This window comes from Lygodium microphyllum, chromosome 20, assembly GCF_053477565.2.
Source record: "Lygodium microphyllum isolate KBCC chromosome 20, Lygodium_microphyllum_v1.1.10, whole genome shotgun sequence".
NCBI lineage: Eukaryota > Viridiplantae > Streptophyta > Polypodiopsida > Schizaeales > Lygodiaceae > Lygodium > Lygodium microphyllum.
In genome coordinates this window covers 46,972,759-47,044,847 of record NC_141154.1, presented here as the reverse complement: position 1 = coordinate 47,044,847, position 72,089 = coordinate 46,972,759, and the positions used below count along the sequence as shown (strand labels likewise).

Here is a 72,089-nt window from a genome sequence, read left to right as displayed (position 1 = left end):
ACTGAAATGTTACAGAGATGTTGGCTAGGCATGGGAAAGCATTTACTTTCAGGGAGCTAAAATAGGCTATGTGGTATGAATGTTGTCTCTCCTATGGTAATATTTAACGTGTCACAAATACTATGGAACATGAGGCCTATTCCAGTGCCTAAAGATTACTTTCCAAAGCTCATGGATTTGCTAAATGAAAAGATATGCATGAAGATCTTGGAGCCCTCTTCAGCCCCATACTCAAATCATTGGTTTACTATGCCCAAAAAGAATGGGACTTTGAGATTTATTCAAAACATGTAGCTTCTTAATAAATTGACCATAAGAAATGTTGATACTGTAGGTCCTATGGTTGATGAATTCGTAGAGGCTTTTGCAAGCAGAGCGACATATTCTTTGGGTGACCTTTACTTGGGGTATGATCAGTTTTAGCTTGTAGTTGAGAGTAGGGGTATCACAACCATGAAGACTCCTATGGGGTTAGTATGAATGTGTACTCTCCCGCAAGGTGCAAAAAATCAGTGGCACACATGACAAATGCTATAAGTAGGGTACTCATGAATTCTATACCACGGTTGACAATGCCCTTCTAGGATGATGTTTCGATCAAATGGTGGGTTGTGGATGAAAAGAATGAAGATATGGATGCTCATGGATGCAAAAGTTTTATTGCAGGCCATATTATTAATTGTGAAAGAATTTTAATGCATTTGGAAGAGGTACATTTAACTCTTTTTGTGGACAATAGTCAGTCTTTGGAGTTGAAGAGGTTTTGCTTGTTGGATATATGTGTGGGCCCTATGGGAGAAGACCATCACCAATGAAAATACATGGGATTGATAGAATGTAAGACGTATACATGAATGTATCCAAGGTGCACAGATTGTTGGGTGCATGTGTGTTCTATTTGATATGGATACTTTGAACATATAGCTAATACTCTATATCAACTCTTGAGGAAACGTCAGAGGTCTTATTGGGAAATGAAGCATAAGAAAGCAATTACAAAATTGAAGTGGCTCTTGAAAACTGCTCCTACATTGAGAATGGCTAATTATTCACATGGAAATCCTATCATTATTATTATAGATACATGCCAGATGGGTAATTGGGAAGGATGATGAGGAAGGGAAATTATATACAATGTGGTTTGGTGCTAAAGTATTGACCGAATGGTAGAGAAGGTATCCACAGGTAAAAATAGGATTATGGGGCATTGTGACAGCCCTTAGATGTGGCAAGGAGTATTTTATGGGTGCTTGTGTAGACATTGAGACTAATTGTTTGCCGGTATTGGATATGATTACTAATCGTGTTGCCCCGCTATGCTCTAGAGGATTGTATACATCAAATCTTTGAATCCTGAATTTTAGCATATTGTAGGAAGAGATAACCTAGTGGCAGACATGTTATCTCAGGCATGCTATTAGAATGAAGGTGGGATGATGGATGAGGAGGAAGAAGATGACTTTCCTACTGCTGAAAATGATGTTTCAATTGGTGAAACACAATTGGTAATGATATTTGTAACTACAGGTACACCTCTCATTAATGCAAGGAAAACATTAAATGTAGTAAGTACATGAGAGTGGGATTTAAACACCTATAAAATGTTTGATAATTGTTGATTGATGCAAATTTAAAACGGAAATGGAAGCTCAACAGAAGTAGAAGCCGCCGCTGATCTGACAATTTTAAGTGGCCGTGGAAGACGGGAATTCAAATTTCTTCAAAAAACCAATCTTTATAGTGGTTGCAGATTTTTCATAATTTTTTTGAGTGTTGGATCGAAGTAGGATAAGACCCCGGTGCTTCAAGACTTCAAGATAGATGTGGAATTTTTTTTGGATCATGAATCAAGTGTCAAACGCGGGAGGAATTGGAGCTGGGCATTAGGACGGTCAAAATAAAGGCCAAGTTTGAGTGGGCCTGGCCTTTGGCTTTAGGGGGGCTCAAAGGCCCAAACATTGAATGATTGGGGGGGACTATTTCAGAACAGCACAGCCTGCAAGCATCGCGATCGTATGGTGATTTTTTAGAGAGGGAGGGTTGGGTTTGAAAGTATCCACCCAATCTGATCAAACAATCCAATTCCACCATTTATTCACTCCAATTCATCGATTTGCAATCAAGAAATGGTGGGCTGTAGACAAAATGCCAAATTTAGTCTTTTTCTCTCCTCCCTCTCTCTTCTCCAAGAGGCAATTCATGCAGGTGAAAGAAAGAGAAGAATGAGATGAAGAATGCTTGTCCATGGCACATACCAAATTGTTTTAAGATACTGAGAACTAATGTTCATTACTATGTAGAGATCGATGGCCGTCCACACATTCAATTTTTGTAACCCTAAATACATGCTATTTACTGATGTGCCCATTTTATGAAGGAAAATTTCTTTATTTTTTACCATTTATGATCCAAATGAAGTGCATATGGAATGTAAATTTGTATGAACTTGATTTGACATGTCTCTGATGACTACAAGTGATAATATGCAAAATCCGTAATTAAATGCGGTTGTTATTAATAGTTAAAAGCTTGAAATGTGGTATTTAAGTGGAAAAATAAGGGTTTTATCGTTTTGAGTGAAAAAAAGTGCTCTTATGGAATGAAATAAAAGATAATGATGATCAAAATAAGAAATTATAGTAATTTATTAATAAATAAATTAAGAAAAAGCAAAATAAATAGAAAAAATAGGGCAAAAATAAATTTTATGTGCCAAAAATTTGCCAATATGTTTGTGGATGTATGATGGGTTTGACACATGTGGTCTAGCCTCATCTTAACCCATTTCCATGTTAGAGTGTGATTTATTACTTTTCGAATAAAAAAATGATATGGAAACATTCTCTACACCTACCATTGCAAGCACAACATTAAATGGTAGGGAGAGGGGAATGTATGAGTGTTGAATATAGGGTGAAATTTGATTTTTATGATGCACCGTACATATAGGACACATTTTTTTTGAAAGTTAAAGGGTTCACTAGCATGAGTATACTCATTATTGTTACCTATTCAGTAGCATGAGTATACTCATTATTGTTCTCTATTCAAAAAAGTAAATGCGTTAGTAGAAAAAGCATGGAGAGAACTGTTTGTGCACCGTCACAATGCTATTTTGAATAAATAAAATGGTTGAGCACAATAGATCATCCAATCTTACATTACACTCATTACATGGTATTGGAAATATATATCCTAGATGCATAGTATCTACTTTTGTAAACATTGACTTGCTGTAGGTTTAGCATGTTCATTTCCTTGGGGTATTTAGTGTGGATTATACTCTATCTCCTGGAATGATTGATTAAAAGAGAGGACTATGTATTGTATGTGTTATATGTTTGAACGGTGCATCTTGGGGCCAATCCCTCAAGTGGTGTAGGAGAGCTAAAGTGGGCCACGACAATCATCTGAGTGGAGCCCTGTGTATGTACACGATCTTTTTTGGTACTCCTTGTGAGGAGTTGGGAAGGCATCTGTTGGACTATAAATAATACAAATGCGTGTCTAAGTTATATCAGTATGGTTAGCCTCAAGATGCTCTTGGCCATGAGACCGTGGGGTGTTTTGGTTGAGCATAGAGGCCCGGAACTAGAGCTTTAGAGCCAGTGTCAGGCCTAGTTTTGGTTCCGAGACAAGTGGTACATTTTTCGAGAGGCACTAAAAGTGGTGGTTTTGGAACCTTGGCTGAAAGGGACCTCAAAATCTATAGCCTTACCCATTAGGGATGCATCAAAGTATTTGTAAAATGGATTTTTTCCAAGGTTTTAAACACTTGGCTTTCTTTATTCAAAATCTCCTAATGGACCTAATCATTTACGTAGTGATTGAATCATGTAGGAGGGGTGATCTATGTGATATGGAAAGTAAGAACTTATTGGTTAGTCCATCCTCTAGTACGATGGCATGGGCCAAGGTTTGCTGCCTCGATGCAATCGCTATTCAAGAAACATCATGTGCAACCATCCATCAACCTAGGGAATATGCGATAAGTATGTTGGAACCCATGGCACTCATGGCATTGACTAACGATCATGCTAAATTCGTAGCACCATGGAAGAGTACCAACATATAATGGAATCTAGTTGTGGCTAAAATATCCCATGTGGTGGGGCCCACCTGCTAAAATATTAGGCCTCATAAGGATTTTGAAATCCTTAGTCGTTAAGGGGAAACCATTGCTTAGGAGGCATGAGCTAGAAGCTCTAAACAATGCAAACATATTTGTTTTAGGTAAGGGGAAAAATCTCTAGTCAAAATTTATTAGAGAATTACCTATGGATGGTCAAGGGAAAGAAAATCATCTGAGAAAGAATCAAAATGATATTCTAAAAGTTATAGGACTCCCTTGAACACTCTATGAGTTGTTAGAAAAGGGATGTCGATGGATACATCGGTAAAGGTGGAAACGGAAGAGGTTAGAGACCTTGACACATTAGTATTAAGTCAAGAGGAATATGAAGATCTTGATAAACTAGTGTTGATCCCAAAGAAGTGACCTCAATGCTCTCCTCCTTATACGGATCTGCTAGTGTTTTATGGGCTATTAGATGAGGATCCAATGCTACATTTGAAGTATATGGCCTAACTTGCCTTGCAAGTGGGCTCAATGATCTACATCGGATGCTTGTGTTCTTGAGTACCCTAAAGGGAGAGGCTAGGAAATGGTATTGGAGCCTCCAAAGAGGGTCAATCAAATCATTTGACGAATTATGTGATAGATTTTTAGATGAATATGAGAAGAAGATTTCCATGAAATGGATCTTGCGATAACTTATATAGATTCGACAAGAATCATATACCTCCGTCCAAGAGTACACAAGAGCCTTTGATGACATCTTGAAGATTCAGCCAATGAAAGTCAATCAATTACCAGAAGATGTGCTTGGTGGCTTGGAAATAAACACATAGTTCCAAGTTAGGATGAGAAAACTTAAGTCACTGAAGAAGATGAAGGTTCAAGTAGATGATTATGAGAGATACATTATAGATGATGGGAGAGATATTGGAGTTTTCCCCGTACCCTTGAAATTCGTAAGGATTGGTAACATTTGCTAAATTTTAGTCATGCAAGAGGTGCAAATTAGAGGCATACTAGGGAGAATCCTTGCATTAACTATGATGATCCTAGGGCCCAAGAAATTCGGCATCCTAGTGTGCCAATTTTATTTTCCAAAGCCATGAGGTAGATGGAAATTGGTGTAGACCTAATGCGAGATGCGGAGTGGTTAAGTAGCCCCTCAAGGGTCTAAGTTTGAAACAAAATCATGTCAATGATCTCACCCCCAAGACATAGCTGATGCATGCTATCATGTGGAGGTCATCTCAATTATTGAGAGCCAAGATGATAGGAAACCTAGGGTTTACAATGGTAAATATCCATCTAGTGAAATGATCCAATTTATAGAAAGTGATAGGTAGCGAGTGAGCCGATATAGATCACTCATTATGATAGAATATAAAGATAAAAGAAGTAGTGGCATCCAATCAAGCCATGCAATGATAGAAAGAAGATAGGTTTGGAGACCCAAAACCTCTAAAAGTGTGATTAGTAGATTAGATTAAAAGCAAAGAGTTCCAATAGGACATATCGTGGTCAATTCCCGAGTGGATGAGATCGAATTTCATGATGATACATCTAACAATATGCACCACTTTGGGATGCATCAATGTGATGGGCCTTGGTGCACAGATGCTTTATGCGTACGTACCGAGGGCCGGAAGGTCCCCAAGAATGAAAGAAATCTACTTTTGCATAAAAAACAAGAGAGAAGACTTACATGACATGAAGCAAAAAGACTAATTGGGTACAATCTCCCCCCCATGCCTTGTGTGAGCGCTCCACAAAGCATGTATTTAATATATTATTCATCTCCAAGCTAAAAAATAGCCCAAATTTACAATTAGCATGCTTTAGCTTTTGTGTTTGCTTTTGTCCAAATAAAGAATAAAGAGGTTGGGCGGCCAAAGAGTCGGGACATGCCCAAATACAATGTCCAATAACAAATATTTAAATCGTGCGCCCATGCTCATACAAAATAATAAATATATGTCAAGCGCTTTAATAAATAAGCGCGTCAAAATAAATATTGGCACCACGCCTAAAATGTGCGCCCATCAAAAATGATAATTTCTTCTAAATAACTTGAATACACGCTATCGCCCCAATGCTTCCCAATGCCACCGCTGCCTGCTCTACACATCAATTGAAGCATTCAAAATTGTTAGAAAAATAATAAAATTAAACCAACAAAAGTGAATACCTAGCAGTCTTTAGCTACAAAATAAATAAATTGGTTAGAACTCAATCCTAACCTTAATTTATTACGAGTGTGCTGTCAAAGGGTTTGCAGTTCATGGTATAAAACATGGAGTTCTTATGATTGCAGATGAACTTCATTAGGACACACATGAGACACTTTCATACATCATTCAGTTATTATACGCCTACATTAGTCTTAGATGTCATTTAAGTTCATAAGTTCCTTTGTAACTTGGCATGTAATTTTTAGTTTGTATCATGCAAATTGATAAAAATAAAGTCTATGAGGTCCTTCAACTTGGACTACAGGTGTTCTTTGATAGTTTACAGGTTATGTCACATTGGTTTATGAAGTTCATTAGCTTGGAAGATCCAACTTTTGTCAAGAGCACTCCAAAGTTGACTAGGTCCACAAGTGACACGGAGTAATAGTTGCAAAGGACTTACATGACTTGTATATGATCAATATGAACTCTTTTTTGTGTGGAAGAAGGAGAGGAGTCCAGCCCGCGTTATGCGGTGCATTTTTCGGGCCTGCACACCTGTGGAAGATGGAGGGAGAGTTGAAGACTATGGTGAATGCTCCAAAGCATGCAAACACAAAGCAAACTGAAGATAAAGAGGAGATACAAACAAAGAAGGTAAGAGTCCATTTTGCCCCATTCATTTGGTATCACGAAAATGAGTTGTATGACAGTCCATGAAAGGAAAAAACAGAGATAAAGTATTCAGCCTACTCTTATGAGCTTCTTCTTCTCTTATGAGCTTCTTCTTCCATTCTCTTACCATATTCATGTACCATTGAAGCCCTCCTTGTGCCCAAGTACTTGAGTGACTTTGGGGCAAGTCAAGAGGTGATTTTTGCCAATGTATGGGCTAAATAGGCTCTCCCAAAACTGTCATAAATAGGGCAACCATTAAAACTCATTCATTTGAAGGGGTTTCTTGAAATCTAATCACTTCCTTGTGTATACAATGCTCCCGAAACAATAGGGCATTGGTTGAGATTGTAATGAGAGACTTTCCCATGAGTTTGTATACATTTATGAGTCAAGTTTGAGGGCTGGAAATTACTATTTTAATGCAGGATTGAAGTACATTTGTGGTTCTATTGATGCATTTTTATCATCCTTTGGACTCTATGTCAGTTGTAATGAGTTCTATCACTCTATGTCAGTTGAATTTGTTGTAGAAAATGGAACAAAATCTGACATAGATCTATGCATAAACCTCATGCTTATTGATGTAATTGAATCCAAGTTTATTATGGTAAACTTGTGTGACACGGCTATATAAGATATTGGTTACTCTCTATCTCATCTACTCTCTCCATAACCCGAGAATCCATCAAACCCCAATCTTTTTCCTCTCTCCCCTTTGAATCTCTCACTCCTCTTCTGCTCTAAACCCCGGTGGTAGACCTTCGACCCCCAACACGATGACAGTGGTGAACCCGACGTGGAGGTCGACGCAAAAGAGAAAGCACAATGGGATAATCATCAGGTTCGGGAGGAGATGCCTTGCAGCAGTTGGTTCATCTGATGCAAGAGAACCAACAACAACAATTGCAATTTTAGCAGCAGATGCAACTGCAGCAACAACGAAGGCAAGATGAAGAGCGCAGTGATGTTGCTGCCACTAAAGCTTTGGAGGCAGTTGGGCAGGAGCTCAAGCAATTTAATGGGCAAAATGTGTCCTCTTTTATCTGCCTCTATACTGACAAGATGGTCTTCTTTGGGGTTCGTCATCATGCTTGGAGCCGATACTTTGCCCGTTTGGCCGTGCATGGCCTCCAAGACCGGATTCATGGTCTTTTCCAGAAAGATGCGGGATGGTTTGCATTCAAGAAGGCTCTTCGAGAAGAATTATTTCTTGAATATTTTGGCCTCATGATGAAGAAAATATTCATTGAATGAGTTGAAAGGCCCAATAAGGGACTAGCTACCACTGCTCTTCACCGCAAATTTGAAAGCAAATTTGCTCAGCTAGATCCTGATGATTAGCAGAGTATGGAGAGCCAGAAGAATGAATTGTTTCTGAAGGCTGTGGATCCTCTTCTTCAAGAGAAGCTAACTGATTGGCTTGAAGATCCTGACTCTGAGACGGGATTGAAGACTGGTTGGGGTGATGTCACTGAAGCAGTTAATATGATTGCTCGGAGAGAGCGGATGCATCTAATGTGGGGTTCTACCTCTGCACCATCTGAGTCCATAAAAGAGCCTGTTCCTGTATCTCGACCTCATGTTTCTATGGTCAAGCAACCAAGAAATCATGTTGTTCCACCTCCAAAGAAGGATGTCATGGATGAGCTGATCAAGAGCATGCGGGATCTCCATCTTAATCTAACATAGATTAATTCCAAGGTGGAAAGGCTTGATGTGAAAGTGGAAGAAAGAGGACGGACAGCTACCCAAATACCCATACGAGAAGGCTTCAAAAGACATTGTATCTGGTGTGACAGCCTACAGCATGATAAGAGGGAGTGTAATGCATTCCGTGAAGCTGAGGCGCAAAAATTGGTCTTTTGGAAGGATGGTAAAATTCATGCGACCGAAACTAGGCTTCCTCTTGAGCCAAATTTCGGTAACAGTGGCATGAAGAAAAGACTGTATGATTTGGCAACAAGAATAGCCTATGTAGTTGTTGATGCAGCTACCTATGGGCTGCAAATTGAGCCAACCAATGAGATTGTTAAAGCATGTAAAGCTGATGTAAAATCTAAAGTGTGGATGCAGGCCTTAGATTGCATGGAGCGAGGCAAGGCGTCCAAAGATGATTTGACTACTGCCAGTCAATGCATGCCGTCCAAAGAGGTTGGCTGAAATCAATAATCAAGAAGCTATGGTAGAAGAAAAGTGAAGAAGAGAAGAAGATGTTGCCAGTCCCTCCTCTTCAGGGCCAACCAAACGTGTGACAAGAAGTAAACCAGATCAGCTGAAGGCTGTTGAAATTCCACCACCACCGTCAGAGCATGTCATGGAAGATGCCCACAAGCAAAGAAGACGGAAGGAAAGAGAAAAGGCAAACATCCCGGCTACAAGCTGCAGTTTGACATAGAGACTGCGACGGATGTCAAGGGGGCCCTAGAAGAAAGGATTCTTGAAAGCAAAATTGAATTTACATTGGGTGAAATTCTCAAAATTGCAAAACGAGGATTTCGTGATGTAATAATTGATGTAATTAAATGGAAAAGACAATATGCTGGTGAAGAAATTGAAGAATATGTGCATGCTTTTTTGCAAGCTCTTCATGTGTATTTGCAGGATGAAGAGAAGCTAAATACTCAAGGGATTCGATTGGAGGCAATCAAAGAATTGATTGCAGCCATAGAAGCCAAAGATGAAGACATCTATGAAGTTGAAATTGAAGAAGCTATTGCAAAGAATGTTATGGTGGGGTCTTCTCAATCCAAAGAGCAGCCCATGCATAAGAAAGAAGCTCGTCTTCACAACATGCAAGAAGAGATTGACGCTCATTTTATTCCAAGTAGTCACTACTCCCGTACCCATTGGGTAAGGGCTACTACCGAAATTTTTGTCAAGTTTGGAGAAAGAGAGACTCCATGCATTGCCCTTATAGACCATGGTTCGAAGATCAATGTCATGTCAAGAAGTCTCTATGAGAATGGCGAATGGCCCATAGATGTGGACCTAGGATGGTGCATGAGAGCAGCCAATAATTCTTCTGGTGATCTCTATTCGGCATGTCCTTATGTACGGGTTACTATTGGTGATGTAAAAGATGAATTTCATTACTTTGTTCAAGATTCTTGTAGATATCCTATCATTCTTGGTCAACCTTTTATTTCTGAGTCTCGTTTGGAGACAAAGGCCCTTGATGATGGTTCATCTTATGCTCGAATAAGAAGTAAGGATAATGACAAAGCTGTCCAATTTTTGACTATTTGTGTAAATCATCACCGGAATAGAGATCGATTGAGAGATCATCCTGTGCCTCCTAATGCTCGAGAGTTTAAGGGTTTTCGGGTGGAATTGTTGTAAATGGAGGCTATGGCAGTGCTTCATGTAATAAAAATTTGCTTCCACATGTAAAGGGGGCTATGTCAAAGGCTGATTTGCAGGTATTTACAACCAATAATGTGGGCTATTATGTACATTGGATATTTATGATATAATTCAAGAATTTGCTGATCATGAAGCTTTTGGACAGCCAAACAGGGATGAGGCAAGAGTAGAAACAAAGTACAAGACAATTGACAAGAAGCTCAAGCCGGTGGCAACTCCACTATCTCCCGAAAGTGAGGGACTAGTTGAAAGGGCATCCAAACAACCAAGTCTTTGTGACCCCAAAGATATTGGCACCAATTTACAGTTGAAAGCTTACGGAAGCTAAAAATTGGTGAAGACTCTTTTCTCTAGCCAGCTAAAAAGCAATCTTTTATGCAGATATTGAAGAAACATGGAAAAGATTTTTCATTTCAGTCTCATGAAATTGGCTGTGTGGATCCAAGTGTTGTGGTACCAATGGTGATTTTCACGGTCCCACACATCCCTTGGAATCTTAAACCAATTCCGGTACCAAGGGCTCATTTGCCTAAGTTATTAGAGCTTTTAAATGAAAAGATAAAGATGCGAATATTGGAGCCATCTTTAGCTCCGTATTCTAACCGATGGTTTACCGTGCCTAAGAAGAATGGATCTTTGCGATTCATTCAAGATTTATAGCCTGTCAACATAGTCACTATTAGAAATGTTGGTTCGGGTCCAATTGTTGATGAATTTGCTCAGGCTTTTGCAAGTAGAGAAATTTATTCCATGGGTGATTTATATTCGGGCTATGATCAATTAATTCAGTGGCTCACATGATGAATGCCATGCACAAAGTATTGAGAGATTATGTTCCCCAACTTACTCTTCCTTTCCTTGATGATGTACCGATCAAAGGATGTGAAATTCATGAGAAGAATGAAGAGCTCAATGAGCTTGGATGCCGCAAGTTTGTTTCCGATCATATTAATGATTGTGCTCAAATCTTGTCTAAACTGGAAGAAGTCCATCTTACTCTGTGAGGAGCTAAATCAGTTTTTGGAGTTGAAGAAGTTCTTATGGTTGGGCATATGTGTGGTCCATATGGCCGAAATCCTTCTCCAATCAAGATTGATGCCATCAACAAAATGCGGGAAATATGCGCAAATGTTTCAGAGGTGGGAAGATTTCTTGGAGCATGTGTTTTCTATCTTATTTGGATCCCACACTTCACTCATGTTGCTGAAAATCTACACACACACCTCAGGGGGTTCACTATATATATATTCTCTATATAACGTGAGTTCATGGCCTATTTATAAATATCCTAATCTGTGAATTTTTCTTGAATAAAACACAACCCTTTTCTATTCAATTTGTAAATAAGCCCTTTATATGACACCCTTCTGTAAGTAAAAAATGTAAAAAATTTATCTTTTAAAAACCCTTTATTTTGAACTCACGTTATATATACATACATTCATGAGTGACCCCCCGAGACACACACACACACACTCTCTCTCTCACTTTCTCTCTCTCTCTCTCTCTCTCTCTCTCTCTCTCTCTCTCTCTCTCTCTCTCTCTCTCGTGCGCATGCAAACACAATGTTGAGTATAAAACAGACCTGCTTTCATACAAAATGACACATACATCAATCATTTATGCAAGACACAACATGGATCACGGTACATACTTTCTTTTTTTATAGTAATTAGGTTTTTTAAAAATATTTTATCAAACATGAGATGATTCACAAAACTTAAAAAAACACTTTATCAAACATGAAACAATTCACAAGACCAAAACTAATCAGATATATATAAATCAAAATATATACAATATCATGGGCATGTCATGGAATGTGTTACATGAGTCTGATCAAGTATGTGGGAAAGAGTGGGAGAGGGGAGCTAGTGATTGGATGCACTATCCAATGTGCTCTCTGCATCTCCATGGGGCCTTGGTGGCTCTAGAAGTACTTGTGTCACAACAACTCGGGTTCACTTCTCATCTATCCTCCTACCCCCTGGCCTCCTCTTAGGTGACAATATCCATATCTCTCTCACCATGAATCTCTTGCATCAATAAAGATCAAGTATTGACACAATTAACAAATTTAACTATTAAAAAAATACTTGAAAAAATATCTAATAGTAATAGAATAGACATTCACAAAAGGGAATGCCTGAGGAAGCCTCCTCTGAAGGGCTCTATACCTCTTAGAAGTTGTTGTCTAAATCTCTGTTGCCATCAAGGGGCAATCGTAATCTTTGGTTTGTTCAAAAACAGATTCAAAGTTAGATTATTTTGGTTATTTTTCTTTCTTCTATGCTTCTAATTTCATAAATAATAAAAACCTATGGCATATACTCACAAAAGTAGCACCAAAACCATCCCTCCCTATGCGACCCAGGTGAGATGTATGTGTGCTCGAGACTCTGGCTGCTGCTACCTCCTATATCAGTTCATTAAAATCGAAGGACAAATTTTATTATACAATTTTAACTCTATAAGAATTTTAAAATCAAAATACTTCAATAAAGCGATAAAAAAATGTACTCTTCTGCTGTGGAAATGTAACTCGTAAATGGTACTCATGACGGAAATACGTTCATGACTCCTCGAGAAATCCAATAGCCTCTTGTTGCTGGGATCATGTGAATACCTCCTGGTTGTGTTTAAAAAAAGTGTTAATATACTATTTCGATTTTATATTTCTCACCCTAGCATGCTGTTACACGAGCGGCGGTGATCAAGTGCAAGCCTCACTTACAACTCAATAATGAGATGTTAAGGAGTGCCAGTTGGGGGACTTGACTTTGTCGGATGCACAACATAACACAAAAATTTTAAATATTTTGAAAAACACTAGATGAACCATATACAAAAAAACAAAACAATGCCTCTTGTAGCTCAAAAACAACTAAAAACTTGAATGCAGGTAGAGCATCATACAAACCCAACACAATGTTCAAAACAATCCTCGAAGATAAATCCAACAACTTGAAAAAATATCATACATTGATAATCTTTGGTCGACACTCGGCGCTTCAACTTCCAAGTTCTCTGACTTCACAAGTTAGCAGAACAAGAGTTAACACACTCTCGCATACGATCCTCCTCTCACCCCTCTCACAATGTACGATTGGAATTGAGAGGGAAGGCCCTTAACTCTTCTTTTCCTCATCCTTTTATAGTTTTCACAAGTTCTCTCACATACATTAGGCTTTTTTCTTTTAGCTTTTGGCTTTTGCTTTTCTACTGCTTTTCACTATTTTCATTTTTTTGCCCTACGTCTATTTGCACCTTGTTTGGATCATAACTTCGTTATATGAACTCTGAATATAGTCATCCGGGTACTCAAAATGATCAAAATGCCTCTAGTCGATAAGCCATCGTAGTTAGAATTACGAAAATCCATAAAAAAATGGGTAAAAATATTGATTTTTGTAAATCACATCACTTTTTCTTCAAGAAGTACTTGCCGACGATGTAAAACTTATGACCTTTTCCTTTGATCCTTGAGTCTTCAAAATAAACATTCTCTGGATATGAACCTGTTTTTTATGCAGTGTGCCCTAGCAAGAATATGGTTTTTGGAAATGAAATCCATGCCCAATCATTCATGATTTGGAAAAATATGCAATGTTGGATCGTGGTATGCAACCAATCAATTGATGCTACACGAAAAAATAATGTATGCATTGAAGAAAATGTGCCTAGCCTATCTACATGTGATCATACGCTATGCATAATGCAAACAAAGTTTCTCAATTATTTAAATCTTTAGCCTCACCTCTAAAATCTCGGCAATAAAATATGTCATACTCCGCTCCACCCAAATTCTCACAATCACTCTAGAAAATGATGGTCCTCAAGATGTTAACCAGATAAGAACAACCCATCTCACAATTGGCAGCATCCTTCATGACCCTCTAACTCACCCAACCACTTTACACACTCATCCATAGGTTCCTAGCTTTGTGAGGAACATCACAAATATCGTGCATGCTCAATGATAGGTTCTCTCTCAAGTGCGTGCATCTAAGATTTACTGCATATAGCTATAGCAGGCCTCATGTCATGCTAGTGCTCTCAATGATGGTGCAAAACATACATAATCCCAACCCATGGCATGGAAGTATTTTATAAGAACAAGAGACGACCCCCGATTGCAGTGCATCAACAAGTGCAACGTGAAGTGCCCATGAACCCATAATCCTCGTGATGTGCAAGAGTCTTAGCAAGAAAACAAACCTTGTTCCACAATGTTCGGCAACTACTAGCAAACTCCAGCTTCAACCTGTCCAAAAAAATACCAAACTCAACCAAGGCTATCAAGTTTCACACTCAACAAACCAAACAAAATGACAAAAACAAATCCTAAGTTAGACAAACACAAGAAATCCAATTACAAAACGACAAAACAAATTGTCACACAAACAACTAAGCTAACAGAAATCAAACCTGTCTACAATTTGACTAGGGGTTTCCAGTTTCCATAAAAATGCTTGACATATTTAGCCCTCCCCCTAGTATGCAAACATTCATGTGAAGCAGTTTCTCTCATAAAAAGATGCAACATTTATGAGCGAATCAAAAATCGAATCCAAGGATCTATCCACAATCTTCTCAACAAACACAAATGGCACATCTCTCTCAAACAACTCCTTTACAGGTAAACAAAACTCATCCATGAAATTCTCATCATAATCCTTGAGATTATCCTCACCATCCAAGGAAATTACATCATCCTTCAAAAACTTCAAATCCCTCAAATCCCAACCACACTAAAAAATGTTCAAATCCCTCCCATCCTCCCTAGGAGAAAGCATGTTACTTCTAGATTCTCTAAATAAAGTTTTGACCCTTTTTTTGTTGCTAAACTCAAATTCACTCACTGATTTATCTACAACTTCTCCTAAAGATACTATGCAAGAATCTCCCAACTCAATCTTCAAATCAAACAAAACATCAAAAGGAGTCAACTCCAGGCTCACAACACCACAAGAACCAGCAACATCAACACATGGGATCACTCCAGGACACCCATCCACACCACTTAACTCATACAAAATACAAGACTCCATCAAGTCTTTCACACACAAAGAGTGGCAAATACCTTCCATCGTATCCTTACAAGAAACTAAATAAAATTCCACATGTACATCATCACAAACAACATCTTCACAATGCAACAACTTCGGGTCAATAACTTCAGCCAAAGACTCCTCAACTACCAAATCTCTTGTACCTCCTCACAAACCCCTTCCAACTCTATTTCCTTGGTTTTAAACCTCTCTTCCCTCAAATTTTCAATTCTTTTTAAAGCCTTACTCAAATTTTCTCTCACATCCTCATCAATGTCACTCTTAGGGTCCTCAAAACCCCAATCTAAATCATTACTAACAACATCAAAAACTTTAGGAGAACTCAAAGAAACCATAATACTATCAAATAAAGTTTTCTCTTTGACATTGTTTCCAAAAACAACCAAATAATTATTCACACAACTATCAAGAAGCATGAGGTCAGGTCTACTCAAAACAACATCAGCATCACCACAAACAAGAGCCTCTCTAGGGCTACACAAACCATCAACAACCAACTCACAAGACTCATCAGAGTCAACAACACCACCACCAGAATCATCAAAACAAAAGTTAGAACCCATAACCTCAATACTTTCTTGATTAACAAACTCATTACCAAACTCACAACTAATCTCAACAAACTCATCAGGCAACAAATTCGAACTCTCAACTTTGTCTTGAAAACTTACAGTTTCTAAGCCATCTCCCTCATGGTCAATAACAAACTCAAAAATCCATCCTCTATTCTCTCTTCATATTTCAAGCAATTAGATCCATCTATACTATCACCAAGGCAAACAAGCTCACTCTCTAAATTGTCTTTAGTCTCTTCAACGCTGCCATGACTATCAAAACTTTCATCACACCTTCCCTCAGCAGAAATATCAAAACTTTCTTAACTCTCATCCTCTCCCAAGGAACATGTGAACTCTTGGACCTTAAAATAATCTAGTCTCTCATTTTCTTCTTTACAACTTAGATCTCTATAGTCCTCAAGCTCCAAAGTATCATCAATCTATCCCTCCTCATTAGTTAAATCACTAATCATTGGACTAGAAGTATCCGTGGTCAATGGCTATGAAGTCACACTTCTAGATTCTTCACTCCAATCAATCAAACAAGTATTTTTCTCCTCAACCACCCTAGGGAAGTCCTCCTCATAGACTTCAATTGATTTCTCACAAGTCAACTCATCTCTCCTAAACAAAGAATATAGTATACCTCTCTCGAGATAAGCATAACTAACTCTCTTCTCCTCAAAAAATCTTCTCTCAACTTGCCTTCAACTCAACCTTTCCCTTGGTTTATCAAACAAACACTAAGTCTTTTTTTCTTTTGGAATTCCTCTCTTGATATTTAGCTATCTTCACTGCTTCCTCAAAAGTCTTAAGGTTCTTAACCTATAATTTCACTCTCCAATCTTCTAATTTCAACCCATTTACAAAATACATTATCTTTAACATAATTGGGGCTATCTCACCTTCTGACAATGTCAAACTCCATTGATTCCACAATCTTTCAAAATCCCTAGCAAAATCCTCAACACAATGATCATATTTTTGAACACAAATTTCTATTTTCACCCAAATCTCATTTTGACTTTCTCTTTTTCTAAATGTAGATAGAAATGCATTTTTCAACCTATCCAACAATTTACCGAGCTCGGCCAAGGCTATCAAGTTTCACACTCAACAAACCAAACAAAATGATAGAAACAAATCCTAAGCTAGACAAACACAAGAAATCCAACAAAACAACAAAACATCTTGTCACACAAACAACTAAGCTAACAAAAGTCAAACTTGACTACAATTTGACTAGGGGTTTCCAGTTTCCAAAAAAACACTTGACAATACGTGCTCTATTTGTGAGTCAATGAATTAAAAAAATCAACACTAAGTTTAATATCTTTTATCTCTATTTAGGCAGATTCAGATTCATCTTGTACACCATCACCTCCATATTACAGTTGTGGTGGTTGTGCGGCATTTGTAATTCTAGAGAGTCCTCCTTCACATGAATCAGAGTCTTCATCTTATTATGAGGAGGAGAGAATTCTATGTTGGTGTGATAGATGTCGAGGCTTGTATTGGAGGCCGCAATGCCACTGTGGTTCCCATGAGTCAGAACACGGTGTTTTTATTCATGCACTAGTGCCAACACAACGACATTGGCCTATCGTTAGTGATCTTTACATCCTATTTGGATTATTTTTATTTTTGTTGAAGGTACATATTAGTAATCATCACATTACACATCTATGGCCGAGATGCTCATCATTCTCATACACAGCTTGATTAGGCAATCCAGCAGCTGCAACTTGATATCTTACGTCTCACGATTATGAATTGCCTGATCATCTACGATCTCTTGTGGTGCAGATGTACGATTGCATGCTCTATAGAGGATGGCAAGGAGGATCACTTCCTAGGGATGGAGAGACATTTAGCTTTTGGGGCGCTCACTACATGATAGCTCCTTCTAGTATTCCAGATGGTTTTAAACCCCCTTTCACTGGACCCTTTTTCCTTTACCCCTACAAGTGGGTTTTACAAATCGGGAACTGAAGTATCCTTTCACCTTGCATTCTCGGAAATTGAGAGGAAACCTATAAAGCCTTCTAAAGCCGATTTCAAAAGACGGTGCAAGCGGTCACAAAGGGAGTTCCACGTTAGAAGGCGACGGGCCAAGATCATAAGTCCGCGACCAAGGCGAGAAGGTCGAAGTTTGGATGGCTCCTAAGAAGGCACAAGGTGCAATCGCAGGAGGATCATCTCTTAACATCCATGTGGGCATTTCACCACAAGTCCAGGTTTTTCTTCCTAAATTTGATTAACGTCATAATATTTTGATTGTGCATGGATAATTTATGAAATTAGGATGCACTTTTTTGATTGAAATACTTTGGATAAATTAAAAGAAAGTAGCTTACGATCAAGGAAATTGGTCATTGGTATTTTTCCAATTGAACGAATGAAAGGACATAAGACGTCTATGCATTCTTAGCAATTTGTTATATGCATTACAAGTAACGAATTTAGATCAATTAAATATCATCTTTATAAAGTCAAAATTATTATTATGAACTTCCATTAGGCATGGAAAGAATAAATCACATGTCGGATTATTAGGAATCTTTCCTTCAAAATGATTTATTAAAAGAAGGTTGCTAATAATCTATAGGAATTTGCAAGGCATGGAAATGGTTCTTGAGCTGCATGAAGTAGATTAAACTCTAGTCGATTGGCTTAAATCTCAATCACTTCATTGCACAAGACCTACAAGTTCCACCCAATTCACAGGTGATACTTATGCGCTTTTGCGAAGCCATATATCAATGGGGTCCATGGAACCAACTAGTGTAGTATACTTTGACCATGAGCACTTATGGTATGTTCCTCAATGCAACCTTACTTTCAGATAGAGGCATCACTGAGACTTTATGTAGATGGGATACCATAGACACAAGAAAACATAGCAAGTCTAATTAATAGCACTCGAGGAAGAAGTGCAAGGACCGATTGCACATTTGTGGAATGTGAAAATGGTCATGAACTAGGATACATGAGTAGACATGTTCCAATATATATTCTTGTTAATGTCATTAGATCATTGTATGCCGATGATGAACTATTGGCGAACTATGGATTTCGTAGACCTGAAAGAGCATCTCCACCTTTGGATTGAAGTTTAGATGATTTACTTCTCTTAGGATGGTCCTTTTCCTTGGATCATCCCTTTCCATGTATATTCATTCCTAATATGCATGAATAAAACATCACTTTTCCTTGGATGCAAAAGCTAGTCTGTTGAGCATGAGCACTTCGTTGTATTTAATTTTTTCTGAAGTAATAACTAGCCACACTTTATTTGCAAAAAAAATAAGTATACTCATTCAAGTCCCTATATATGGAAGCATGAATTGTGTTCTTTGTTTTTTCTAGCTTCTTGAATCTTTATATGTATATTTGATCATAACAAGATCCTTGTTTAATCACATTGTCTCCTTGCTTAATGATGAATATAGAGAATGATGTGACAGGTTCTAGCTTATGATATAGAGAATGATGTGTGTCTACCCTCTCATGGCACCTCGCGAATGCCAAATGAGTACATGGGACTCCTTCACAAGAGTAATCCAAAAAGTTATGATAGTTTGAAGAAACTTTATGACATGGATTTTGGAAAATCGCATGAAGACTTCAACAATGATGATGACATGGATGAGTTTATTAATGATTGGTATGAAGAAGGTGAAGCAGGTGAGGATGAAAGCTTTCTTAGAGCTGAAGCACTTCAACAAATCTACAAAGACTCAAATTTTTCATGATTAAGTGCGACTTTACTTATCTTGAACCTCCAAAGTCGTTATGCTTGGAGTAACGCATTTGTTTCAGCACTATTAAAAGCTACTTCGCCCATGTCAATGTTGAGTGCATTATTTAACAAAATCTAAGAGTTGTGCGCTTGAAATGCTACAAGCTACTATCACAAAAGTTTTTACCTACAAACAATGTCCTTCCTACATCAAGAGACCAAGCGAAGAATATGATCACCAAGCTTGGATTGGACTATAACACGACTCATGCATGTCCCAACGATTGTAATTTATATAGAGGTGAATACAAGAACAAGGAGAGATGCCCAAAATGTGAAACATCACGTTACAAAGATGCAAGCAAAAAGATCCCTTGCAAGGTGCTTTGACATTTTCCATTGGCTCCATGTATACAACATATATTTCGGACCCCATAGTTAGCAAGATTTATGGATTGGGGGGAGGAAATAATGTAAGTACATATGGGATTATGAAAATTACCTCGGATTGTGTTGCCTTCAAGCATATAAATTCAAAGTGGCCAAAATTGGAACAAGAGTCGTGACACTTTAAGATGGGTGTTGGATTGGATGGTGTGAATCCTTTCTCCATGCATTCAAGTAAATGGTCCACTTGGCCACTAGTTCTCGTGAACTACAACTTGCCACAATTTATTTGTTTTAAGAAACAAAGCCTAATTTTGTCCCTCCTAATCCTAGGAAAACATCAAGTCAAAGACCTTAACGTTTGTTTGGCTCCTTTTATTGATGATCTCCTAGAGTTATGGAGAGGCATAGACATGCTTGACATGACAGAACAAGATGACAAAAGAAGGTTTCAAGTTCATGGAATTCTAACATGGACTATACACGACTTTCTTGGCTATGGATTTTGTTCAAGTATTGGATTGTGATTTAAGTAGCATATGCGTGAGTATTTTAATTTCAATTTAATCTTCAATGCTCATGCTAAATGTTTTACTATGGACACATGGTGTTCAACCAAGGGTTATAAAGCTTGTCCCCTATGCGGTGATTGGTTGAAATCTACGTATAATAAGCATCTCAACAAGAACATATATCTTTGGCATTGATGATTCTTGCCTAAAGATCACTCACTACATCGAAAGACACAAGGTAGACACTTCAATGGAAAGGTTGAGAGTGGCCGATTTCCAGTACCGGTGATGATGCCTATAGATTGGTACAAAAAGTGGATGGAAGGACCTATCATTGATCCACAGTCAAGAGCTTGCAAGTGATGAAGACAATGAAAGTGGTCGAGCACAAAGTTCTCTAGCTCCCTCTATCTCTATATGGTTTTGTTTAGAGTATTGGAAGGATCTGAAGATTTGTCATATTCTTGATCCTATGTATATATTTAAGAACGTAGGACACTCTTTATGGAAACATCTCATTGGCTTGAAGGACACAGAGCAAGCTAGAAATGACTTAAAGGAGAAAAATTGCAAGCGTGCTTTATGGCATCGAGTCGATGAAGAGACATGAAGAAAAGAATATGCACATGCACCATGGGTGTTAACCCCCACGAAGATTTCAACAATCAATCACTGGATATAGTCTATTCAAACACCCACATGGTGAGCAAAGAGAGATTGGATTTGGTTGTGATAGAGAGGTAACATTTCTTTCTTTCATGTACCTTTATTGAGTTGTATGTAATCTTAGCGATGTAACTTAAAGTTTACATATTTCATTCTTTCACTTTAAGTACATGGGTACAACAATATGTGGGCATATGGTCAACATCTTCGAGTCAATAGAATTGATCAATTGCGTCAGACCCAAGATTCTTTCATTATATCTTCTTTTAGCCAAGAATCACATGCAAGCGCACGAGACACAAATATTATTGAAGAGGAGCTCGCCTATGTGGGAGCCACAGTTGGTATTTATGAGCTCGGCTACCATATTTGCAAGAGGAAAATTTCTGACAACAATAGTGCATTGACAATATTTGCTTTAGACTTCCTTCTAAAATGTTTCAAGTATGTTAACAGGTTGTGTTGAAGGTTGACTGGTTCTGTTCTGAGTACAAAGGGGCTGGAGCAACAATGAGACAAGAGCCCTCTGGGTTTTGGTCAATTGACTCTTCAAATCCATTATGGACAACACGAGAACCATACATATTACCGGCACACTATGAGCAAGCTTTCTTCTATGTTGCCCTAGATTCTTACAATCCATGGAGGCAAGTTGTGCTTATCAATCCTTGAGGAGGATAGGTGTTTGACACCACTTGCAGGGAGGTGGACCAAGAGAGTATACAAGAGGATGACTCCTTCTACAGAGCCCCATTCACTCAAAACATTAGCACAAGGAGAGCACCACGAAGAGGGATTGAGTGACAATGATGCAACAAATGACGAGACGAAGGATCTTGAGTTTGAGTTGGAGTTTGAGCCTCTTGTAGACCCTAAGCCATTGATAGCTTTGCCACCCATGTACAACTTATGAACGAGGAGCTTCAAGCACGGGGGATTCACTAGTAGTAATAAGGAGATGTCACCTGCATGCAAGAAATATATGAAAATACCCCTTATCTACCCCCTATTTATGGGAACTTACCTTATAAAATATACCTTCCTTTCCTTAAATAACCCCCCTCCTTACACTCACATGGTACCATACGGTAAACCTTAGTGGACCCCTCGAGGATTCAAGAGACAATGCAAGACAATGAAGAGATTTACTTGATCATTGATCTCTTTCCAAACCATGCTTGAATCGTAAAAGCCAAGGTATTATATCAAATGTTCTGTCTTGATCATTCCGAGCACTTTCTTAATGATTGCAGGAAAATAAAATTGGTATCAATGGACCCTATTGGTAAGACCTAACACATTTTTCCATTGATCATATTCATTCTTTCATTGCTCTCTTTGAATCTTACTAACAATGGGTGGGTTGGGTGGGAAGTCTTGTGGATAATAGCCATCTATGGCTAGAGTTGGGGTTCAATTCCCCACAAACTCAATCTTGTTTGTTTGAATAGGTTTTGAAAATTTCATCTCTCTCTCTCTCTAGTTGGAGGAACTAATAGTGCATTGTCTTGTCAATGTATTAGAAGTCGAGCCATGTTTTGCAACACCCTCTTATCGCTCCATCCGGTACCGAACTCACGCTCTAGGTGACTGATGACAAACTTTTTGTCGAGCTCTAAGTGATCCATGAATTGCAACAAAAAATAATTAAACCAACCTCTTGATATGTTGCAAGTCATTGAAGCAAGTCAAAGATACATACGCCCATAGAACATGCACTCTAGACATGTAGGTCTCTAGCAGCAATCCGATGTGTCGATGGAAAAGACGTCTACGACAGGTACCACCCATCCCTTGGTTTCAATGTCACAAATGACCCCTAACTCTCCGATGCAGGTCCTAAATGGTGACTGATGTGTTGCAGGGCTCTTTGGCGGGGTGATAGACACCTAGGAGCTCGAGTGCTCCATAGAAGCCATCACTGCAGACGTAGATGTAGTGGTAGAGGTCCAACATCACCGTCGAGTTTTCTCACTACAAGTAAGAAACAACACAAGATAATTAATCATACGTTCATAGGACCTCACACTAACCTAAAACAAAGGGGCAAGTTATCTAACCGTGCCTCAATCTCCTACTGAGTCACAACCCCATCACCCAATGGCTTGGTAGAGTTTCAAAGGGGAGTCCATGTAGTGTCTAGAAGGGGAGTCCTAGTAGCATCAACAAGTTAAAATTTGGCACCTAAACTTATTAAAATATAAAACATGTTATTCCCTACGGAAGAGGTGATCAACACCTTTATGCTCCTCCCAAATCTCCTCTTGCATGTGGCTCTTGAGAAGATCCCTCATCAAGGCGAACTAGCCTCAAAATCTACTAGAGAAGAACTATCATTGCCTCTAGCTCCATGTGGGGGAGGTGCTCATAATCTGGCCAATCCTTTGCTATTTTCTCTCTGGAGATACCGCTTGCCCGCAAGATAGTCATCAAAGCAATCAACAAACCGTTCTTGGAAGAAGCCATATATGTAGATGACCTATTTTCAAAAATTGAAAAAAAGTAACATGTCAATATAAGCCAAAAAAAAAAGTAATACATCATGTGGCAATGAGGACAAGATCCTATTCTAGGTATTCATGTTCACTTTCATGTGGATATGTCAATAATTTGTCAACTCACTTTTAGGTGGATATGTATTTGTGTGTGTGTGTGTGTGTGTTGGGGGGGTCAACATGGGGCTGTGTAAGGTACAAATGCAAGAACACTGAGTGGATGCCTTGTACTACGAAATGGCAAAGACTATTGATAAAGAAAACAATGGACATGAGACCAAACTTGACACACAACCAATTGGGCTAACCACAGGAGGCACTGCATTAGAAGGGCAATACAAGACACCCACTAAGGACGAAAAGTTCTACTACTACACACAAAATAGAAGGAGAGCCCATCAAAATGCCACGCCCACAAGTGCCAAGTGATGGACAAAGATGCAAAGGATGATTGCAAAAATGGTTTGGATGACATGAAAGCCCTCATAAGAGTTGAGACTGCAGTAATATGTATGCCAATGATTGACAAGGTATCATGTGACATGAATGCAATGCACAAAACATGGGAAAAGGAATTGAATGCTAAAATGGATGCAAACTTGAAAGCATGCATGAGGGTGTGTGGCAACATGTAACAAAAATTCATGAATGACATGGATACAAAGCAAAAAGATATGTATGAAAAATTGCAGGAGACATTCAGGAAATAAGTAAGTGTTATTGTAGAAACAAATGAGAAATTATGCTCTAATAGTTCCGATGATGAAAAATATAAAGAAATCAAGGCTCACTTGCAAATGGAAATGATAGATAACTTGAACGTGGAAAGGGATGCTTGGAAAGCAGATATGGATGCATTGAAACCTTATACAAATGCATGCATAACAACCAAGGACATGGAGATTGCTGAACTCAAAAGGCAGTTAGAGTCATGTAAGAATGAATTAGGGACATACACGTCAATGATGGATGCACAAACAACAACGCCAAATGCACCATAATTAAAGAAAGAGGTGGAAAGTTTGAAAAAAGACATGTACACATGGGTGAATGTTGTAGAGGGAGCTCAAAAGAAAGTAGAAAATGTTCAGCAAACAGTGAATAAAAATGCACAATGGATTGAGGTAGTCAAAAGAAACAAAGGGATGCCTTAGAACAAAGTAGAAATGATGAATGCAACACTAGAGGAGGAAGAAAAGAGGAGACTCCATGCATTGCATGTATGTGTGGTGGGATGGGCTAAAAAAGGAAACCCCCATGAGGATGCAAAAACACTTTGTGCTAAGATGGGTGCAAATGAGACACACATTATGGATGCTTGGAGGATAGATGATCCAAATGAAAAAAGAGGTCAGATAGTCATGTTGAAATTTGAGGACATTGATAGCAAAAGGGCCTTCTTGTCAAAGAGAAAGGCTTTGAAGGGCGGAAAGATTTATCTCGATGAGGATCTTGTTAGCATGTCCTATTTCATTGTCAGTTTATCATCTCCTGGTTGTGAGCTCCTGTCAAAGTCTGGCACGTGACAGAGGAGCTTTGACTATTTAGTGTGTTGCTAGTTTTTTGTTTGCATTCCCTTCTTGGGTGGCACTCAGCTTCTTTTGGCCTTTTTATGTGCATTTGGCCACTTTTTGGGCAAGGGGCCACTTTTTCAGGGGTTGAGCCCTCAGGGCGGCCAACTTAGGAGTTGGGGGGCTATATGTAGCATCCCCCCATTAGTCCCATACATTGCTTTGCATATTTCAGCACACTCTCCCTCTGTTCCCACTCCGGCATGGGTGTTGCCAAGATTCTAGCCTGATCTAGTGCCCTTACTAAAATGCTTTGGGCTGTGTGTGGAGGTTGATTAGTCCACAACTTTGTATTCAGCATTCATTTCAGTCAGTGCCGATTTTCTTCCTTCATTTTTTGCTCTCTCTCTCTCTCTCTCTCTATCTCTCCGTCCCTTTATGTTCATGTTTCTTCTTCTGTTGCGCACTCTCACAGATCTCACACCCACACAATTGGAGCACAGGAGGGCTAACACAGCAAAAATCTTGGAGGTGCGCAAAGAAGGCAAGTATGCTATGTATAGAGATGGCATAGTAGTCATAGCGGAACGGAGGTCACAATGATGGTATGAGGCCTATGAGATGCTAAAGATATCCCTTTGGAATTGTAATGGTTCAAGGAGACTTGATGCATGTTATTTTGAGGATACTCTTTGTGGGATAGACATGGCTATATATACAAAGACACATCAATGCATAAATTCTAGATTACCGAATGTTGTGGGATACAAATGGGAGAGCATCTATAGACCTCAACCCCGTAGACTAGGAGGAACCAGGGGGTCAGGTGGGGTGGGTATTTTTTATCATTTGTGAGAGCCTCCAAGACATGATTCATATGGTGTCATGAGATGTGCATGCTAGATATATGTTACGTGTTATTCCAATTTTCATGTCTAGCATGCACATCTATCTTCTCTACTTCTCGGCCCATACATGGAAGTTATCTTCAGGCATACCATAAAAACAAGTATCACCTTGGCAACAAAATGGCCAAGCATAAATCAAAATAGGAGATAATTGTTTCTTGGAAGCATTGTATTTGCATGCCAAGTCCTTCAACATCTCTTGTAGGGTCTCTTTTATGTTCTTCTTGCCCAACACTCCAGCCACAGCTCGGGCACGAGTCTTTCTAAAAAGGCCACGTGTGGAGTGCCCTCTAAACATGAAATCCTTAAGGATCATGTGAGGCCAACATTTCACTTTCCTCTTTCCCCCTATTGCCATAGTGGGTCCTTCTCACTCTATTTCCATCACTAATTCTAGCAACCCTTCCCCTTCTTCCCCACATGATACTACAAGGGCCCACCGAATGTTTTTCTTTTAGGTGAATTTTTTCTTCTTAGGCTAAAAATATGGGTCCTCAAACAAATCAAGAAAGAAAAAAGGTTACTTTGGAGCCCCCACAATCATAATGATCGCCTAAAAATGAAAATTTTAGTACAAATTTTGAGTTCTAATTGCTATAATGCCTATTTCTATAGAGAAAAACTATGGATATCCACAGATGTGCCACAGATATCCATACAAATGTATATAGGAATACATGATAAGGTACCTCTCAAGTACAAGAGCCGACAAACACGGCTCATTCTACTAGATGTCCCAAAAAAGAAGCTAAGGAGGTTAAGATTATGGCCCTGTAAGCAACTTAAAGGCAAGCTGATGCAAGCATAGGCTCTATATTTTAAGCATGTCATGCACATTCACTCTCTCAAGGACAATGTGACCAACCAAACTAACCACATTGAACATCTCAAGAAGCAGCTCATGCTAGTAAGTGTGGAGCAGAATCAACTTCAGCCAGCCATTTGGTTGGGTGCTCATTCACTCTCTCGAGGACAATGTTAGTAGCCAAAGTAACCACATTGAACATCTCAAGCAGCAACTCATGCTAGTCAGTGTGGAAAAGAATCAGCTTGAGCCAACCATTTGGTTGGGTGCCTACTACTTGGAAAATTTGGCTATGGAGCTCTTATTCCGCCACATCTCCCAACTCCCACACTTGAACTACATGGATCTCTAGCTCAAACAACACCATTTGAAGAACTACAACCCGCTTCCACCCCCTACAATTGGTACCTCCACATCCTGGCATAGCCTAGTCTTGGACTCCTCCTTCACGTATGCCTCTTCCTTAAAATCTACTAGTTTTAGCTCCACCCCTAACCCTAGCATTAGCACAACTAATAGCACCTAAGGATACACCCACTCTAGAAGATGCATGAGCCATTGAAGAATAATCTCCTATGGGTTTGAGTCCATCATGCATGCCTTGTGTCAGCAAGTTGTAGAATGGTGCAAATTGGTAGCTAAGTGTTAATTAAATATGAAAACAGTGGCATAGCAATGAAAGGCAGTGGTGTAGCTAAGGAAACCAACAGAAGGACTTCAAGGCACCGTGGGCAAAAATGCTATATAAGGAGCAGAGAGGAAGAGATGAAGGTTTTACACATAGATGGTCACACACAAGGTTTGACATGCACATGATTAGCTACATTTTCACATTTCTATTGTAGCCATGGTTATTTAGATTATGCCTTGTATTTTTGAGTAGATAATCCTTGTATATCAGTCTTCATCTAGCTCTACTAATCTCTCAAACCAAAATGGGAGGGACACTTGTGAAAGAAGGTGATCTTCCATAGCAATCCATAGATTGGGAACAATGAACTAAAGAGGAGTGATTTCCTGAATGCCAAAAGAAATCTTGTAAGGGGTAAGGACAATTGTACCTTAAAGGATGTGTGGTAATCCCATAATGATGTTGGGAGCTTTATATCCCAATCTTTTTTGTGTTGCTCCACTAGCTTGGTAAGGATTTTGCATAGGGTCTTGTTGGTTGATTTGGCTAGGCCATTTTCTTGCAGGCAATAAAAATGAGAGGATTTCTTATGAATGACCATGAAGAGGGTAGTTATATGCTTAATGACCTTATTGATATAGTGACTACAAGGATCACTTACTAATTCCACTGAGAAACCATAGTAGTTGAAGATATGCTTGATTAAGAACGTAGCTACTGCATGGGTTGAATTGTTTGAGAGTGCCCAAGCTTCTATCCACTTAGTACAATAATCCATTGCATTGAGGATATATCTATTTTTTGTATAAGAAGGGATCGATCTCCTTAACCAATTTGGACATGTGCAAATTCATGCAATACCTATCTATGCAAACTAGAATATCATCTAGTTTAAGTATAATTTGGTGCTAATAGAATCTAGGGTCCAATCGCATGCAAAGACATTCTTAAATTTTGTCATGAGGGCAATGAGCTACTCTTGAAACTCAAGTTGCATGTGAGTATTGATCTTCACTGGCTTACCATCTTTTAAACTAAGATAGACTGTGGAAATTGGATCCTTTGTGACCCTAGTCACCTTTTCCATATGTGCTTCAAACTCCCTTTCTTGTCTTAGTATGTCTTCTATAACCAATTCATCTATAGCCACAACTTGTGTCCAAAATCAGGATTTCTATACCCTTGGAGATCTACAACTATTGGTATAGGGCTCTAGGGTAGGATAAAGGAGGGAATGTAGATCCAAGTATTGCTAACTGATTTGCATGACATCCACAAGATAGAAGGGTCCCAAATGTGCATTTGCTACTAGGAAAGTAGCTCTCATCATCATCCAAGCCATCCACCATATTGACCATCTTAGCTACCATCGGTCTATAAGGTATTGATGGAGAGGGGATTTTGATTTTAAAAATCATGATTTTGTTGTGACTCAGCACCCATGGTAGTTGAGGCATTATTCCAATGTTCTTGTGAGAAGACACTTACCTGGAATGTCTCTAAGGTGTTGCAGGACATATTTGGGGTGACGCTCGTCGGACGCAGGGCATGACCGGAGCAAGAGAATCTCTCTCTCTCTCTCTCTCTCTTTCTCTCTCTCAATGTGTATGTGTGTGTGTGTGTGGGGTGGAGGGGGGAGGCAAGGGGAAGAGTGTATGGGTGGGTATGTTTGTGTGTGTGTTGGGGGGAGGGGGAAGAGGGCAAGGTGAGGGCTCTCTCTCTCTGTCTCTCTCTCTCTCTCTCTCTCTCTCTCTCTCTCTCTCTCTCTCTCTCTCTCTCTCTCTCTCTCTCACACACACACACACACACACACACACACACACTCTCTCTCTCTCTCTCTCTCTCTACAAACTCACTCTCTCTCGTGGGTTGGGAATTGACCAAGCCCGTGAACAAACTAAAATGTATAGAGTGCCACTTAATCCACAACATCCATATTGCAGGCGTCGCTTAACACGTCACAATTATGCGTTGCTTAAGCGACTTCATTTGTGATGTAACACTGTGTCCCTTACATGACACTTTAAACATCGCTTAAGTGATGCACAACAAAAATTACAATTTAAAAAAATAGGCTTCGCATAAGCAATGCTTTGGCATCGTTAAGCAATTCCCATCATTTTTTGTTGCATCTTTAACACCCCCTATTTTTTCTAGTGAGGAGTTGGGAAGGGATCTGTTGGACTATAAACAATACAAACATGTGTCTAAGTTAGATCAATATGGTTAGCCTCAAGACGCTCCTAGGACGCAAGGCCATGGGGTATTTCAGTTAGCATAGAGGCCCTAGTAGAGCTTTAGAGCCAATGTCGGGCCTAGTTTTGGTCCGGAGAGAGGTGGTATGTTTGCCTGGGTGCCACTAATAAGTGGTGGTTTCTGAACCTTGGCTGAAAGGGGACCTCCAAATCTATAGTCTAGTCCTTTAGGGATGCGCTAAAGTAGTTGTAAAATGGGGTTTTCCCAAGGTTTTCAACACTTGACTTGCCTTATTCAAAATCTCCTAATGGACCTAATCAATTACATAGTGATTGAATCCTGTATGAGGAATGATCTATGTGATGTGCAAATTAACCACTTAGTGGTTAGTGCCTCCTTTAGTACGATGGTATGGGCCAAGGTCACCACCTTGATGTGGTTACTCTTCAAGAAACATCATGTGCAACCATCCATCAACCTAGGGAATATGCAATAAGTATGTTGGAACCCATCGCACTCATGGCATCGACTAACGATCATGCTAAAGTTGTAGCACCATGGAAGAGTACCAGCGTATAATGGAATCTAGTTGTGGCTAAAACATCTCATGTGGTGGGGTCACCATGCTAAAATTTTAGGCCTCATAAGGATGTTGGAAGCCTTAGTCGTTAAGGGGAAACCACTACTCAGGAGGCATGATACGAAAGCTCTAAAAAGTGCATATATATTTGTTTTAGGTAAGGGGAAAAAGCTCTAGTAAAAATTTATTAGAGAATTACCTATGGATGGTCAAGGGAAAGAAAACCATCTAAGAAAGAATAAACATGATATTTTGAAAGTTATAGGACTCCCTAGACCACTCTATGAGTTGGTAGAAAAGGTATGTCAATGGAAATTGTAACCTCCCTACACTGGTAAAAGTGGAAACGGAAGAGGTTAGAGACGTTGATACACTAGTATTAAGTCAAGAGGAATATGAAGATCTTGACAATATAGTGTCGATCCCAAAGCAGCGACCTAAATTCTCTCCTCCTTATATGGATCTACCAGTGATTTATGGGCTATTAGATGAGGATCCAATGCTGCATTTGAAAGTATATTGCTGCACTTGCCTTGCAAGTGAGTTCAATGATCTACATGAGATGCTTGTGTTCTTGAGTACCCTAAATTGAGAGGCTAGGAAATAGTATTGGAGCCTCCAAAGAGGGTCAATCAAATCATTTGAGGAATTATGTGATAGATTTTTAGATGAATATGAGAAGAAGGTTCCCATGACTAGGGTCTTGGGATAGCTTATATAGATTCGACAAGAATCATATACCTTTGTCAAATAGTACACAAGAGCCTTTGATGACATCTTGAAGGTTTGGCCAAGGAAAGTCAATCAATTACCAAAAGATGTGCTTGGTGAACTCTTTGTTAGTGGCTTGGAATAAACACACAGTTTCAAGTTAGGATGAGAAAACCTAAGTCACTAAAGGAGGTGAAGGTTCAAGTAGATGATTGTGCGTCCAGTTCTAGTGGTCATGAAATCAGTATCTATGATAGCTTCGGGTTCAAGTATTTCAGTCTCTTCATCTAACAAAGGTAGTTTTCATAAACAGGGTGTACAAGTAATTGGCCTCTAAAGGGTCGTAATAAACTAATATGAAATGTGTTGTGAATTTTCCAGTGAGATGGTAGTTCTAACTTGAATGCATTGTCATTGATTTTGTGAATGATCTTAAATGGTCCATAGTATCTAGGTGCTAATTTCACAACTGGGTGTTTATCTACACTTTGTAATCTACGTTTTTCTATTCTCAACCAAGCTTTATTCTTATAAAAGCAAACTCAAAAGCTAAAAGCTTGATATATTTTTGTAAATTGGGCTATTATTGAGCATGAAGAAGAAATATACATAAAAATACATGCTTTGTGAAGCGCTCACACAAGGCATGGGGGGAGATTGAACCCAATTGGTCTCTTGCTCTTGTCGTTCATGCTTTTTACATTGTAATTTGTGCAAAAAGGTAGAGTTCATTGTTCTTGGGGACCTTCCGGGATTCACTACGTGAGCATACAACGACCGATCTACGCACCAGTCTCATCGCGAACGGTCGATATGGGTGGATTCCTGGTGGTCAAGAACCTCTGTTTACAGCCTCTGATCGCGAAAGACCGGCCTGTAACGGCGGAGGACCACTCCAACATCTTCTTCTCCAAGTCGTCATCTCAGAAGTTCAGAGATAAGTTTCATAACTTCTATAAAGCTTAAAAGCTTCAAGGCTAAGCTTAGCCCATCATTTTTTTAATTCGGCGGCATCAGCGGCCCTTCTCCGTGATTTTCGGCGAGATAAAATGCCCCCCCTTAAAAATCGTCGTTTACTGCCAGACTAGCCATAAGCTAAGTTACCCAAGTCATAAGTCACACTAAACTTCAAGTTTCTCAAGTTTCGTAAGTCTGCAACTCTGCAAGTCCAGCAAGTCACCAGAAGTCAGAACTGACTTGTGCCCAAAACTCCCATAAGAACTGTTCCTGCGCAGAATCACCGAACTGCAAAGTTGTCCCCTGGAAGGCTCTGTTCGCATACCCAGACTTGCTGAACCAGTTTCAGCACACGCAGAAGATCAAAACACAAATTTTACAAAGGTTCCAAATCCCGCAATTGCCAAAGACGAAGACGTGAAAGCCAAACAAAAATATATAAGCCTTGTACACCCGATCTTGAGCTACGCTCATTCCGCTAATTGGATTTTGAGAGTGTGAGGTCTTTTGAAGTTTTGCAGGATGACGGAACCAAATATAGATGATTTCATGGTTGAAGGTGATCTTCCTGAACCTACAGTGGAACAAAAGTTGGATTTAATTACGATGCAGTTGGGCGAAGAACGAAAAGCCCAGCAAGCATTGCAAGTTTAATTGGCCAATTTACAAAGATTGACTACCAACAAAGAGGAACCACAATCCGAAGATCTTATCCGACGAACCATTGATACGACTCTCGAAGCTCAATCCATCCACAAAGAAACAAAGATAAGTAAAAGAAATTTCAAATGGCACTCGAGATGGAAAAACTATTCTTGCATTCATCAGTCAGTTTGATGATTACTTTCATGAGGAAACATACGCTGAAAAAGATAAAATCAAGTGTGTCACTAATCATTTAGTGGATAGAGCATCTCTTTGGTGGACCGTGGTTCGTAAGAGTATAGATTGTCCCACTACTTGGGAGAGTTTCAAGAAGTAATTTATGTAGAACTTCCTTCCTCCACAATTCCATGAAAAAGCCATAAAGCAATGGGACCTTCTTCAGCAAAGAGATCGTGAGCCTATTCCTCAGTACACCGAACGCTTTTGGAATACCTTACTCCAGTTACGCATGCTTGAAGTCGTACCTGAAGCGACTCACAAGCACAAGTATATGTCTGGATTACTTGGGCATTACTATGCTGAAGTCAATATGTTCAAGCCTGCAACTCTTGAAGATGCAATTTATTTAGCTCATGACACTGAAGACAAGATTCGAGGAAGAGACAAGCGTCCACAACAATTTCAAGCAAATGATAACTATGGTTCTAAGCAATTCAATTCAAATTTTAGAAGATTCAACCAAAGTCGATTTCCTTCATCATCTTTCCGTAAGTCTTGGACAAAACCACCTGCTTTGCCATCAAATACTAATCAAAACCCTAAGCCATCTTCACAGCCAAATCCTAATATTCCTAGACTTCCTGCCATTGCAAACAATGTATCTAAAGCCAAACCTATAGTGTGTTACAAATGCCATCAACCTGGACATCTAGCAGCCAATTGCCAATCGAAGAAGCCACCTGTCCATATCAACTATCTTGGAGCAATGGCAGATGAAGAACATGAGGAAATGCCCGACTTTACGGAAGATGAGGACGACATTACTACTCCTTCGGATACTTTACCATGTATACCAACTCTACATTCTTTGCCAGGAGGCATATTTCACGGTGGATTCCATGAGGTTTTACGGTAGATTCCGTAAACTTTATTGACCGGGGCTCATATATAAAGTGGATTCTTTGTGCGAGAAGTTGATGGGGACACCTATCCTTTTCGGGTGTTTCATTAATTTAGTGTGTACATGGGTGATTCCATAGCGGGTAATTCCGCAAAATACATATTAAATTAATAAATGTTTATGAGTTTAGAGTGTGCACTCATGATAAATAAAGGTTAAGATTGATTTCTAACCAGTTGATTTATTTATGTAGCTGAAGACTGCTAGGTATTCACTTTTGTCGGTTTAATTGTATTATTTTACTAACGATTGTGAATGCTTCAGTTGATGTCTAGAGATAGCAGCAGTGGCAGAGGAAAGCATTGGAGGATATAGTGTATTTGAGTTATCACTTATATTTTGATGGGCGTATACCTTAGGCATGGCGCCTATATTTTGTCGCGCCTATTTATTGAGGCGTTGGATATTTATTTATTACTTTGTATGCGCATGGGCGCATGATTATGATATTTGTATTTGGACATTGTATTGGGTATACCTGACTCTTTGGGCGCCCGCCCATTAGCTTTATTTCTATTTTGTGTTAAAGAAAAACTCAAAAGCCAAAAGCGTGCTATTTTGTAATTTGGGCTATTATTTGAGCTTGAAGATGATTAATACATAAAATACATGCTTTGTGGAGTGCTCACACAAGGCATGGGGGGAGATTGCACCCAATTGGTCTCTTGTTCATGTCGTGCATGCTTTCTACCTTGAGTTTTGTGCAAAAAGTAGAGTTCTTTTGTTCTTGGGGACCTTCCGACATTCACTACGTGAGCATACAGCATCCGATCTACGCACCATTTAGATCTTTTGAACTTAGATTCATCCTTTCCAAAAGTTAGAAAACTTTTTCAAAGTCACACGTACTTTCTACAGAACACTTACAGAAGGTCTACAAAACAGTACAGTACAGTACCAGAGCAGCTACAGAACAATTACAGAGCAGAGATAGAGGCTCTACAGAAGGTTTAGAGAGGATTACAGAAGGTCATCAGAACCTCATAACTCATACTAAAACCATTCCAAACTATCAAAAGCTATTCAATAAGCTTTCAAAATATTTCAGTCTTCATCAATCATCAATCCATGCTTCATACAGAATAAAATCAGAACAAAACAGAAGCTATACAGAACTAATCAGAACCTCAACAGAACCTATTTGAATATTACATAGTTTCATATTTCTACTAACAATCATCATGATATTCCAAAACATAATCAATATCATCCGAAACAGTCTCAAACACTTTCATTAACAACCATACATCACTCTAAATCCATCAAAAATCAATCATTCAGTTCTAAAAAACAACAAAAATCAATCAAAAATTCAATCTTTTTCCACTCTCAACAGGGCACTGCTCTGGCACGGAGATGCTATCCCACATGCACAAGGGCTCCATTTATTACATTTGCATGGCTTGATTCGACACATAAAACTATATAAGATATCTATGGGGACCCATTTGAGAGTAGAGTCCAGAATAGAGGTGAGAGGGTTTGTCGCATCACAAAATGATGCAAGTATACTAGAGCTAGGGTCTACGATGGAAAGCGAGCTCTCTAGACTCAAGGTCATGCAAAACCTAGGGTACATCTAGTCTCCTATGTGTGCGTAGTATGTGGAGCTAATCCATGCGACGAAGGCAGGAGTGGTAACCATGGCACATAAAGAAGGAAGGAGAGCACAAGTGTAGGAAAGTAGATAATAAAAGTCAAAATGAGTTTGGAGTTGTAGCTTTTATGTATCTAGGGTTTTAAATAAAGATTCTTTTTTAACCCTAAAGTTTCAAATTAAAACTCTTACATTAGTTTCTTTATTTCAATATTTTTAAGTAATCATTAAAATTACTCATATAGACAAATGCTTCGTTCCACATTATTATATCTCTTAATATACTTGGATTGCTGAGTATATTCAAGTCCAACTATAGAAAATATTTAAAAAATTTTAGAAAAGAAATCTAAAGGACCTTCAAAATCCTTTGGATCAAATTCAATATTTAATTTTAAGAAATAAGTAGAATAGATGAGCTACAATATATCATTATGCAAAGACAATATTGCATAGGTTATAGAACTCCAGTTTGCAATTTAATTATGATTTTAACCAATACGATTAACTAATTACAGTATGTATTATCGCATGCTTGGATCATAGTAAACTAAGATTATCTAAATTGAGAGTACTTAGAAGTTTAAAAAATATATATATTCATTCTCTATAAAAAAAATTACAAGGATTTCACTATCTCAAGGATATGTGGAGAAGCACATTGTTTACATGTCATGGATTGCTCACTACAAATCCTAACTTTTCTATTATCTAGCTTGAAATAGAAGTTGCAGAGGGGCTCATTGGACATTAATTGGATTTCTTGTCTAAAAAAAGAAATGGGTGGATGGCTCTCTATGCTACCCACAAAAGGATTATGACCATTCCACAAGATAACCACATCTATGAGAGTTGTATGTGTCTCATCTCGAGTATCTTGATCGAAAGCTGATCTACTCCCCTCGCAAAAGTTGCCATTTTCTATATCAAAAGTGAATGCACAAAGTTTTTTTAGCGATGAAATACATGTAATAAGAACAAAAATAATGCTAAGTAAATGTCAATAACACAACAATTCATCCAATCAAGACCTATGCCAATTAAATCAAGGCATTCAAAGTAGTAAAAAAGATTTACTTGAATGTGAGATGAAATTACTTGACCCTACACTCTTCATATAGTGTGTTTGGAATCTAGAATTCCGTTTTGAATTGTTCTCCCTAATCTTTCTATCTTTTTTCTCTTAATTTCTTCTTGCCAGAGCTCTTGTGGTTAAGGCTTTAAAACTTAAACACCTCGTGTGCGGTGCCTCCTCCAACAGACCTGGAGGAGTCCTCTTTGTAGTCAATCGAAATTCATATCTATGCACATCACCATCTAGTCTCCCCATGGGTAACCTAGGACTTAGTTGAGCATGGGAATCTCAGTTCTACTTCACAGGGGAAGCGTGAACAAGTCACCTTTAATAGCAATCTAAGACCCACCTAATAAGAAAGAGCAATTCGTAGTCAATCAAAGGCAATAGTGAGGTTAACACCGCACTTGGTTCAAAGAGAGTGAGAGACAGGAGAGACTGTAACTCGATCCCCCTACCTATAAGGTAAAATCTCAGCTCTAGCCTCCTGAAATGGTATTAAACATGGTAACTAATCCTATGAATATTGGGAGCATTGTGTTGGGGACCCCAATGTCCCAAACCACCACAATCGACAACTCGTCTGGCTGTGCAAGCACGAATTCATAAGAGATATAATTCATCATTCACAAATCCAAAAGCAATCATAATCATAAAACATTTTTAACACACTTGTCAATGTATGCGATGCATAGAACCTATCCCCCTCATCAATTCTTGTTTTTTTCCTAAAAAGTAGTTGATATTCTAACATGTTTTTGTAAATCTAAGTACATTCTAACTAATCGTAATCTATGTAATAGAATTATCATATGGGTTTTTTTCTCATTTTATTGTAAGATGCAAGAAAGCAATACAAAAATTAGGAAGTTGTAGAAAGCTTAAAAGTAATCCTTCTCTTATGTACTAAACATGATTATCTCTGTTTGGCCATCCATTGTAATTATGGGCCATGACCGCAACCTCGGTTTGTTGTGGAATAACCAATCCTTTGGGTTGAATGGAATTAGAGGTAAGTTTCACTTGTGCTTCAGGTTTGTGTTGAGTTCTCTCATCAGCTCAACGACTACTTCATCGCATTGGGGAGCTCTCCAAGCATGATCTCTCTCAACATCTCAATTTCTCTTGGGAGCCATGGAAGAAGCTTGATGGATTTAAGTAGTACTTCCCCGCACATATGCAGAGAGAGGGGCTTGACAGATTGCAACAGAGCTATGTCATATTAACAATAGAGAGACTTTTGCATGGGCTGTTCTTTTGATGTGATGCTTTATTCATGTTTATATAGTCATCTGAGGGGGGCGAGGATAAAAGAGAGAATGCTTACTTTTTAAATTTTTCGATGACATCATCAATGATAAAGAGAGAATGCTTGCTTTTAGCGTCTTTGATGACATTAAGTGGCATGCGGAAATCTTGACCATATAGTACCTGAAATGGAGTCATTTGAATACTTCGATGATAGCAAGCATTATAGGCAAATTCCACTAAGGGTAGATATTGAATCCACCTTTTAGGTTCCTTGCTTCAATATACGCATAGAATATCCTCAATTACCTGGTTAACTCGTTCTATCTTCCCATTAGTTTGTGGATCATAAACAGTACTTAAACAAAGTTGGGTCCCAATGGCTTCAAATAAACTCTTCTAGAAATGGGATGCAAAAAGAGAATCACGATCCACTGATGATCTTTTTAGGTAACCCATGTAACGTAAAAATCTCTTTTACATGCAAAATCAAAGGTGTTTGATTAATGACATGTACATCAATTTAAGATCAATGCATGCATTATGTTTGCTATATATAGTCTGTCTATATATAGCGCCCCAGGTCCCCTCTATATATTCCTATCATGTGTGCTCAGTTGACACACTTCTGGGGTTCCACTTCCGGTGTTTCATATCTCTCTCTCCTCTCTTCCTTTCGTCCCTCATCTTCCTCACAGTTTCCAACATGGTATCAGAGCGAGGTTCTACAACATCACAAAGAGCTTTTCAGCATTAGTGTTTACGCTGGATACATGTTGTTGGCATCATCTTCCAATCCAGCAGCTGCAGTGGCGGAGACGAGGTGAGAGCAATGCTATCGTGTAAAGGGGCGGCAAGTCTGACCATGAGGTCTATGCTACGGATGTCCGCTCTCTCATGGAGCCTCTCTCCAAGGAGCAGCTTAAGGCCCCTCGCACCGAAAATTGTTCATCCATGGCCTCGGCTGGGAGACCTCCTCCGAGACTCTCAAGGCGGCCTTCGCTCCCTGTCTCCAGCCCACTCTGAGGTAGCCGCAGCCAGTGTAGTAGGTTAAGTTCTTGCTCCAGTTTGCGGTGCTGCACGACGGCCTTCTCTGGGAAGAGGAATTCAGGAGACGAGGGAAGGCGATAGAGGGTGTTGACGGACCGCGGGTCAAAGGCAGTGCCACGATACTCTTGGAAAGAGTTATAGAGACGGACGCCATCATCGTCCCTATGATTGCTAGAGGTGTTGCTACCGCTGATGTTGCCTCTGGCGTCTGACAAATCCTTCAGACTTGGCAAAGGTAAGGGCTACGGCTTTGTCACATTTAAGCACAGGGACGGCGCGCAGCGTGCGCTCAAGGAGCCTAGCAAGAAGATCGATGGCCGCAAATGTTTCTGTCAGATTGCATCCGTGGGGCCTTCGTCCACTCAATCGCAACTTGCACAGGCAGCATCTACCAGTGCGCACAAGATTTATGTAGCGAATGTTCCTCGTGACATGCCAGCTGAGAAGCTCCTGGCTGTGTTCTCCAAGTACGGAGAAATTGAAGAAGGTCCTCTAGGGTTTGATAAGCAGACAGGTAAGTCAAAAGGATATGCTTTGTTTATTTACAAGTCAGCAGAGTCTATTAAGCGTGCTCTAGAAGAGCCTATGAAGATTGTGGAAGGACACCAGATGACTTGTAAGCTTGCAGAAGGGCATAAGCAGAAAGCTGCTCCTGTAGATAATCAGATGTAGGGTGAGCCGCACATCCATGCCTCATTGGTTAGCTGACAAATTACGTGAAGTAAAAGCTAGGGCATGATGGCACATGGGCAGCACATCTAGGCCTCATTGGCTACATTAAGGTTGAAGTACTTTGCCAGACCCCTCATCAAAAGAAGACATACAGAGGTTATTGTCATGGAGGAATCTAAGGAAAAAGAAAAACGTAGTAAAGTGTTTGTCATCAGAAAGCTGACATCGACAGCTTCTGTCCTAATAGGCATCTTGGAGTGGCTATATTTAGGAGTTTGCCATATCAACGTGGTCGATCTTCCAGGTGTATATGATGCTGCATACAGAGCTGTAATGACTGGATTGATGTGGTGCATAAGGCACCATCCTATGCCAGAATATCTGAAATTGGCTTTGCATGATTTTAATTATTGTCAATCACTGCTTAAGCTAAGTGTGATTGCAGATTGCTCAGAGTTGAATTCAGCTTGAGGTCATTTTGTGAAGCCTTGCAAGCTGTGCAACCTCATCCAGAGTTTGGAACATACCATACATCCATAAGCCTGTTCACAACAAATTTGGTGCACATATCGGATGTTGTATGCTGAGTGAGCGCCGAAAGGTCCCCAAGAACAAAAGAACTCTACTTTTTGCACAAAACTCAAGGTAGAAAGCATGCACGACATGAACAAGAGACCAATTGGGTGCAATCTCCCCCCATGCCTTGTGTGAGGCTCCACAAAGCATGTATTTTATGTATTAATCATCTTCATGCTCAAATAATAGCCCAAATTACAAAATAGCATGCTTTTGGCTTTTGAGTTTGCTTTAACACAAAATAGAAATAAAGCTAATGGGCGGGTGCCCAAAGAGTCAGGCATACCCAATACAATGTCCAAATACAAATATCATAATCGTGCGCCCATGCGTATACAAAATAATAAATAAATATCTAACGCCTTAATAAATAGGCATGACAAAATATAGACGCCATGCCTAAGGTATGCGCCCATCAAAATATAAGTGATAACTCGAATACACGCTATCCTCCAATGCTTTCCTCCGCCACTACTGCTATCTCTACACATCAACTGAAGCATTCACAATCGTTAGTAAAATAATACAATTAAACCGACAAAAGTGAATACCTAGCAGTCTTCAGCTATATAAATAAATCAACTGGTTAGAAATCAATCCTAACCTTAATTTATCACGAGTGCATACTCTAAACTCATAAACGTTTATTAATTTAATATGTATTTTGCGGAATCACCCACTATGGAATCACCCATGTACACACTAAATTAATGAAACGCCCAAAAAGGATAGGCGTCCCCATCAACTTCTCACACAAAGAATCCACTTTGTGTATGAGCCCTGATCAACAAAGTTTACGGAATCCACCGTAAAACCTCACGGAATCCATCGTGAAATATGCCTCCTGGCATCATACCCCCGGGGTGGGATAGCAATTGACCTCAATTGCTATTAGCTCAATGTGGAGCTAGCAGAGTGGGGAAATCATTTAAGTCTCTAGCGTGCATCCATTGGGCCTCTTCAACAGGATAGTTTTTAAACTTAAAATATCTAGAATATCTATGGCCAGTTCTAGTGGTCATAAAGTCAGTATCTATGATAGCTTCAGGTTCAAGTATTTTAGCCTCTTCATCTAACAAAGGTGGGTTTTCATAAACAGGATGTACAAGTCGTTGGCCTCTAAAGGGTCATAATAAACTAATGTAAAAGGTGTTGTGAATTTTCCAGTGTGGTGGTAGTTCTAACTTGAATGCATTGTCATTGATTTTGTGAATGATCTTAAATGGTCCATAGAATCTAGGTGCTAATTTCACAACTGGGTGTTTATCTACACTTTGTAATCTATGTTTTTCTATTCTTAACCAAACATAGTCATCAACTTTGAAATTCATGGCCTGTCTTTTCTTATTGGCTTGTTTTGTATATGATTGCTGGGCTTTGGCAATCATGTCTTTAACCTCATCAAAAATAGTAGCGTGCATGTTAGCAATATCATCAGCACTCTAAATTCTATGTGATAAAGATGCAACAGGTGTAGACAATCTATAACCATAAATCACTTCAAACGGTGCTTTCTTCGTAGCTGTGTGTGGTGTATTGTTATATGCAAACTGCAATAAATGTAAATGTGTGTCCCATGTCTGTGGTTTAGAAATAGTGTAAGCACGTAAAAGATCTAAAATAGTATTGTTAGTGGCTTCTATTTGTCCATTAGTTTTAGGATGAAATGCAGATGAAAAATCAATTTTTGTTCCTAGGTTAGCAAACAAAGTAATCCAAAAGTTATTACAGAATCTAGAATCACGGTCAGAAATAATAACTTTTGGTAATCCATGATTAGTGAAAATAGTTTTCAAAAACAATTGTGCTGCCTGAGATGCTGTTAAAGTTTTCTTGCATGAAATGAAATATGCTTGTTTACTAAACCTGTCTACAACAGTCCAAATCATATCATGGTTAGCTTTAGTATTAGGTAAACCAGTAATAAAGTCCATAGAAATTTGTTCCCATGGTCTTGATGGAATAGATAAAGGCATAAGTAAACCATACTGTTTACCATGATGTCTCTTAACTCTTTGACAAACCAAACATTCAGAAACAAAGTTAGGTACATCAGTGTCCATATGTGGCCAATAAAAATCTTCAGTCAATGTACGTAAAGTAGATATGATACCTCTATGACCTTGAGATGGAGGACAATGAATCTCATTCAAAACAAAAGATCTAAATGGGACTGTAACACATAATCTCTTTTCATAAAACATGAATCCATCATTATAAGACAATGAATCAATAGGAATCCAGTTATTTCCAACTAATTTATTCCAATCAGCATGAAAAGTAATGTCCTGATGATAAGTATCTTTCATAGAAGTTAGAGAATCAAATGATATGACAGAAATATTATGAATGGTGGGTCTTCTACTTAAAGCATCAGCTACTACATTTTCTTTACCTGGTTGATATTGGATAAGGGGATGAAAACTCTGAATGAAAGCTGCCCATTGGATATGTTAGTCAGATATTTGGGGTTGACTAAGGAGATGTCTAATACTTTGTTGGTCAGTCTTAATCATAAACTCAGAACCCATTAAGTAATGCTTCCATTGTCTTAAATCTTGTACCACAGCTAACAATTCTTTATCATATGTGGAATATTTAAGTTCGGATGGTTTCAGTTTACAGCTAGAATAGGCTATGGGATGATTATCTTGCATAAGTACGGCTCCTATTCCAGATCCACTAGCATCAGTAACTACTAAAAAGAATGGTCTATTGAAATCAGGTAGTTGTAATACAGGAGCATGGGTTAATGCATGTTTCAATAAATCAAAAGATTTCTGTTGATTATTAGACCAATGATAAACAATACCTTTCTTTAAAAGTTTAGTCAAAGGCAAAGCAAATAATGAAAAATTTCGCACAAACTTCTTGTAAAAACTAGCAAGACCTAGAAAAGAATATAACTCATGCACATTTTTGGGTATAGGCCAGTTTAATATTGCTTCTATCTTCTTAGGGTCAACCTTAATACCTTCTGATGACACAATATGACCTAGATATTCAATTTCTGTTTGAAAGAACTCACTCTTTTCCGGATTAGCATACAATTGATTATCTTTCAATAACTTGAAAACCAAAGACAGATGTTCATAATGTTCTTTCTCGTTTTTACTGAATACCAAGATATCATCAAAGAATACTATAACACAATGCTGATATTTCAAAAATATGCGATTCATCATTCTACTAAATGTAGCAGGTGCATTAGTCAATCCAAAAGGCGTCACTAGAAATTCATAATGACCAAATTGTGTTCTAAATACAGTCTTAAATATATCAGATTTATCTAATCTCACCTAATGATAACCAGATTTAAGATCTATTTTACTAAATATGGTAGAACCTTGTAGTTTATCCATAAGATCATCTACCCTAGGAATTGGATATCTATTCTTTACAATAATCTTATTTAGGGCACGATAATCAATGCACATACGATAAGTATTATTATTCTTCTTTACCAACAAAACAGGTGCGCCAAATGGAGAACTACTAGGTCTAATTAATCCTCTGTTTAATAATTCCTCAACTTGATTTTGAATTTCTTTATGTTCAATCTGGTTATGCCTATATGGTGCTTTACAGGGTGGTTGTGTACCAGGAATTAAATCTATTTTGTGGTCTTCAGGACGTGAAGGAGGTAGTCCAGGTGGTAGATCTTCAACAAAACAATGTTTAAATTGTGCAAGGAGTTCTTTAAGCCTAGGGTGCATATGTTTTTCTTTAGCTTGAAGTTCATTCACCCAAATTAGATAAGATTTACTACTTTTGCGTAATGCATGTTTAGCTTGAGTATGAGTAAGCAGTGGAAATTTATTAGATGCGTGCATACCATACAATGTAATGTGTTTTCCTTGAAAATGAATTTTAATTGAATGTGTGGAATAATCTATGTCAGGATTATGTTGATGACGCCAAGGCATACCTAGGATAATATCACTGGACTGTAATGGTACAACTAGAAAATTCCTTCTTTCAGTGTATTCACCAATTCGAATTTCTAAATCATGCACCTCTTGTGTTCCATTATACCTTGTGCCTAAGAATGCTGCTTTAATGTGATAATGCGTAGGAACAGTTTGTAATTTCAATTCTTTCACTAACTTTGCAGAAATAAAATCATATGTACTACCATCATCATGCAAAATAATCTTTTTTTTTCCATGCACTAAACATTTCATTGTCAACAAAGAATGTGGAGTTGGCATACCTGGTAAAGTATCCGAAGGAGTAGTAATGTCGTCCTCATCTTCCGTAAAGTCAAGCATTTCCTCATGTTCTTCATCTTCTATTGCTCCAAGATAATTGATATGGACAGGTGGCTTCTTCGATTGGCAATTGGCTACTAAATGTCCAGGTTGATGGCATTTGTAACAAACCATAGGCTTGGCTTTAGATACATCGTTTGCAATGGCAGGAAGTCTAGGAGTATTAGGATTTGGCTGTGAAGATGACTTAGGGTTTTGATTGGTATTTGATAGCAAAGGAGGTGGTTTTGTCCAAGACTTACGGAAAGATGATGAAGGAAATCGACTTTGATTGAATCTTCTAAAATTTGAATTGAATTACTTTGAACCATAGTTACCATTTACTTGAAATTTTTGTGGACCCTTGTCTCTTCCTCGAAGCTTGTCTTCAATGTCATGAGCTAAAGAAATTGCATCTTCAAGAGTTGCAGGCTTGAACATATTGACTTCAGCGTAGTAATGCCCAAGTAATCCAGACATAAACTTGTGCTTATGAGTCGCTTCAGGTACGTCTTCAAGCATGCGTAGTTGGAGTAAGGCATTCCAAAAGCATTCGGTGTACTGGGAAATAGGCTCACAATCTCTTTGCTGAAGAAGGTCCCATTACTTTATGGCTTTTTCATGGAATTGTGGAGGAAGGAAATTCTGCATAAACTTCTTCTTAAAACTCTCCCAGGTAGTGGGACAATCTATGCTCTTACGAACCACGGTCCACCAAAGAGATTCTCTATCCACTAAATGATTAGTGACACACTTGATTTTATCTTTTTCAACGTATGTCTCTTCATGAAAATAATCATCAAACTGACTGATAAATGCAAGAATAGTCTTTTCATCTCGAGTTCCATTGAAAGTACGGAATTTGAAATTTCTTTTACTTATCTTTGTTTCTTTGCCAATGGATTGAGCTTCGAGAGTCGCATCAATGGTTTGTTGGATAAGATCTTCGGGTTGTGGTCCATCTTTGTTGGTAGTCGATCGTTGTAAATTGGCCAATTGAACTTGCAAGGCTTGCCGAGCTCTTCGTTCTTCATCCAACTGCATCATAATTAAATCCAATTTTTGTTCCATCGTAGGTTCAGGAAGATCGCGTTCAGCCATTAAATCATCCATATTTTGTTCTGTCATCCTGTAAAAATTCAAAAGACCTCACACTCTCAAAATCCAATTAGCGGGATGAGCGTAGCTCAAAGTCGGGTGTACAAGGCTTATAGATTTTTGTTTGTCTTTCACGGTCTTCGACTTTTGCGGTTGCAGGATTTGAAATCTTCGTAAAATCTGCGTATGACCTTCTGCCTGTGCTGAAACTGGTTCAGCAAGTCTGCATATACGAACAGAGTCTTCCAGGGAACAGCTTTGCAGTTCAGTGCTTCTACGCAGGAACAATCCTTATGGGAGTTTTTGGCATAAGTCAGTTTTGATTTCTGGGAACTTGATTGACTTGCAGAGTAAGTAAATTTAGACTTGCAAAACTTGCAGGCTTTGAAGACTTGCATAACTTAGGAGATTAAGAAGCTTAGTAGCTTAATAAAATCTGCGTGATTATCGTGGACTTGAGGACGTCTGATGCCGTTTTGACGTCGTTTAGTGCATACTCTTGCCGTTTTTTGACGGATTTTATTCCTGAAGCTTTTTAAAGCTTCTAACTAAGCTTTTTACTAAAACTTTATTGACGTTGAAGTGAAACTTGGAGATATGGAAGCTTATCTCTTCTCTGTTGAAAAACAACTTGGAAGGAGAGATATTGACCTGGTCCTCCGCTTCCCAAGGCCGGTCCTTCGCGATCAGAGGCTGTAAACAGAGGTTCTTAACCGCCAGGAATCCACCCGTATGGACAGTTTGTGATGAAACTGAATGTAGAGCTCGATCATTCCAGGAGCTCCACCTTCGTGCAAGATGGATAGCGATTGGAAGCTCTCGATCTCAGCTTCGCTCTGATACCACTAGTGCACATATCGGATGCTATATGCTCGCGTAGTAAGTGCCAGAAGGTCCCCAAGAACAAAAGAACTCTAATTTTTGCACAAAACTCAAGGTAGAAAGCATGCATGATATGAACAAGAGACCAATTGGGTGCAATCTCCCCCCATGCCTTGTGTGAGCGCTCCACAAAGCATGTATTTTATGTATTAATCGTCTTCAAGCTCAAATAATAGCCCAAATTACAAAATAGCACGCTTTTGGCTTTTGAGTTTGCTTTAACACAAAATAAAAATAAAGCTAATGGGCGAGCGCCCAAAGAGTCAGGCATACCCAATATAATGTCCAAATACAAATATCATAATCGTGCACCCATGCGCATACAAAATAATAAATAAATATCTAACGCCTTAATAAATAGGCGTGACAAAATATAGGCGCCATGCCTAAGGTATGCACCCATCAAAATATAAGTGATAACTCGAATACACACTATCTTCCAATGCTTTCCTCCGCCACTGCTGCTATCTCTACACATCAACTGAAGCATTCACAATCGTTAGTAAAATAATATAATTAAGCCGACAAAAGTGAATACCTAGTAGTCTTCAGCTACATAAATAAATCAACTGGTTAGAAATCAATCCTAACCTTTATTTATCACGAGTGCGCACTCTAAACTTATAAACTTTTATTAATTTAATATGTATTTTGCGGAATCACTTGCTATGGAATCACCCATGTACACACTAAATTAATGAAATGCCCGAAAAGGATAGGCGTCCCCATCAACTTCTCGCACAAAGAATCCACTTTATGTATGAGCCCGGGTCAACAAAGTTTACGGAATCCACCGTAAAACCTCACGGAATCCACCATGAGATATGCCTCCTGGCATCAAGATTATTCAAAGGCAACATAGGTTGGTTGTATCTTTTGAGAATCTCTGCTACAATCTTCAGGCTCAAGGTGTGCCACTGGCCAATATTAAATGAAGATCATTGTAACTTCAATTATGCTTTTGCATGTCTTGGACATTGTGGATAAGTAATTCAATGCTTCTTCCAGCTGATTTTTGGCTCTTCATGCTATGTTTTATTGTTATAAGAAATTATTCCACGCTTTGTTTATAAGAAATGTTTCGAGCTGATGGGATGATATTTCATCAAGTTCAGTTGAAGGAATTTCTTGGAGATTTTATCTTTTGCAGTGATGTCGCTTATCCGAGTGATGTAGCTCCTTCTCCGTTGATGTTGTAATTCATGAGTGATGTAATTCCTTTGATGCCTATGAATAGGCTCTTGTAAGTTCAACTTTGTAATTTTATATTTTGAATATTAATATAACGGTAGGCCTATATAGAGCTGTGGGTTTTTTCCTTGAGCCCCCAAGGGTTTTTTCATCCATAGTAAGGGACCTTTATTTGAGCGGGGGTGTTAGCTATATATAGTCTGTCTATATATAGCGCTATATATAGTCTGTCTATATATAGCGCTATATATAGTCTGTCTATATATAGCACCCTAGGTCCCCTCTATATATTCCTATCATGTGTACTCAGTTGACACACTTCTGGGGTTCCACTTCCGGTGCCTCATATCTCTCTCTCCTCTCTTCCTTTCGTCTCTCGTATGCTGATACTGATTAATTCCGTACTACACATCGGCTCCAAAAAACATGTTTTAGTCTTGCAACTATATGAGAGAAGATAGCATCTATTATTTGTATAGTAACTAAATACTACTTTAGTCCTCTTATGACAATTTATTGCAGTAGCATAAAAATCCCTATTTGTTGTTCCAAATCCACTCAAATTTTGAATTTCAAGGATACTCGAATCATTTCCCTAGAGTTAGAGAGCTAGTTTCCTTCAATAGATGCATTCAAAAGAAAGTTTGAAGCTTCTCAATACCATGGAAAACATGCTGCTCTCTTTTACCCTATTATTCATTATCAATTTCAATCCATTAACATCACAATAAACTCATCTCTTGATGCCCAAGTACATCTAAAAGAATCTCATGTACCTCATGCCTCTATGTTATGTAAACAAGCATAAGTATTCATTTGTAGCATCTATATGGAAATACTATGCTAAAATTTTTATAACATTATATTTACTAATGTGCACCCTATTTTGGTTGTCCATATTAGCCCCAAAACATCCACAAGTCCTTCTCTTGAAGCCTCAAGTGCTAGGCTATGACTAGGGGTGAGTCTGAGAGTGCCTTCAAGCACAAAGCTTCATGAATCATGGTATTATAGATGTAGAAGAAGTAATTCTTCTAGAATGCCTTGTTTTTATATAGAGTTATACTTTATTTCAATCCACAAAAGCTTCTCTTTTCTCTTGCTTTAATGCTCTCCTCCTCTTCATTGTTTGCTGCCCAATAGTCTCCCTTCAATAGCGAGTTTGTTGGAGATATTATAGAAAAGAGATAGAGACCCTCTTTAGCCTACAAACTCTCAAGAAGATATAGGAAAATATGTGCCAATTTTCAGCCTCTTTGGTGACCATAACTTCCTCTCCTCAAAAGTCTCACTTTGCCCCCACTTACTCTTGTCCTTAGTCCCTACTTTGGACATCCTTTGAGCTTGCTCCATGGACATTGCTGAATACTTCTCATTTGCATGATTATGGGTAGCCCACAAACTCATCCCCTTTCACACTGTAGCTTGTCTTCAAACATATTTTTCTACTCTTGACCCTCCTATGATACTATCACTTACAGAAGCATAAGATCCAGACACATACAATAAACCCTTTGGCATTATATACTGGAAACAAGCACTTGCAAGAATGGAAGAACAAAAGGCTAACGTGATAGTGACTAAGAACATTGAAATCATGTGAAATGGTAATCCTCTTAAGTTTTATGTGAGTAGACATGCAACGCCACAACAATGCCCATTATTTTTCTTTATTGTTCAAAAAATGTGTCAATACAAGAACTGGTGGGTGTTATCCCTTGTAGTGACAACAAAATTCGGATCTAGTTGGACCAACCAATAATTCTAGGTACGTGTCATTTAATTGCTACTACACAACTACATAAAAAGTATTCCCTTTGTTGAGATATTGCAATTAAAGCATTTGAGAATCATTCATGTATGAATTTAAGTATCAAGAAGAATAGTGAAATAGCAAATGGAAGCTTGCATTAAATATCAATTGTGGAAATTCTTTTGGTATATTTGAATAATATTTCAAACTCTAAAACATCAAGTAATCATTATAGAATCTATTGATGCTAATATAATTGCATTCTCTATGTTATACAAAGGAGTGATGCATAGGTACATGGTAATAACACTTATAATGACCCTATAAAATGTATTATTGCCAATAGAATGGCATTCTCTAAGCTATACAAAGGAGTGATGTATAAGTATATGACAATAGTAGAGTTGCCATACTACAACAGGGCTTTATACCCTTAGCAACAAATCAATTGTGAAGTTTCTACAACTACAACTTGAGAACACCCCATTTTGCACAAGTTACAAATAGAAACTTTAATAGATTATATTGTGTTGGAAACATAGTCAAGCTCACTAGATGATAGGCATTTCTAAGAACTGACTGACATGACATCCTAGGTCACAATGGTTGGACTCTAAAAAGGAGAAGAATATTTACAATAGGAAGTTTGCATGCACTTGAGTTAACTTGCCTAGATATTATCTTAGGCAATATAGTATTTCTATTCCTCTTTCGATTTAGCCATAGTGTATATGATGGCAGAAGGCATCTTCTCTTAATGAATACAAGAAGAGATGTAATCAATACTCTTATATGCATATACGATGTATAAGCCATACATTTTGGTTCTATACCAAGTAAACTAAGCTATCATGATTGCAAATTGTATGACAACAACATCCATGAATAGAAATATTAACGATTACCAGTGAGTGTTGGGCCTTATGGCTAAGCCAAAAAAAAATTCTCATAACTCCAAAAGTGATGATAATTAAAAATAGAGACAATGTGAGAGAAAGAGAGAGAATAGATGAGAGAGGAGAAATAATTGTTTTTTTCAGTGAATCATTTTGACAAGTAATTATATAATTATATTTGTAGGATAAATGCACCCTTTGGCACCACAAGAGGTTTGTTCACATTGATGAATGCGGTGTGTCCTTTAACCTTCTAGCGAACATGTAAACCAAAATGCAAATGAGGAAATATCTAGGCAAGTACTTCATTACAACATATTACTTCCAATAATAGGGTTTTCATTACACAAAGATGAGATCTCAAGGGATTTAGCTACATGGTTGATCAAACGCATTCAACCTAGAAACCCCTTTAATACAAGATTTCACATTTTCTTCAAGCACTAAATGAGGTAGACATTGACAATATAACAAATGACTTGTCCACATATCCTAGCCAGTAATGAGCAATGAAATAGTAAATGAGGTAGACATTGACAATGTAACAAATGACTTGTCCACATATCCTAGCCAATAATGAACAATGAAATAGGACAGAAAATTTGAGAGGACTAGTCGTAGGAAAACAATTCCACATATGTCGTCAAGTGCGCTATGTTACAAATATTACTGGACAAAGAAAATGTAAATATAGATTTCCATTTCTATCAAGCCACAATCGAGAATCGACAACAAACCTTGAAACTCAAGTGAACATCCAAAACGATTCTCGATTGCCCCTACAAGAGCGACACTAGACACTAACTACTCCTGTCTTCTGTTATCTAAAATTAAGAGAGGTGAATACCAAATTTAGGGGGATCAAGAGAAGACGATCGATGGTGCTTGATACGAGCAGCGATGGGAAGGATGGACGCGTCGGGGGTAAGCAGTCGGGAGACACGAGGGGTGTCGGGCCCGAAGTTCGAGAGGCGAGCACCCCAATAGTGATTCATGCGCAGGAGGCTAGCGTTGGCAACGATGGTGTAACCCTTCCGCATTCGGAACATGTGAGGGTCGTGGCGGGTGACTCCCTCGCACAGGCTCGGCCGGAAAACAGCCTTCTGCCGGGAGGTGGACCCCATAGCCAAGCCCTCCGTCTGTCTCATGCGTCTCCGATACCTCTCGATCATCCAACTGTCGTCTTCTCCTTCCGTCAGATGTCCTTGTGGGTGCCCCCCGAAGATCATGCACTGTAGCAGCACCTGCGATAGCACGACGTCCTCCTCCTGTACTCCTGGTGCCTCATCCCACTGTCTTAGTAGCCGTTGCAGGAAGCAGCTGCCGCTCATAGCAGGGCTGAATGGATACTCGTCCACGTCCATCACCAGGGCCCACGTAGTCTCCCCCCGGTAATTCTCCAGGAAGTCCGCGTACGACTGGTCCTGTTCAAAGTGATAGCCCTTCTCCAACGTCGTTTCCTTCATCATCTGGTGGAATGGATGGTACGTCAGCAACCCTAACTCCACATAAGGCCATAGCTCGTCCTCCTGCAGCTCCTCCCTCGTGTGTCCGGTGTCGTACCAGTATATATGCTCCACCCCCGCGTAAAGCATATACTCAATCCACTGCTTGCACTCCCTCGCCGTTATGTGGAACAGATCCTCCTTGAACACTCGGTTGACTATCACCGCTGACAGGTAGTACTGCTCTGGCACGCCTGGTGCAGACTGGGTAGACGCCGCCTGTGCGCTAGCGTCGTCGAAGTCCGCGTCGAACTCGAGCTCTTCTGCGCGCCATTGACGATCGTCCATTTCTGACGCATTATGTTGCGCTTTGCAGTTGCTCCTCATGAGCCTGTGATTGCTGTCGTAGAGAAGCCATGGCGCTGCTCTATGGACACCATAATATCGGCCAGCTGGTCTCACAGGATTATTGGTGGGGGCGACTGGATCAGACGTGTGGTGCCTCCGGGCGACGAAGTATAAGGTGGTGGCTAAGAGGACTCCAGTCAGGAGAGTAATTAACGTGGCTAAGCAGCAGCGAGCTCTGGTGGACGTCAATAAATGATGTAGACGGTGTTGAACAGAATTCCTGCGTTTCATGATGGTATGTGGCAAAACCTGATCGTTTCTAATCGCGGGACATCCGTCTCATGGATCGCCTATCCACCCAAGCAAACTATGGCTAGCTGCCGCCCATTTTACATCTGCAGCAGTAACAAGAAGCCAATCGATGCAAGTGCCACGAGGTTATGCTTAGCGTGGTCGGTCAGTAAGAAAGTCGGACACACGAAACGTATGTAGAACAAATAATTACAGAACAAAACGCTATCATGTCTTTAAACTTTCAAAATGTCGATTAATAATTTTACATATAAAAGGGTACCATATAAAGGGGTTATTTATAAATTTAAAAGAGAAGAGTTGTGTTTTATTTTGTAAACTTTTATAGGTATGGGTATTTACAAATATATCTTAAACATATGAGAGCCAAAACCAATTCTTTCTCTCTCTCTCATACCTTAGAGACTGACAACATGCATTTCCATCTCCTTCCTCTCAATAACACCCTCTCTCTCTCTATCTTTCTCTTTCTCTTTTTCACCCCCAACTCTCTCTCTCTCTCTCTCTCTCTCTCTCTCTCTCTCTAACTAGCAACACACTAGTAGTTCTCTGTCCTTAACTTCTTTATATCACTACATTAAGCTTAAGCGATTATTGTTTATAATATTATCACAATGTTAGCGGTTGAATTACATATATACAACGATATCACACTCACGTATACATTCACATTCCCCTTCTCTTTATTTTTTGCATATATGTTAAATTATATCATGATATATTAGTACTTCAATTGTGCACACATAAGCAAATCCAGATACACGTACACTTACACATCTCTCTCTCTCTCTCTCTCTCTTTCTCTTTCTCTTTCTCTCTCTCACACATATATTGGGGTCCCACAACATGCATCTCCCTCTCCTCCTCCTTCCAAATAATAACCTCTCTCTTTTTCTTTGTCTTTTTCACCCCCAATTCTCTCATCTATCATCTCTCTCTCTCTCTCTCTCTCTCTCTCTCTCTCTCTCTCTCTAACAACGCATTAGTAGTTCTCTCTCCTTAACGTATTTACATCACTAGATCAAGCTTATGTGCTCATTTTTTATCATATAATCACAATGTTAGTGATTCAATTACGTATAGATAAGTGATATCACACTATATAGACATTCACATCCCCCCTCTCTCCCTTCTTTGCATATATTTTATATTTATATCTTGATATTTTAATGCTTCAATTATGCATATACAAGTAAACCACAAACACATCCACTTATGCTTACACATTCTTCTCTATCTTTCTCTTAGTCCCTCTCTTTCTTATTTGATTAGGCTTACATATAAATTGAATTTATGCATTCATTTAGAATAGACCCTTGCAAGCAATTACTTCACAATCTCTATAAAATATAGCTTTGTATTGTTTCATTACATGCAGATGTTATTTCTTTCAAGAATTTTTTATTTTACATTTCAAAAATAAAATATTTTAATATACTAATATATTTCACATTGTACTATATTAAATTATTATAAATAAATATACTAAATCAAAATGGATTTACAAGTTAGTGAACTACTATGCACAAAGACAATGAACATATTTATTGCAAACATTAATATCAATCCAGCTCCATTACTAGAGGGTGAAATGGGTGTTCTATAATAAGCTCCTGGACTCCCCTATGAAAACCTACTCGTTGAGTCAAGTAGAGAAGAATGTATTCCAAGAGGATTGTATCCATGGGATTTTCTTCAAATATAAATAGATATATAAAGGAGCTAGGTGGGTTACATTGCATCTTCTTTATGCTATCATCCACAAATAGTATCATTGTACGACTAAAGTATGGCCAATCAATATCATTAAATTTTTTTTGGAAACTATGGCTTCACCCTAACTCCCAAAGATTGAGTTATGAGAACAGACGTATCGATAGTATCACTTTCCTACGGTCAACCATAGTCTCTTTAGAAAAATACATAAAAGTGCCATATATTATAAAGAACACACGTGGATTTACTTACTAGGAATGTAGATCCTTATGTCTCTTGCATATTTTTTCTTTGATTATTTTAGGTCTAATGCCTTCTCATTAGAGGGGAATTCACATTTAGGTAGTCGAGGAAGATAGGACATCTCTAGTACACCTCCTTATTCCATTGCTGGTCAATCAAGTTATCCTTATATGTCAGCTACTCCTAATTCAAGTCCACGTAATCCTTGCATTTCCCTAGCAAAGTTTGCAACACCCCCTTCTCAAATTGCCCATACTTGAACCTGCCATTCATAGTTTTATTACATATAGAGAACACATTAACAAGATACCATTGCAAATATACTTCTATAGAAGGATACCAAGTTACACTTGTAGAAAAGTCTCCATGCTGCTGACTTGTACGACTTTTGAAACTCCTATTATTATCTCGTTTGAAATTCTATTTATCTCTTATGTGAAGTAAAAGGAAAAATCTTTATCCACTTAAATGTTGTAGTAGTTTCCTCATTAAAACAAGTGAGAGATATAGAGAGAGATTATGTGACTCATTTCACAAGTCCTCTCAAAGAAATGATGTAGGAGACTTATGAAAATTTTTTCCACCATGAGAAGGGGTTGCTAGTAATCCCCTTCTTGACGGGGTTGCCAATAATCCCCTCCTTAACATTAAAAAAATTCAAAGCAAATCACTTAATCTCTCTCTCTCTCTCTCTCTCTCTCTCTCTCTCTCTCTCTCTCTCTCTCTCTCTCTCTTGTCTCACTTTCTCCTTCTCTCATTTGTCTCTATCTCTCTGTCCCCCCTCTCTTTATATTTATATTTATTAATTAACTAAAAAATAAGAAGTAATTAAGTTATTAACTAAGCAATAAATTAATAAGTGCATGTGTGTATACACCTCTCTCTTTATGTGTATATGTATGTGTTATATATTTAAAATAATATTTGATGAGAGAGAAGAAATACAAAATAATTACTAGCTAAAACTATAATATTATATGTGTATCTATGATATGTTTTAGTATGATATAGAGTAGATTCAGACTTCGTGAATCAATGACATTGAAATTTTTGGATGTTATGAACAAAAAGGAGTCCTCTTTTTTGAAAAAAAAAATTCCTAACATAGAAAAACTAACAATTAACATAATATATAGTGGCTATCGTCTTTACATTGTGTCTTTGAATAAATAAACACATTATCAACATATTTAAAATATAATCAAAATGTGACTTTTTAGTCAGATTGTACTCACAAGTTGGAGAGAGAGAGAGTGTGTGTGTGTGTGTGTGTGTGTGCATGTGTGTGTGTGTGTGTTTGATAAACGTCCAAAGCTATTAAGGTAACAGAACCCCAAAGGTAGTATTGTAGTATTATAGGAGAGATTTGCTAGAATTGTTTTAAGCCACAGAGAGAGAGAGAGAGAGAGAGAGAGAGAGAGAGAGAGAGAGAGAGAGAGTATGTGTTTGTGTGTGTTGATAAAGAACCAAAGCTATTAACATATAGGAAAGGCCCAAATGTAGTATTGTAAGAGAAAGTTGCCAAAATTATTTAAAGCCACACACACACACACACACAGAGTGTGTGTGTGGATTTTGATAAAGGTTCAAAGCTATTAATATAGGAGAAGCCCAAAGGTCATATTGTGGCACTATAGGAGAGAGTTGCTAGAAATTTTATCTCACAAAGAGAGAGAGAGAGAGAGAGAGAGAGAGAGAGAGAGAGAGAGAGAGAGAGATTGTGTCCGTGTGTGTGCTAGAAATTTTTAAACCAAAAGGAGGCCCCAGTGCCTCCTTCTTTGGTTTTTAAAATTTCTAGCACTCTCTCTCCTATAATACTACCTTGGATCCTCTTCTATATCAATAGCCTTCAATCTTTATCCACACACACACACACACTCTCTCTCTCTCTCTCTCTCTCTCAATATAACAATACTATATTTGGGACTTTCCTACACATTAATAGCTTTGAATTTTTATCAAAACACACACACAGACACAATCTCTCTCTCTCTCTCTCTCTCTTGTGAGATAAAATTTCTAGCAACTCTCTCCTGTAGTGCCACAATATGACCTTTGGGCTTCTCCTATATTAATAGCTTTGAACCTTTATCAAAATCCACACACACACTCTTAAAAATTCAAAGCTATTAATGTGTAGGAAAGTCCCAAATATAGTATTGTAATATTGAGAGAGAGAGACAGAGAGAGAGAGTGTGTGTGTGTGTGTGGATAAAGATTGAAGGCTATTGATATAGAAGAGGATCTAAGGTAGTATTATAGGAGAGAGTGCTAGAAATTTTAAAAACCAAAGAAGGAGGCACTGGGGCCTCCTTTTGCTTTAAAAATTTCTAGCACTCTATTCTATAATACTACAATACTACGTTTGGGCCTCCTACATTAATTTAAAAAAGACACCTCTCTATACAAACTACTTTTCACATTTCTTTCTCTTCTCTCTTAAATATGAGTTTTTAAAAAACACCTCTCTCTTGTCTCTCATCAATAATTGTCTTCATCTCCTCTCTTTCTCTCTCTTATGCAAAAATGATTTTCGTCTCTCTAAAGAGAGAGAGAGAGAGAGAGAGAGAGAGAGTTAAGGTGATGGTGAATGTGGTGGTGGTGGTGGTGGTGGTGGTGGAAGTAGAAGTAAAGGTGGATACATCTAAGGCCTGGAATAGGTAAACTATGTGGAACAAGACTAGAGGGGTTACAAAAAAAGCCTCACTCAAAAACTCACTTCTTGCCCTTCCCCACCATATTGCTTCACATGTAGCAAAACAAGATGCCTTGTTCTCTACTTTGGTAGGGAGAGTATTTATGATAAAGTTATATTAAAGGTTGCAGTAGTTAGCAGACTTTAAAGCTAATAGATGTTAGTAGTACATTAATGAACTAACAAATATAGGAGTAGTCAAGACTATTTGGTATGGAATGTAGATGGAGAAAATGTTACAAGAAGCAGTGGGCTATATAAGGAAGGGATCAAAAGTGATCAAGGGTTGTGAGTGCACGTATAGTCCAAGAGTTCAAGGATCAAAGGGCTCTCATGCTTTGACGTTAGACAATTCACTCTTAACTAGTATCCTGAGTGCTCTCTATCAATAGATCCAATCTTGTATTACCCACAATCACCACATCTAGCAATTATATTGCCATTGACTTGTATCTTGTAGTCGCCTTGTATTCAAGATGATTTTGTGATCTTACACTAGTCATTCCCAAAGTTGTATGTAGCTACAACTTTCTATCTTTGATAAACGTATTGTTCTTATTTCAGTAATATATTTTGGATTGATCTTTTGAGTACACTTGGTATTTGATCTCATTGTTGTGACTCCACCTTGCTCTACATCTCAGATGCTAAATATCGAGTGTGATATTGGTGTCCACCTATGTTGGTTCTAAGTATATCTTCCCTCAATTTTTTGGTGGTAGTGCTTGGACCCGATTATACATGGCAACCACAATCATCATTTCTTTGCATGCTAAGCTAAATGCATGTGCATTCACATGGTTTACATGATGCAATTTGGGCTCTAGTATAATATACCCCCCCTTAAAAATTTTAATTTAATACAAAAAAATTTAACTCTCTCTCTCTCTCCCCACTGATAGCACGTGTCGGGGAGAGAGAGAGAGGGAGTGAAGTGAGTGATAGGGGGGTCATGCAGCCCCCCAGGTGGGAGGGGTGGCAGCCATACCACACTTCTCCCCCTCTTTAAAAGCGTAGCCCTCCCCCCTCCGTCTGGGACAGAAATAGTGCCCCCCTCCCCTGGTGATCACGCCGCCCTGCCCTCCCTTGTAGCCTACTACAGAGTAGCTCCGCCATCCATCTTCACGGCAGGCAGCAGCGCCCCCCCTGTGCCCCCCCCCCCCCCCCCCCGTGATCAAAGAGAGAGAGAGAGAGTGAGTGAGTGAGAAGAAGAGAAGGAGAAGAAAGGGAGAGAGAGAAGGAGAAGAAGAAGAGGGAGAGAGAGAGAGGGAGAAGAAGAGAAGAAGAAGAAGAGGGAGAGAGAGAGAGGGAGAAGAAGAGAAGAAGAAGAAGAAGAAGGGAGAGAGAGAGAGGGAGAAGAAGAGAAGAAGAAGAGAAGAAGAAGAAGAAGAAGAAGAAGAAGAAGAAGAAGGAGAGAGAGAAGGAGAAGAAGGGAAGAAGAAGAAGAGGGAGAGAGAGAGGAGAAGAAGAATAATAATAATAAGAGGGAGAGAGAGAAGGAGAAGAAGGGAAGAAGAAGAACAGGGAGAGAGAGAGAGGAGGTGTTTCACCCGCAAGACCCGGCTTAATTTTTCCTTAATCCATGACCACATCGATTCAAGTGTAAAGGCCGTGAGGATTGGTGGGAAGTTGCTAGACAATTTGCAAGAAATTCGTGCACATCTAATAGCTAACCCCGCACACGAAGGCCACTAGATTTCCATGAAAGATGGCACCCAAGAGGCACGCAACTAGCAACTCTGCAGGTGTTTCTACCCAAGGCGGAGGAGTGGCTGCTAACGGGGTTTCGATTGTTAAGAATCAGGTCCATGATCCCACACTCCTTGTCGATGAACTCAATATGTTAAATGATTACATAACCTTGTATGTACAGAGTTCATGAAATACGTATCGAATAAATTCATAGGGAATTTTTGCATTAGACACTCTCATAAAAATTGTTTCATTGCATTTTTTAAGAAGGTTCTCTTGAATTTAATAAAAAAGTCTAGTGCATGAGTTGCATGAATATTTGCAAACACGGGGTGATTTCATGGAAGTCAGCTGCACTAATGGAACGACTCAGTATTACCTTCATGTCCCAAATATATTAATTATGCTCCACCATGTATTGAATTGGAAATGGCATATCCTAGGGTCTCTCTTGAGATTGATAGTGAAATGCATAAAGTATCACAGTCATATTAGATACATGCAAGAAAATCTTCTACATGCATGGGAAAGATTCTCGCATAAACAAGCAACATGTTAAGTCGCATGCATTGAAAGGACCTTTGCATGTGTCGTACAAAACTATTGCTTGTGACTAGTATTTATCATGGGTTTCTTTCATACCTTAATTGCATGATCATGAAAAGATAACTGCATGGAAGGGTAGACATATCTTAAGGGTCTTTCTCTTGAATTGATTAGCGAAATCAAGTGATATGGTTGTCGCATCCATACTAGATGCATATGAAGGAACTATTGCATGCATGGGTAATATCAAGATTGCACGCATAGAAAGATTGCATGAAATTAATGTGCATTATAATGCTTGAATTCATGATTTGTTCATTGGCCTTGAAATTGTTGAGTAAAATCAATACTCGTCTTAATCAACGTAGTTAGACAAGCTCAAAGAAAGGGTTAGAAAGGGGCAAACATTAGTGCATGTGAGTACTATTGAAAAAGGGGGTTAAGATGAGGTATTCTTGTATCACCAAAAGTATCCTTGGTCAATTAGGGATCGAAGGAAAGATCACATAGATACTTCAAGGGATCTAGGAGATAACCAGCAAGTTAACCAACTAAGGACAATGGGGTTGTCCATGACCTATTTTTACCAAGAGACCTAAGGTAAGGATAATTAGGGTCGGCAAGGTACAAACCCTAACCCGAAGATAAAGGGAAAACAAGCAACCTAGCTTACCAAGCCCTTGGGATCTCACCAAGTCGCGAGCGATCCAGGATTGAATGCTGGGAGCATTCAGAAAGAAGGAATTCACACCTTAGCAGTTGGTCATACAAATGACCTCTGAAATGATCGTGATTGTACACTTAGGTACATTGTTGAACTTCTTTGCTGAAGGAACTAACTCAAGGCAAAACACTCAATGCTTCAGGTTAAAAGCCTGGAGGGAGAGGCAGGTTCAGTTACCTCCGACTGTCTGCCTGGCCCTATCCAAGGGGGTTCTTAGCCACGTCGGGTATATGGACCTAACCCACCGCAAGAGGTCTCTCCGTGGGTGCTGTTTGGAGCGGGAGGACGCTTGGGTGCCAGGGGAGCTCTGGCTATAAATTCCTTGCCTATGGATCCCGCAGAAGAGGCCGACGTGACTCGAGATGGGATCTGGAGGCCCGTGTACTAGTCTATGGGCGGAAACTTGGAGCAGCAATCCTGTTGATTGCTTGGATAGCCTTCAAGCAGGATACTTGATGTACTCCGGGATTATGATAAATAAAGATCAGATATTTGAAAAAGGAGCTTCCTTGACATTGTTTTTGTGTCAGTGCCTAAGTTAGGTGAATGAACATGTGTTTAAGTTGATTAATTAAGGAAGCTTCCTTTGCATGTCAAACATAATGTGGTAGGTAATTAGATAACTAAGCAAACCAAGGAAAGTACGGTGGATGTGACTTGGGTCCGTCCTATGGAAGGGTGGTCCCGATTAGCTGGGAACTTTTCTCAAAAGACGTGAAAACGATACTTTGAAGACCCTAGAGTTAGTAGAGTTAGAACCTCGATTTATGTTGTTTTAGGGGAAAGGAATGGGACTATGCCTTATGGCAGAGAGGTTGAGCTTCGCATCCCTCTCATTTCCCATTCTCCATGAACCAAGTGCAGCATAAATCCTCTTCGACTCTGTTGTTCCTATGCAAAGTGGTTCATCTGGAGCTCGATGCTAGCTACTTCCTAGAGGCCTTGCTGATAGGAAAGGAACCCTGACTTCAGGTCGATCCTAAGTGGGAATGGCTGGACACTTCCGCTCGGAGCAGACTCGAGAAGACGTAGATCGCAAACCCAGTGACATTCCTTGCAACAACTGCTAGGCGGCACATTCTAGACTCTCTTCCCGATGGGCTACTAAGACGTGTCCCACAAGCGGACGAGCAGACACGTTACATCTAGGCCATGTATGATGGTCCATATATAGAAGGCACCAAATGATACCACCTCTTGAGGATTTTTTGATAAGATAGCAGTAGTTAGTGTACTTTAAAGCTAGAAGATACCATCAATGCATTAATTAGTTGAAAGGTGAAGGAGAATTGAATACTATCTGGCACAAAACATGGACACAAAGATTTTCATAATAGGCAACAGTCTATATAAGGAAGGAAGCGAAAGTGATCAAGGGTTGCAAATGAATATATATCCGAAGAGTTCAAGGATCAAAGGGATCTCACGCTTCATTGTTAGACCCTTCTCAAGTCCCTTTGATCAATCTCTCTTGATTGGCATCATGAGTACTCTCTATTAGCAGAGCCAATATTGTATTATCTAGATTCACCACATCTGGTAGTAGTACCATCAATGGCTTATATATTGTAGTAGTCTTGTATTCATGATAGTTTTGTGATCCTGTAGTAGCCATTCCCAAAGTTTTGTGTTGCTATCATTTTCTATCTCTGATAGATGTATTGTTCTTATTTCAAGAGTATATTCTGGATTGATCTTTTGAGTGCATTTAGTATTTCATCTCATTATTGTGATTATCTCTATCTCTACACCCTAGACACTACATATCTAGTTTGATATGACTGTCCATTGTATTGGTTTTGAGTACATCCATCCTCTATTGTGTGATAGTAGTGCTCAAATCCAATTATACATGTGTGGGTTTGAGTACACCATGCATGCTAGTATCAAAGGAAATGTAGTTAGCATCCTTTAAAGCTAGGATCTACCATTCACATATTAATGAGATAATGGATGCAAGAGCAACAAAGACTATGTAGCATGGCACATGGGCAGTGAGAATGTCACAACTAGCGATGGGCTATATCAAAAAGGCAACTAAAGTGGTCAAGGGTTATGAGCGCATGCATAGTTCAAGAGTTCAAGGATCAAATATCTCTCATGCTTTAGTATTAGACCATTCCCAAGTCCCTTTGGCTAGTCTCTCTTGACTTGATTGCTCTCTATTAGTAGAGCTAATCTTGTATTATCTATCTAGCAGTAGTACTGCCATTGACTTATATCTCGCAATCCTCTTATATTCACAATGGTTCTATGATCTTGCACTAGTCATTTTCAAAGTCTTATATCACTACAACTTTTTATTTGATCGATGTATTGTTTCTTTTTCAACAATATGCTTTGGGCCGATCTTTTGAGCACACTTGTTATTTGATCTCATTGTTGTGACTATGCCTAGCTTTGTATCTTGGATGCTAGCTATCGAGTGTGATGTTGATGTTGACCTATGTAAATTCTAAATATGTCAACCCTCTATTGTGTGGCGATAGTGCTTAGATCGGATTACAAGTGAGAAAGTCCAATAATATGAGGAAATCAAAATCACTACGATCAATATTTCTTCTAATTAGTGACACTAGTATTACAATTTCTGAAAAGAGATAATAGGCTTGAGAAGTATCATCTTTAGTATGCTTATCTGAAAGGTAGAGCCCGAGTGGAAGCACACAAGTGAAAGCAATAGCTATCACACATGGAGCAAGAGAGCCAAAGAGAGAGACTCCATCTATTAGAACTCTAACAATAACAATGTGTGATTGGCCTTACCTTATTCAAATGCCACTAAAATAGTAAATAATGAAGTGATAGTGGTTGAAGCTTGCCACCTATACTTTACAAGTGTGCATGTAGTGTTAATGTAATGAATACATGGGTGGTTAGGCGCAAGTGTCTTTACTCCAACAATTTTCCACTTAAAGGTGAATGTATCCTCAGTGAGGAGAGAACAAAAAAAAGTGATAAAGTACAAATGTATATAAATTACAACAAAATGAGGAATAGACGTTATCCCATACTATACCCATTGTCTTCCTAAGGAAGGCAAAACGTTCCATTGAGAGACTTCTAGTGAGTAGATTTGTAGGATTCTTGTCAATGGAGATCTTGATAGGCTCAATAAACTTATCATTTACCATCTTTCTAATAAAGCAAGTCAATGTGATTTGTGATTGTCTGGAAGATAAGATTCTTAGTCAACTAAATGGCATTCATTGAATCCAAATGCAGTCTAAGGACCACACCTATAATACCAAGGTTTGCGGCGACTAGACAACCTAACCAAAGAGTCTTCTTTCAAGCCTCAATGGTGGCTGCAACATAATATACACTTGTAGTGAAAAGAACTATGCATTTATGTATTCTATATATCTAAGAAATAACACCTCCAATAAAGATAAAGATATAGCTAGAGGTAGACTTCCTACTATTTGCATATCCTACATAATGAGAGTCAGTGTATCCCACAACTCCTTTATCCTAGCTACCATAACTTATGCAAATATTTGTACTACCTTTAAGGTATCTCATGATACCCTTTATGGCATCGTAATGTCACTTGCTAGCTGTGGTCATGTGGCGTACCACAACTCCCACTGCAAATACTATATCAAGACGAGTGACTATTATGGCATATATCAAGTTGCCCATTGTGAATGCATAAGGGATCTTGGCCATCTTGGTCTTCTCCTCATTAGATTGTGGATAATCAACTTGACTAACCTTCATACGAGAAGGTAAAGGACATACAATAGGCTTAACATCCTTCATATGAAACTGCTCAAGTCTTTTGGATATGCTCCTTCTATGACAAGTAAAGGAGCCCCTTAGAGCAATCATGCATGATGTGCATCCCAAGAATGTAAGGGCTATCCTATATCCTTCATCTCAAAGTTCTTCTAGAGCCGATATTTCAAGAAATCTAGCTCATCATGAGCACTCCCAACAATTACCATATCATCCATGTAGAGTACCAAAATCATAAGGCCATCAAAGGCCTTCTTCATGTATAAACAAGATCTATATCATGGCAAGTATATCTTTGTTAGTACATAAAGGTATCAAACTTGTGGTACCATTTCCTAGGTGCCCACTTAAGGCCATAAAGGTTGTTTCTCAACTTGCACACTAGATATTCTTTATCTTTTTCCTCAAAGACCTTAGGTTGCTACATATAAATCTCATCGTACAAGTCTCCATGTAAGAAAGTTGTCTTCACATCCATCTGATAGAGGTCCAGATTGAGCAGCACAACCAAAGCCAAAACCAAGTGTAAGGACATCATCTTAATGAGACAAGATAAGACTTCATCAAAGTTAATACTGTGCTCTTGCTTAAAACCCTTGGCAACCAATCTGGCCTTATAGGCTAGCTTGGGGCATCCAAGGATACTCTTCAAGTTATATACCCACTTGTATGGGAAATCACATTTTCTATTAGGCAAAGGAAACAAACCCCATATATGATTTTTTTGTAGTCAGATATTTTCTAAGTACATGGCCCTTGTCCAAGAGTGACTATCACCTTTGTGCATGCCTCATCATACGTAAGAGACTCACTAGTATCAATTATTAAAACATAATACATAGAGGGCATAAACTGATGAGGTTGACATTTACCTCTAGTAGACCACTACAACATAGGTTGTAGGGTATATACTTTCTATCTTATAATATGATCTTGGACCATAGGAGCATTAGCTACTACATGCTATTTAGCTAGCTTCAAAGAAATAGGATGCTCCTCCTAAAATATCACCCTATATATTTAAATGACCTCCTCACATTGCTTATGCATTTTCTCCTCATGGAAAACAACATCAATTGACTAGATCCTAAAGGCAGTATCCCATCTTGTTTAGATCTCCATAACCAAGAAAGATATATTTTATTAACTTAGGATCCAACTTATTATGCTTGTCCTTGAAAACATAGTAGAACCTGACAACTGAAGACACCCAAATGAGCATATAATGGAGATTTTTCAAACCATACCTTCTCTATAGCCAGATATTCAAGAACACTATATGGGGATTGATTATTCAAATGTAGGGCAATAGTAATTGTCTCAGTCCAAAAGTGATGTGTAATCTTGTTTAGCTAAGCATACTATCAACTCACTTTTGAATTGTCCTATTTATATGCTCAACCATACCATTCTAGGGTGGGGTGTATGAAGTAGCCAACTGATACTTAATACCCCTCTCATCACAAAACTACTCAAAGATTTTAGATACATGCTCTTTTCCATTATCAGATTACAGGCATATAAGTGTATACCTAGATTGGTTTTCAACAAAAGAAAGCCAATGCTAGAATATAGTGAAGACTTTCAATTTGTGCTTTATGGGGTATGCCTAGACCTTATCCATGTAATCATCAATGAAAGTAACAAAATACTTTGTACCACCCAATGACTTACAATGCATAGTCCACAAATATTATAATGAATAAGAGCCAGAGACTCACCCATGCATGTAATGCCGAACTTCTTATGTGAACTACAAGTCTTCCTACTATAAAGACAATGATTAGAAGAATCAAAATACTTATAGTCAAGGGGTGGAAGATTCTACAAATGAGTAAGTATTTTTATTTCCTTCAATGACATGTTACCAAGGCGATGATGCCATGATGATATATGTAGTACTAGAACCATTGCCAAAACATGGTCAATAGACCCAAAATACAAGTGAGGGGTAAAGAGTTCTAGATTTGGCACTTCATGCCAAGACAAGATTCCCATGGATAAGCTTCCATGAGGAATTTCCAAAAGGGACAGTATAACCTACACCATCCAACTATCTAGTTGAAAGCAATCTTTTGATTAAAATCAAAACATGGTGTATATCATGCAAAATAAACATATTGCTTGAAAAAATTATAGCTAGATATCTCCAATACCAAGAATATGGAAGGCCAAGTTATTAACCAATCTAATAGATCCTCTCATGTTGCAATAGGAGTTGATTCACTCTTGACGAGGAGTGATATGAAATGAAGCCCCTAAATCAAGCAGCTAATACTAAGCATAGGTAGACGAGACATTAGTCAACTGTGAAGCATCAAGAGAAGAAGCTACAAGTATGTAATAATCATTAGAATGAGTCTACATGACATTTCTCTTCAATTGTGACATTGGACTTACTAAAGACAATGTTGCGATCATCAATTCTGTTCTACACTTTATCCTTTCCCTTTTCTCTGCATTTGTCTTGGGGGGTTCACTATATATATATCCTCTATATTATATGTGCATTCAAGATACCCATTTCTATTCAATCTATAAATAACTCATTTATATAACACCCTTCTATTTATAAAAAATGTATAAATATGATATTTTAAATATTTAGTTTTTTAACCCATGTGATGCACACATATATTCATGAGTGACTTCCTCGAGGTACTTGTCACCACACATTTTATAGCACTATGGCCAAATAAGAGCCTACTTCCCACAATAGTGATAAGTCAAGGAAAACTTATGGCCATGGGACTTACTGCAAGACTATTCACATGATTGAGAATGCCACTTCTAAGAGTCTCTCCCATGTTAGTCATCACCTCTCCCACCATTATTGCCTCGAATCATCAAAGCATGAGAGGTGCGCAAATCATCTACATTCTTTCTGTTAACCTCTTCATTCAAGAGCGCACCCTCGACATCCTACAATTTTAGATCATCAGCAAGCATATTTGCATACATAGCAATAAAAAATGTGTCCCATGACTCATGCAATGTAACGAACAAAGGAGAAAGATTATCATTAAATTCTATCCCCTACAAAGAAAAGTGGCTCAAAATGGAATGAAACTCATTTAAGTGGTTAGACATGGAAGTCCTCTTTCATACAGAGATCCATGAGTTGCTTCAGTCAATACATTTGTGAGGGAGGGATCTTCTTATCATAGATATTGCAAAGTTTATCCCATCACTACCAAGCAATCTACTCGTCAAGGACAACGTTATAGTAGATGTGCCTAGATAGGGACAAAATGATTGTAGATTTACATATCTCATCCAGTTTAGCCCAATCCTCTGCATCAAAGCTTTTGGGCTTTACGCCCTCATATGCCAATGGCTTAATGTGCAATTTTTTAACTAGAATCTCCTACATTTGTATCTTCCAATAGTTGTAATATGTGTTAGAATATCAAGCTCATATTATTCTCCTGTTAGTATGTATGACCGACATTAGCCTTGTCCAGTTGTATCAGCACGTGTGGGACATTAAAAAGTCGGTGGTCTTAGACCCAGTGTGAATGGTCCTACGGACCTTAGTACTATTGTATACACTTATTCTATGTGTGTGGATAGGTGACAATGAATGGAAGAAGGAGAGAGCATGCTTGCTCTTCACTCTATCTCTGCCTCTCTCAATCTCAACATGGTACCAGAGCACCCATGACTGGGCTCTGTGGTGGAAAGCATTTGTGAAGAAGGCTGGAAAATTGAAGCTTTAAGGCTCTTGAGAAGAAGGGCTAACTGCTCTTGCTCCTGTAGAGGTATGCATCTACTCATTGTGAGGTCTATGGTTGATATAAGTACTTGAGGCCTGTATGGAGCCTATGGGGAGCTCTATTGAGCATAAATAAAGTGCTCGTTACCATCATTGTCACCAGTATAGGCTGTTGAATACATCAGTAGATCTGCGTGAACTGCGCCTGCCCAGAATGTGGACTCAGATGCTTGCAAATGATGATTATGATCAGTCACTGATTGGTAAAGAGATTGTGTGAACCCTTTGAAGGGTGATTGAAGGCCTGGAACCATTCTTGTTTGCTGTGAGCTCATCTGAGCTGAAATCACTGATTGCAGGTCTGGGATTTTTTTATTGGTTGCTGTATACAGGGTACATACAGCATGAATGCATGGTTAACATGAGTTTGGAGTTCTCAAACATGTCCAAAACAACCACCACTGGAGCATGGGTACATGTAAAGAAGACATATAAACTAGATGTTATGCATTGAAGCTGAAATTTCTTACTGAAAATACACAGATCTGGAAGTCTAAAACAGGCTAAAAAACTGTCAAAAAGTGTGGGCAGCAAGCATTGGCCTACTTGAAGCATTACATGACATTGCTTGGTTCATGTCAAATGTATGACTTGGGATATGTCTGTTGAATGTCTGGAGGACTAAGACAAGTATTAAATACTACTGAAAACTGAAGTCTGTAGTTGGAAATTAATGCAGTTACATTGTCTTGGCTGGGTACAAATTGTAAATGCAATCTATGACTTGGATCTGTGAAGACAAGATGTCTATGGTTACCCAAATGCTCATGTATTGAACTTAACACTTCAAAGTGAATGTATGACATTATTTGAGGCCATTTTGGAGCTGGATAGACAAGGTTTTACTAAGCATTTGCTAACTGCAATCTATGAGTAGGAAGTTTGACACCTATACTTGCTGTCTATGCATTGATTTGTGCCCGTATGGTTATGTTTGGACTGCTACATGTACTAGTAGCTGTCTATGAAGGTTTGGGACATGTATGACATGTATATGACTCAATTTTGACTTTGAATAAGCTGCTGGTCAACTGACAATTTACAGTTTTCAGATTGCATGTATGAACCCTGGTAGTAAGGCTGTATGTTACAGACTTGAAGCAACTACATAGCATATGTATTGACAAATGTATCTACAGGTGGGACCACATGTTTGTGGATGTTTTTGAGTAGTAAAAGGGCTGAAATACCCTGGTTTTGACAATAAATTTGTTGCATAAAATTGTCAAAAACAGTCAAGAACTGCAGTGAGTCAGGGACACTTGTTGGCTTGCAGGTAGTCAGACAGAGCATACGACATGGTTAATGCAGAGAGGACTGACAACATAACCCAGATAGTGGGGGAAAAGCTTGACAATAACAATTATGCCATATGGAAGTTCCGCATGGAGAACTTCTTAATAGGGAAAGGCTATTGGGAGTTGGTGACTAGAGCGGAAGCTGAACCTGAGCTCCCAGATTGACCTACGGCTGATCAGAGACAATTACACCGAGCTTGGACAGAAAGAGCTCGTAGAGTCTTGCACTAGCTCTCTTTATGTATCTCAGATGCCATGGTAATGCAGATAATGAACTGCAGCTCTCCTAAGAATGCATGGGACATTTTGGTCAAGTATTATGGCACAACCACAAGTGCCAGGAAGATACAGTTAAAGTAGAATTTCAACAACATGGAGAGGAAGAGCAGATCTATACAGGATTATGTCACGGAGGTTAAGACCATTGCGGATCAGTTGGCATCTGTTGGTTCATTGGTTGAAGATGAAGACATGGTTGCTGTGACTTTGAATGGCTTGGGGCGTGAATATAAGTCCTTTGACACTTCTATGTCTGTGCGGGCTGAAATGCCTCATTTCAATGAGCTGGTTGCATTGCTTATCCATGAAGAGGTTAAGCTTGGCTTGGCTTCAGGATCTAGCAGTTTTAAAACAAGGATGCAGTTCTCTATTCCAATCAACGTGGCCGTGGAAACCGTGGTAGAGGCTATGGATCTGGCAGAGGAGGCCAGCAAAATGCATCCTATGGCAATAACAACCAGTAGGTATCGAATGCAAGAGGTGGTGGAAACTTTAGAGACAGGGGGAGATCTAGCCCTAGAGGTAGAGGCTCCTCACAACAGGAGCATCCATCTGACATTCCGAACAAGGATAAGGATTGTCATTACTGCGGGAAGTATGGACATATTGCCAAGGGCTATTGGAAGAAGCAGGGCAATCAGAAAGGCAAACAACATGGACATTTTGATACATCTAGTCAGGCAGATGATACTCCAAGAGATAGATTGTTTGCCATGCAGTATGTAAAAGACAGAGTTGCTGAAAAATGCACTAATGATGCAGTTTGGTACATTGATTCAAGGGCATCGAACCACATGACTCCTCATGGTGATTGGTTCACTGATATGGTGGCTGAGAAACATGGCTATGTCTGTACAGGTGATGATACGCAGCATAGCATTGAGCATAAAGGCAAAGTGCCTCTTGTGGTTCATGATGGCAGAAAGAAAAATTTGCATGATGTATTGCATGTTCCTTTGATTACGAAGAACCTACTATCTATTGGTCAGATGATGGAGCACAACTTGCAGGTTAGATTCAACAAACATGGTTTCTTTATTGAAGAGTTTGGCAATGGATGCAAATTGATAGCTCGTGGCCACAGGAATGGTAGAATGTTTACTCTTGATGCTACCTTTCCAGAGTTGAATTTAGCTATGTTTGCCCATGGTTCTGGCACTATCAGAGATTTGAAAATTTGGCACAAGAGAGTGGGGCATGTAAATTTGCAAAGGCTGCAAATTATGCAGAAAAAACAACTTGTTATAGGTTTACACAAGTTCCAATATTCAGATATTGGTCATGTATGCGATGCTTGCCAGTTTGGTAAGCAGTCAAGGTTGCCATTTGTCAGGCATGTAAGGTAGAGTACACATCCGTTGCAGTTAGTGCACTTTGATGTTTGGGGGCCAACCCATAATGCATCCATGGGAGGCTCGAAGTATTACGTGACATTCATTGATGATTACAGTCACTATACTTGGGTTTACATTCTGAAGACAAAGGATGAGGTGTTTGTTGTTTTTCAGCAGTTTAAAAAGCAGATTGAAAAAGAATTTGACTGCTATATCTCTTGCTTGAGATCAGACAGCAGTGGGGAGTATGTGTCAAATGAGTTTGACAACTTTCTGGCTGAAAATGGCATACGTAGGTAACTTATCTGCAGCTACACTCCTCAGCAGAATGGGGTAGCTGAAAGAAAGAACAAGGTCTTGATGGAAGCTGCTCGTGCCATGATGAATGAGAAGAAGATGCCACTCTATTATTGGGCTGAGGCTATTATGACAACCATGTATATCTTGAATCGGACTACCACTGCAGATATTCATGAGATGACACCGTTTGAGAAGCTGTATGGCTATAAGCTGGATGTAAGTCACATGAAAGTCTTTGGCTGTCTTGCTTATATGCATATTCTAGATGAAAAAAGGAAGAAGCTGGGTCCAAAAGTGCATAAGTGTATTTTCATTGGATATTCGCAGGAGAAGAAGGCATACAAATGCTATAATCCCTCTACTAGGGAGACCTTGGTGAGCAGGGATGTTATTTTTTATGAGATGGGTTCTTGGTATGTATCACCGGCTACAGTACCATCAAATATGCCTTCTACTCATGTATCTACAGTTTATATGCAGCAGAGTACTGCTATGACATGACCTAGTAGTCAGACAGTATCCCATGGACAGGGAGATTGAGGAGCTCACCGTCCACTGACACCAGTATGTCAGTGAGGGGGAGATATGATGTCGTGGACAGTAAAGGAAAAGAGAAAGTTATTGAGAATCTATCTGGGATGATGACACCTGGTAGAATGACTTCTGTATATGAGTCTGCTGACACTTTAGACAGTGAACTTGGTATTCTGATTGTCTATACACCTGGCGTAAGGCAGAGCAAGTACATTCCACCTCATGAGAGAGGGGAATCGAGCAGTGCACCACAGCCTAGACGCTCACAGAGGGTCAGATACCCTATTGACAGGTTGACATATAGTGGCTACACTACAAAGCATTATGCTTACATGACAAAAGTGATGATCAAAGAACCAGGTACATATGTTGAAGCAATGGAAGATGAGAGCTCATGTGCAGCCATGGATGAAGAAATGAATGCCTTGGCTGAAAATAAGACATGGAATCTTGTGCCACTGCACCTGAAGGAAAAAAGACCATTGGCTGCAAATGGGTCTACAAAATCAAATGCAAGTCAGATGGCAGTGTGGAAAGGTACAAAGCTAGGTTGGTTGCTAAGGGGTATGCCCAACAGTATGGACTTGATTATAAGGAAACATTCAGCCCTGTTGCCAAGATGGCAAACATACGCACTATGATTGCTTTGGCTGCTGCTGGAGGCTGGAAATTATAGCAGATGGATGTAAAGAATGCCTTTCTTAATGGTGACTTAGCAGAGGATGTCTATATGGTTTATCCAGAAGGGTATGTTCACCCTGATTTTCAGCATTATGTATGCAAGCTGAAAAAGGCACTTTACGGGCTGAAGCAGGCTCCGAGAGCTTGGCATGCTAGGATTAGTAACTACTTGCAGAGGTTGGGATTTACTATTGGTAGGGTTGATCATAGCCTATTTACAAATAAGACTGACAGTGGCTTGGTAGTGCTGGTCATATATGTTGATGATCTGATAATCACTGGTAATGATGGCTTGGGCATACAGCATGTAATGAATATGCTGAAATTTGAATTTG

General features: G+C 38.9%; 1 protein-coding gene and 1 pseudogene across 1 annotated transcript; one reads left to right on the top strand and one right to left on the bottom strand.

Moving 5' to 3' along the window:
• The first annotated feature begins 38,965 nt into the window (after positions 1-38,965).
• LOC148018893 (UBP1-associated protein 2C pseudogene) lies at positions 38,966-39,445 on the top strand (annotated as a pseudogene).
• An 11,476-nt stretch (positions 39,446-50,921) lies between these two features.
• On the bottom strand, positions 50,922-52,407 carry LOC148018892 (uncharacterized). The gene is made up of 4 exons (XM_087701278.1): positions 52,390-52,407; positions 52,189-52,234; positions 51,904-51,961; positions 50,922-51,822 (listed from the first exon to the last, which is right to left on the bottom strand). The coding sequence occupies exons 1-4, from the start codon at positions 52,405-52,407 to the stop codon at positions 50,922-50,924; spliced, it is 1,023 nt and encodes a 340-aa protein (XP_087557404.1).
• Positions 52,408-72,089: the final 19,682 nt, after the last annotated feature.

Excerpts from the sequence above, each read along its gene's own strand:
- LOC148018892 (XM_087701278.1), bottom strand. Across the intron at positions 51,962-52,188 it reads ATTAGAAACGATCAGGTTTT|CAGCGCCATGGCTTCTCTAC; the intron begins GCCACATACCAT and ends GTGTCCATAGAG. Across the intron at positions 51,823-51,903 it reads ATGAGGAGCAACTGCAAAGC|CGCACAGGCGGCGTCTACCC; the intron begins GCAACATAATGC and ends CGACGACGCTAG.